The sequence below is a fragment of the Triplophysa rosa genome, linkage group LG18 (assembly GCF_024868665.1).
Source record: "Triplophysa rosa linkage group LG18, Trosa_1v2, whole genome shotgun sequence".
Lineage (NCBI taxonomy): Eukaryota > Metazoa > Chordata > Actinopteri > Cypriniformes > Nemacheilidae > Triplophysa > Triplophysa rosa.
Window position 1 is genome coordinate 13559065 of NC_079907.1, and position 72089 is coordinate 13631153.

Here is a 72089-nt window from a genome sequence, read left to right on the forward strand (position 1 = left end):
TTGGAAGAATGCGTGTAATCAAACAGTTCTTGGTCACCATTGACTATACCATAGTAGGAAAAAAATACAATAGTAGTCAAAAGTGCCCCAGATTTGGAGCAACTCGAGAGTGAGTAAATTAAGACAAGAGTTTTCATTTTTGTGTGAACTGTTCCTTTAAGGAGAAATGTTTAGTTAAAAATTGTACATAAATAGTAGCCTAGATTTGTTTGTATTTGCTTTAATAATATTTCAATCTAAATGCAAACGCAAGTTACAGTTAGACATGTTTTTATCAGTATGTGTTCTCTGGGTCTCAAACCCATGACATAGAATCACACAATGCTCTTGAGCTACAGAAACAAGCAATTGAACTATACAAGTTTGTACAAAACCTAAGAAGTCTGACCTTTAAAAATGTTCTTACATTTAACCAGTTTGCCTTGAAATCTTAAATACAAATTATAACTTTAATTTATAATTTAATCATTTATAAACCTTTGTATCCAGGAAAAAAAATCACATTGCACTTTATACACTGTATTTTTTTAATTGATTGATCAATTGAGTTGGTTAGTTAACAATGATCTTGTTCATTACAGTAAAAATCATTTTAAAAATGATTTGTTCGATGACGATGTTTACATTCTGCATCCCATCTCTGTCATACCTTTATAAAGCAGCTGTTTAGAGAGAGGTTATGACGAATGGAGTTTTGCCAAGCCCTCTGGTTGGATCTGTAATAAGGAAATCTCTTCATGATGAACTCGTAGATTCCCGATAGGGTAACTTTGTTCTCTGGGCTCTGCTGTATTGCCATTGCTATTAGTGCAATGTAACTAACAGAGAAAGACAGAGAGCGGATGAGAGTCAGAGATCATTTGTGCCTCTAAAGAGGCTTGTATCCCCAAGACTATCATATATGAGGAGTTGGAGTAATTAAACAAAAACCCTTGCACAAAAAGACACATACAGAATGCATTAAATATTAAACAGTGTTAATTATAATAATTCCAGGACTGTACTTTGGGTATTACACCATACAATGATCAATACAACAATAAACCTGAGGAAAAAATGTTTATAATAATTGTATTAATTTTTATCGATTTTTTATTATTATTTTATTGTGTTATATTTTTGGGTACATTATAACTTAATCTGTTATTATTATTAAAGCTAATTTAAAGTAAAATTAAAAATGAAAACATGAAAGAATAATTATATAAAACAATAATTATACAAAATAGGCCTAATATTATTATTATTAATAATAATAATAATAAAAAGTACCTGTAAGCCGGTCTGCACACTTTCTTTTCTTCATCAGTGCCACACGTGGGATATCCATCACCATCATAGTTAAAACAGTTATAAGGATATTGCGAGTTGTCAAACATCATCAGACCCCAGGGTGACGACGAAGCCTTTATGTTTGAATGAAAAATGCTCTCTTGCTGGCAAAGGCAAATGAAGCTCCTCTCATGAGAAGTGTGTATATGAGTGTGTGTACGGGCTCCGACCGGCTGCTGGTCAGATGCTGATATAATGGGCGTACATGACTGGAACTACTGTAAACGCCTGAACCCGGGGCGTGATCAACAAACTACACTCACTCATTCACTCTTTGATTCTGGGTGGTCCGATCCCATCTAGGATTGGATGTTTTGTTTTCTGGTGTTTCTTTTTATAGTCCGATCCACTTAACAATAATTGAATGACGAAGAAACATTAACAAACATGTCGTGTCTTTAGTCGTGCCTGTTTTCGTTTCTCTCAAGTTATGGCCCCTTAAAATGAATCACATATCTCTCGGCAACAAGTCTCGCAGGCTTCTGTAGATGCGATCTATAATGCGACATAATAGCCATAAATTGTGTTTCCGTGACTAAAAAGGGGATGTGTGTTCAAAAGGACATTTAAGTGGGCATATGAGGGACTGAAACACGAATAAATAGCCCGCGGCGCGAGGTGTCTGTGTGTGGCCCCCTTGATCTCGAGACAGATTAATCCCAATTGTTTGGCGTGGACAGGGCCCGGACATTTTAGGCAAACTTGTTCATATTTCTCTTTTAAAGTCTCTCCCCCAGTCCACGCAGTTTCTAAGCGAACTGTTTTTAAATACTTTGCGGACCGTATCTGCAACGTAACAGGTGACATTTTAAACAATTAACGTCTGTGCATAACTTTCTAGCTGACCATTTGCAATCGTTTGATTGATTTATAACATTTTCATTACAGGGAAATTGCTCCAATAAACTTAGCAATAAGCAAAACACGATGGCCAGTGTTTTTCTTCTGGTGTAGTTTAATAATGGTGTTGCGGAAATGCAGCCGAGATCGGTCTGGGGGGGGTGTAGAGACCACTAAACGGACAGCCGCAATCAGAGCAGCCGCAGACGCTCCAGCAGAGGAAACGGCGTCATGGGAACCGGCCGGGATTCCGCGGGGACCGTTATCAGATCGCACTCAGTGCACTCAGACAGGAAACGCCACATGAACTCAAATATCTGTCTGATCATTATTCGCTTTTGTCAACTTGCAACTACTGTTTGCAAAACAGCGTAATCCAGAGCGAGACAACAAGGGATAACGGTACAGTAAACAAACAAATAAGTCATTAATAATTGCCACAAGGGCTTTTGAGGTTCTGAGGGATAAACATGTTACAGATACAATAAACAAATAAATAAGTCATAATAATTGCCACAAGGGCTTTTGGGGTTCTGAAAATGATGTACACTGTACAGACTTGTTGCAAAGTTGCGTTTATTAAGTAAAATGTGTGAATTACTCTCCTTCTTCCAAATCTATAAAAACAGAGTAAAACATCATTGTGAATAAACATGGTTTTCTCTTAACCCCTGGTAAAGCATGAGCAGTGCGAAATGTGAAACATACAACCCAAGATTTAGAATGATCTGGAGATAACTGTAAGTGTGAAAGAGCAAGTGTACTTATTTTGCATTGTTAAAGCAAACAAACAAGCAAATAAACATAAATAAATAAATAAATAATAAGTTGCAGTTTATGATTTGAAGACCACTGCGTTGATAAGTTGCGCTTACTTGGTAGACCATTTTTGTTTTAGTGTTCAGAGCTATTGACCAATGATAATGCTTCAAATACCAGTTTAACCCAATTTAACTAGTTTAACCAGATGTTACCTTTTCATTCTCCAGAGAAATATCCCTAATTTAGCTAAATTCTACATTTATTAAGTGGGAAATTTCTACTCCTTATGGTATTTAAATTGCATAAAGCATTTGAAATATTTCACTTACAATAAATAAATATCATTTATTATATTGTAATTATTAAATTATTATATAGACAGGCTATAGCCACGAAAAAATTAAGAGACCATTCGAAATTTTCATTTAATCAGTATTTCTAGATGCATTGTGGCCATTCCAGTCCAGTATCTGTTGAATTTCAACAAAATCAAACCTCAGGGGTGACAAAGTCATCCAACAGCAATGTGAAAGACTGACAGCATGACAATACACATAAAAACTGTGATGAAAATTATTTGAGGTTATCACATAAAAAATAAGTTACAACTTTTCCTAAATACATGTACAAATATTACTGTTGTATTGCTTAAAAGTGATTATGAATTTGTTTTCTTTGATGTCTGAAAAACTACAGAGCATCTTTTCTGTTTTTTTGACCTGTTTCTCATTTCCTGCAAGTAGTAGGAAATGTAAGTATTTCCTTGTAAGTATTTCACAGAGAATTAAACAAAAAATTATAGTTTTACCTAAACACATACCTATAAATAGTAAATTCAGAAAAACTGAAAATAATTTTGAAACGGTCTCTTATTGTTTTCCGCGGCTGCAAATTAAACCAAACAAATGAAACTAATGGTTTAAATGTATATCTATCACAATGAAATAATATGACGTATTAGCTATGCTATATTCATTTTTGGGAGAGTTTTTATCATAAACCCAAGACTGCAGAATGCTAAACTTTAATAAGGGCTTTATTAATCTACAACAAAACCACACTCCCACTTCAGCACAGTTCACCCAATAAACTGAGGAGCCGTGCTTTGCTTCATCTTTGAAGATTTTTTTAAAGATAATTTTTATTTCTAAGCATCTCACAGAGCAACTAAACATCATTAAAAAAAACATGTATAAAACCATTTGCTTAATCTCTCAGTTTATTGCACCATAACCAAGGGGGAAAATGAAACAAACAGTCCCACTGAGAGACTTAACTGCATGTCAGCAACAAAAAAAGAATGCTGTATTCGTCCAAAAAAATACTAACTATATACATACTGTACAAAGAAAACAATAAAGCAATGCCTAAAAAACTTGCATGATGTCGACGTGGTATAATAAACATTTATTCTGCTAATTACTCTGTTATGTCTATAACTGAGTATTCAAGTATTTCTATAATTGCACAGGCACTAGAGTCACATAGTATTTACACAATGTTTTTCAGCAGTTAAATGAGAAATGGGTTTCGTAGTATACGGCAAACACTGCTGAGAGCTTTATAGTGTATAAACAACCAATCCTTCCCACACTGAACCAAATAGACACTGAATGATACATGTACATGTAGGCTACATGCAATGTCACTAAGCACACAGTACATACAAAAATCTTATGATCAATGATTCCGGGCTACGACTGTACAAATCAAGAGGTAATAATACTTTGGTTAACTGTTGTTTATAACAACTTAAGCAAATCTACTTTTTGAGAGCAGCCTAGTTTATAACAAACATTCCAGCCATTAAAAATGGACATGAATCTATTGTATGTTAAATTGTATGCCTAAAAATATAAATGAGTTAAAATTAATGACAAATCTACAATGATTCAGAGATTTTACATACTGTAGTCAGCATCATTTTGTGCCTTTAAAGTTTCCGTTTGTAGGTCAAATGTGAGTGGAAATGCAGCAATCACAGTTGAAAATGTTGAAGATATTCCATTAACTTTTACAGAAAAAAACATGTAAACGAATGAAGCAAATCCAGAAATTGTAAGTATGTTTCTCTAATATCCAATAAACCATCAATGTTTGTTTAAATATATACTGCACATTGTTATCTACTTGCTAGCACAAGTACCGCATCTTGTTTAATGTACTAAACTGAATCTAGCTCTTTGATTTCATGAATAAATATTCAAATGTATAAGTGGCGATGGACCAATAAATATAAAACTTGATAAATAACCTCTATGATCAGCAATACTATTACAGATAGATGTATCACGTTTGGAGATAACTCATACATAGAGCTTTTCGTCCCACATAAAGAAAAAAGCTGTGATGTAAATATGCAGTGATTTTTGTCCTCCTTGTTGTGTAGATAATATAAATATCTAATTTAATGCAAAGACATTAAATTGTACCGATATTTGCACAATAACGTACATGGTGTTCACACCGGCGGCGAGAGTTTGCGAACCTGTAGTTCATCATGAGCTGAAATTTTTCCTTACTGAGCAAAACATGACCTGTAGCAGTCCATCTTTCCCCCGTAAATGTGCATTTGTTCATCATTCTGTTAAAACATATACAGTGAGGGAAATAATGATTTGATCCCCTGCTGATTTTGTAAATTTGCCTGCTTACAAAGAAATGAAGGGTCTATCATTTTTATGGTAGGTTTATTTGAACTGATAGAGTCAGAATATCAACAAAAACAAAATCAGGGAAAAGGTGTTATATAAAGGTTATAAATTGATTTGCATTTCAGTCAGTGAAATAAGTATTTGATCCCCTACCAACAAGCAAGAATTCTGGCTCCACAGATTGGTTATATGCCTATATGGACCACAGATTAGTCCTGTCACTCCTAAATCAGCTTGCTATGTATATAAAAGATGCCTGCCAACAGAATCTGTATCTTCCATTTCAACCTCTCCACCACCATGGTCAAGACCAAATAGGTTTCAAATGATGTCAGGGACAAGACTGTAGACCTGCACAAACCTTGAATAGGCTACAGACAGAAGCTTGGTGAGGAGGAGACAACTGTTGGTGCGATTATTTGGAAATAGAAGAAATACAAAATAACTATCAAATGCCCTTGGTCTGGAGCTCCCTGCAAGATTTCCCCAATGGAGTAAAGATGATCATGAGAAAGGTTAAAATCAGCCCAGAACTACACGGAAGAAGCCTGTTAATGATTTCAAGACAGTTGGGACCACAGTTAGCAAGCAAACCATTGGTAACACGCTATGCCACAATAGATTGAAGTCCTGAAGCACCCGCAAGGTCCTCCTGCCCAAGAAGACCCGTCTGGCTCATCTGAAGTTTGACAATGAACATCAAAATGATTCAGAAAAGGCTTTGGAGAAAGTGCTGCGAGACCTAAATTGACTCTTTGACTGACTTTTTGGAGGGAGAGAAATGCTGACTATGACCCCAAGAACACCATCCCTATAGAGAAGCACAGTGTTGGAAACATTATGCTTTAGGGCTTTTTCACTGCTATGGGTACAGGATGACTTCACCGCATTGAGGGGCTGAGGGACAAGCCAGTGTACCGTAAAATCTTGGGACGAGAACCTCCTCGCCTTAACTAGATCACTGAAGATGGGTCGTGGATGTGCCTTTAACATGACAAAGACCCAAAACATATTGCCAAGACAACCAAAGAGTGGCTTAAGGAGAAGCACATTAAATGTCCTAGCCAGTCTTTAGACCCTAGTCCTATAGAACCTCTGTGAAGGAGGCTAAAACTCCAGTTTGCTGAGCGACAGCCAAGAAACCTTAAAGATTGACAGAGGAGTGGACTAAAATGTATCCTGATACATGTGCAAACCTGGTGACCAACTATCACCAAATACTTATTTCACTGACTGAAATGCAAATCAATTTATAACCTTTATATAACACCTTTCCCCCTGATTTTTTATGATATTCTGACTGTTAAAATAAACCTAACATAAAAATGATAGACCCTTCATTTCTTTGTAAGCAGGCAAACTTACAAAATCAGCAGGGGATCAAATAAATATTTCCCTCACTGTATAAAGCTTTAAAGTTACAGCAAATACTGAATCAATGTTTAGTAAAGGCATGGAAATATGCAATTTGACTATGCATTTATTTCAATTCTTCTTTATAACAGTGGTTCTCAACTGGTTTTGCTTCAGGACCTGCTTTTTACATCAGACATCAAGTAGCAACCCAACACAGAACCAAAACTGTATAATAAATAAATAAAGTGATAGTTCACCCAAAAATGAAACTTCTGTCATCATTTAGTCACGTACCACATTAACACTTAATAAAGCACCCAAGGGCGTCAGCAAAATGTACACGAGCATCATTTTTCATGTATTTCATGTTTTGGTGAAACAACAACTTTACAGTAAAATCAAGTTGGCCACCATGACACGTTATGGCTCATATTATTGACACATCAGGTGACTTGCATTGTTTATGCTAAATTCAAAACTACTTCCGGCATCATGGAAAAATGTAATCCACCCAGCCAAAAAAGTCCATCTAGGATCCCAGAAGTAAGGAATGATGTAAATACTGTATGTCGAGTAAGCAATCTGTGTAGGCTACAGGGTAAACTATCAGGCTTTCAAGTGGTATGCCGAGTAGTGAACTTGTAAATTGTAGGGAAAGTAAAAAAATAGTTTTGGTAATACGCCATAACCTGAAACTTAATAATAGGAGATTAATGCGCATATTTAGGCTACATAATGCAAACATAAATCTAAATTTACATGTTTTATTTTTATGGAATACTACAGTGTTTATTATAAATTGTTTTTTTGTTTTAAATTCAGATGTCATCAAACTCGGTAATGAAAAACATTAACTTTCATGACATGCATCGTTTTAGGGCGGGACTATACTGACTGTCCAATGGCCAGGCCTTGAGCTCCCAACGATCCAATCAATGGCTGAAGGACGAAACCCTGCCCTACAGTTTTCTTTTCAAATATACATCACAATACCCAAAAAACACCATCACTTTAGAAAAACATTCTAATGAAGCACAATAAACAATACCCACAGTCTTTCAGCCAATGGAATCACTCAGGGGACCAAGTCAAACTTGCTAAATCTGATAATCAATCACAAAATCCTGCTTGAACAACACAGGGTGTTGGTTTTATGACGTGAACACAAAACGTTTCATGACACCTGTGACATTATTATAAAATTGCTTAATATCAGGCTATCTTTCATCAACAGCGATCATAGTACTTAAAATTGATCCGTGAGTCGCACACACACTTTCTTGCCGACATTCTTAGATGCTTCATTAAGCATTAAAGTGAATGATTCTAACATTTGATCCACCCAGTTAGATATTCATTACTTTTCATTTTTTGTGTTTAGAACAAGAAATAAAGTCACACGAGTGACAAAAGAGTGGGCAAATGATGACAAGAGTTTCATTTTTGGGTGAACTAGAGAAATTTATTAACATTAGATGCCACAAGAACTGCATAAGCCCAGCAATATGCAAACTTATTAACATGACCTAGGCTGAATAGGAAAATGTACAATTTTGTAAAAACAACAGCAGAAGCCAAACTGTGCAAATCAATGGCCACTCGTGTAGCTTTAATTTTTCTCAGTGTGTCAAAGTAAATTTGTATATACTTTATTTGCATTTAACATAGTTCCCCCTCTTGTCTGCAAACCTGTCAGAACATTTTTGTGACCCGTTTCTGTCACGACCAACCAGTTGAGAACCGCTGCTTTTCTGATGTGACCTGTGAAAATCAACTACCGTTTTGGATCAAATGAATGTCTCTCGGCCATTGTGCATCTTTTTCTAACACATGGTCAACTGGTTGAAGAATGAGTCTTTGGAATTCACTGAATTCAAAAAAGTCTATCAACAAGAGCATCTCTTGCAAGATGTTCACGGTCCATAAGAGCCGTGGAGGGACTTCAGGACGTCTAGTCAGTGTGTGCCCACTACCTCTGTGGGACTGTGCCTGTGTTTGAACCCTCTGTACCCATGTCATCCTCTACGACGTTGGTGTATCCCTCCTTCTCAATGCAGTCGTCCAGAACTTGGAGCACCAGGTGCAATCTACGGTCCATGGCCTCCAGATGAGGTCTTATGAGGATGGGTGAGAGCGTGTCTGTTTGGAGGCTTTCTTCCATCAGAGTACTCAGTCTGTATTCCTCCTTAACCAACAGCTGAAGTCGTAAATGGGTGGACTTCTTTACCCTGCGTCAAGCAGTAAGTAAGAATCAGTACTAATAACCATTCAATAAGTTCTATTTATTTAATAATAAGGCAAATATATATATATATAAATATATTTTATGTTTAATTTTAAATAAGCTATTTTACCACAAATTACTTACAGTAAATGTTTATAAATTATAAATGCTGAAATGTCCAAATATTCTTCTAATATACTTGTGTTAATACCAACCTGCAGCATTGACTCAAAGGCACCAGTATGGAAAGCTCATCATGAGAATGTTTACCAAAGCTGAAGATTAACAAGCGAAACCAGGCAAAAAAAAAAACGATTAGAAAAAAAACAGTCCTTTAAAAAATAAGCAGCATATTGAAGGCATGAAGCTCGTATGGTAAAAGATTGAAAAATATGTATAACGTCTTACCCTCTTCCATTATCAAGATGAATTATGAACGTTTCATTTCCAAATTTTTCAAAGGTCTCATAATGATGACGATCCATATTTCCTTTGAAGAAATATAACGAACATTTCTCATGTTTGTAAAGAATGTAACATTTGTTACATATAATGTTACATACTAAATGCTTTGATTATATCGGCTAAATTGTTGACTGATTAAAATGGCTTTAACTTAAGGTTTGTGTACAAATGGCACGTTTCTGAAATATTACCCATAAGGAAATCAAAGATAGTCATGTCCATGATGTCCAGCAGACGGGAGCCGCTGTCATAGGGTGGAGTTTGCTTCACCTCTTCACAGTAATCTGGATCCACCTCCCACCTGCAAACACACAAACCTCATTCATTTTTACTGACACGCTGTACAGAGACAAACAACACAATATTTACAGGCGTCAGTTTAACATGAGAATGGGTAAACTGGCTGATTATAACATGTAACGTGTTGCACATAGCATTTGTGTCTGTGCATATTACAATACTGCAGTTATTTACTGTTTATTTTATTGGGCTATAAGGGGTAAAACATAAAAAGAAAACATTTTCTCTTCGTTTTTACAATAAACATCAGAATATAATATTAAAATACATGTTATAGGTAATTTCTAGCCACTTAAATATTTGCTGAGAGCTGAGCAACAATTAAAACGGTTTATTTAGTAGAAATATTATTAAGATATTACTTCAAATGACTTAACAATGACCCATTTTCTGGTCAAAATGAACAAAAATGAGTTATTGTGCAAGTACATTAACAATCGGATTCGCAATCTGTAAACTTATAACAATAATTGATCATTTGAGTTGTCGGGAGGGATTTCGTGAGACATGCCAGTTTTTTATCAACACACAAAGATTTATCACATAAAGTAACTCGCAATTTTATGTTTGAGAGATGGTAACAGAGAAGCAAAGGTTAAAAGTACACCAACTTTAAGATACATTTTTTATGATTTTTCCGGGACTGGAATCCCATTTCTACAATTTGCATGATCATGGGGTCCCTGGTGTTAGACACAACCTGCTGTGTGACACAGACTGACAGCCTGTTGGCAATTCCACACACAAACAGTGAAGTGTTCTGGTGTTATTACAAGAAATATCACCATTCGTGGTGTGTGGCTTGTGCAATGACATGACAGTATAGTAATTGTTGTACAGGTATAAATAAAATGTGAGCTGGTTGGTGCTTACTCTGCTTTCTTGCGTTTGTGATAGGATCGTCTCCAGGGGTTTCTCCAGGTCCTGCGTTTGGCCAAGGCCAGGTCAGGCAGAAATGCTGCTAAAGAACCTTCGATCTGGTCAGGCTTCCCACACAGAGCATGTTCAGTCGAGCAGTAATACGAACACTCACCGTAGAAGCAGATGTTATTGGCTGGAGGAATGAAAGATAATCAACAACAACAAAAAATACGTATACATGAAACATCAAATAGCCCTCTCACTCACTAGAGTCATTTGGATTACTTTTTTTATATACATCTAACATGGCATGAGGCTATGTAAATTGAAAGAGAATTTTTGTTTTTTTTGTTACGTATTCGTGTAACGATGAATGTATAACAGCGCCACAGCGCCATCTACTGAAGAATTAAGATAGAACAAAATCACATTAGTTCATGAGATAAGATCAATTAAAAATGTTTGCAGATAAGCACAGAAAAAACGTAGTAAAAGAAACAGACAGAGCACAGCTTTAATTCCTGATAAGAAATTGATATCAGAAAAACATTTTTATCACAATGAGTCCCACTTAAGCCAGTAAATTGATTCTCTGATTATAGTATGGATGTGTCCCAAACAGAGGTGGTGTTAAGTACCTGGTGAAATGAAAAAGGTTCTCCACAGCTTTTTGTCACGGGTCACATCTCTGATCTCTTTGGTCATATTAACTAGTCGCCCGGCCACCGGTGGTACTCGACGAAAATCCAAGATCCTGATGAATCAATGAAATAAAGATTTACTTTCTTAAATCGTTTATATTTTGCACATACTGTACTTTTTACAGTGAAAATAGCTGTTACATTAAGTGTAAGTCAAGTGTAAGGACAGATTTCCTTTTTAGTAAATACATAGCTAATATATCATATAGGATAATTATTTTAAGTTTTTCTGAATTTACTATTTATAGGTATGTGTCTAGGTAAAATTATAATTTTTGTTTCATTCGGTGAACGACTAACAATATTTCTCCCAAATTTCCAAAACAAAAATACTGTTCCTATTTGCATTTATTTGCAGAAAATAAAAACTGAAGAAACTGTTCAAATGAACAGAAAAGATGCTCTGTATTTTTTTCCAAATATTGCAAAGAAAAGAAGTTCATATTCACTTTTAAGCAGTACAACAGTAATATTTCCACATGTATTTAAGAAAAGTAAAAATAGATATATGTAATAACCTTGATTTTTATCACAGTTTGTCAGTCTTTCACTTTGCTGTTGGATGACTTTGTCACTCCGGTTGGATTTTGTTAAAATTCAACAGACACTGGACTGGAATGGCCACAATAAGTCTAGAAATGCTGATTAAATGAAAATGTGGAATGGTCTCATCTAACATCATTTATATTAAGTGTGACTGTGTTGGTATTAAGTTCTACCAGTAGGGGGAGCGCAAAGCATACTACATAAAATACACTGCAAGCAACGTAATAAATGACAAATCATTAAAGTCAAAGGAAACATGGGTTTCATACCACAAACCTTGCCATATGTCATTATTTATTATTAAATGCATGCTCTGCTCTTCAATGAAGCTTGCTCAAAGCTGAACTTTGAAAATCTAAATGTAAAAATGTAAAATGAATGACTGATGTGAATTATTTGAAAAAAAAAATGCAAATTTGTTTCCTTTCTTTTCTGTCCTCTAACTTTCTTTCTTTCTTTCTTTCTTTCTTTCTTTCTTTCTTTCTTTCTTTCTTTCTTTCTTTCTTTCTTTCTTTCTTTCTTTCTTTCTTTCTTTCTTTCTTTCTTTCTTTCTTTCTTTCTCCACGCTGCGTGCATGTGGGGACCGTCTGCTGACAGGGCAACTTAAAAACAATCCCAGAAAACCTCCTAATGGACGGGGCCTAAGGGATAAATGCATTTGACAGAGAGAGTTTGTGTGCAGGAGTCTATTCCTCCACATTCACCGTATAAAACAGAATTCACTGGGAACCATGAGACAAATTAAAGTTTCGAAACCACTCTCCTTCCCTAAACCCACGCTACTAGGAGCCTTTCCCATCGACTAAAATCAGATAATTAATAGTATGTTGTTGGATATAGCACTGGTGGGCTCGCGAGGACGCGGAGGCCTACTGGGTCACGCTGCTTAAAATAGAAATAGCAACCTGCACTTTTGTCAAACCCGGAGGAACTTTATTTAGAAAAGCAGGCACTTTTTTCATGCGTTTGGTTTGCGCTGTCTGCCCACACGCATGCCTGTGTGCACCGAGTGGATTTTATTCCAGGCCAGATGTGAGGACGGAAGTGAAGCGGACCTAGCCGGTCTGGGCCGGGTCTGCTGAATGATGATATTGTGCCCGGGACTCATGCTGGGGTCAGTCTGACACAAAGAAGAGGGCTGGACCGTAGGCACATACTGTAAAAACAGCTGTGTGAGGAGACTTGGACAAAACATTAAGGGGCAATAGATTTTTACAGGCCTGGACAAATCTTTTGGGGGTGTGGCGGTCTCTCTTACAATTCTAAGCAAATTTTCTTGATCTGTATTTTAAAATTGTTTTTAAGTAAAAACATCCTAAAAATATACATGTACTTGAGTAGCTTACAACAAGAAAAAACGAAAATATTTTACCGAAAAACAAGACAAAAAAGAAAATCAGCCCCCCCTCCATCCGCTGACATGCCCGGAACATTGTTCCCTTAAGATGCTTACACACCCATCCATCCACAGTGAACAAAGAGAAGAAAAATATGAGGATGGAAGTTAACTATAACGGCAATAAATCCCTGTGTCTACTATCAGATTCTTGGAAAATCTGAGCAAACAACCAATAAACCCAGCTGAAAAGAGCTGACGTGGACAGATGGGTTATTTTGGCATACAGATTAAAGTCTCTCAATCTTTTACGTTCTGACACTTATCAGAAGGGTAATCGTCTACAAGAAGACATTGTTGGATGAAGATCGGATGGTGATGGGATGTTGACGGATGGGTTTGTGTTCAAAGTCAGTTGTTATGTTCTCTCTGGATTTGGTATTTACGAGTGTAAAACTGCAGGTTTCGCACTGCTTACCACTCCCACCCGAGCTCACAATCTGTATTTTCACACGTTTGTATGAACACAAAAAACCTGCCCCCCCCTCAAGCATCATGTGCAGTTGCACAAATATAAAAAATTTGTGTGCAAACAAATGTTGCCCCAGAGGTACATATAGTGTACACTGACACACATGACTGAATTCATGTTTCTCCAAACATTTTGATGTAAAGGTTTATGCTCAAATTTAAAATTAAGATGGATATCTTTACCAGACTAGATTTTGTACCATCATTTTTTTTAAATGATGAAGAATACATGCAAACTCTTAAAGAGATAGTTCACCCCAAAATGAAAATTCTGTCATAACTTACTCACTCTCTTGTCATTTCAAACCTTTATGACTTGCTTTCTTCCAGAGCACAAAAAAAATATTTTGAAGAATGCTGTTAACTGGCATCCATGGACTCGCATTGGTTTTGTGTCATACAATAGAAGTCAATAGGTGCCGCTGCTGTTTGGTTCCAACTTTCTTCAAAATATCTTCTTTTGTGTTTTGCGGAAGGAAGAAAGTCACACAGGTTTGAAATGACATGAGGGGTGAGTAAATGATGACAGAATTTTCAAGTATTCAAGTAATTATCACTGTCACTTTAATGGGATAAATTAAAATATAGGCCTACAATAGTTTTCATTTGTTAAACATTTTCAGTCACTAAATACTATAAATCCCACACTTTCGTTTAAGTTTGACTACATTTATGCATTTGACAGTTTCAACACTTACCACTTGCACTCCCTGAGAACTGAACCCATGACCTAGTGCCATGCTTTACCAATTGAACTACAAGAACACTTATGAGGTAATAGTGTTTAAAGGGATAGTTCAACCAAAAATAAACATTCTGTCATCGTTTTTTACCCTAATGTCGTTAAAAGCATATGACTAATTCTTCTGTGGAAAATATTTCATGAAATGTGTCAATTGTTCTGTGCACATAATGAAATACAATGGGGTCAATTGCTGTTTGGTTAACAACATTCTTCAAAATATCTTCTTTTGTGTTGTCCATACAGTTTTGCAATGACATGAGAATGAGAAAGATCTTTCTTGTTTTGACTGGTATAATGTGGTCAAAAACCTCTTTACAAAAATAATGTGGACCTACTGTGATCAAGTGTAGGGGGTAGTGCATGCATACATAAACACCATCCAAAAATAAACATGTACAGACTCACACAAATAAAACTATTCATTCCAAAGGCTGGCATTTATGACTCCAGGTAAGCAGTTCTTTACCTGTCTAGATGATATGCTGCGATCTCTGCATTGTGCCTCTCAAAATCGGAGAAGTAGAAGAAGTCGGGGGGCGTCTCCTGCTCCCGTGTCTGCCTGCAAGGCAAAGGTTAATCTGCTGTGAGTCCCTTTCATCAACAAAGCCATAATCACAGCCCCGGCCCTTAAAAAATAAACCCACCCTGTGGAAAATGAAGCACAGAAAAATCCCTTTTTTATTTCTGTATTGCTGTGATCCACCATAAAAACATATTTATAAAAATGTTTTAATTAATATTAAATATTTATTTATTGAATACATATTTATAATAATAATAATATATAAATAATTCGTATTTTAAATGGACACTTTTTTTCAATAATATAATCCATCCTTTCATTCATTTTCCAATAACCATACGCAGGGTCACGGGAAGCTGAGCATATCACAGCATCTTTAATAATAATTCATTTAATTTAAAATCAATTATTAAAGATGATTAAAGATTAATATTAAAAGTAATCTTTAAATAAATACAAATATTCTTCTCATACAGACCTATTGTTTTACTTCCAAAGACAATTATTAATTCATTTTCATCCATATTAAGTCTAAATGACTATGAATCTATGGCTGTAGTTTCATTTTGTAGCATTTACATTTATGCATATGCAAAGCGACTTACATTGCATTATATTATACATTTGGATCAGAGTATGTGCAATCCCTGGGATCAAACCCATGACCTTGGCATTGCTAGCGCCATGCTCTAACCACTGAGCCACAGGAAAGCAGAATGTTTAGCAATGTATAAACAGAGATTGTATTCTTCAAATATCTATAAATGAAAAGTGTTAATAGTGATGATACTAAAAGTGTTTGGTGAACTATTCCTTTAAAGGACCTGGAACAAATGCATTGCAAGATTTGAAAACTCAAAATCTGATTTTATGGGGACCTTTAAGAACACATCACCCAAATTCATGATCTTCCACATGAGCAATTAATAACAAACCAAACAATAATAAAACAATATTGTTTAATCGATACTTGTAGGTCAATAGAGGACATATTATGTTCCAGGCAAGCATTGCTCCACACTCTTGAGAGAACCTATTTTTACCCGACTGCACGACTTCATATGTTCCTGCTGGAATGTTTTCGTCAGGCTTCATTTCAAACATACTTGAGATTTCTCTCTCTCTCTCGTTCTCTGAATTCTGTCCGAATGTCGAAACAATTACATCCAGCTGGACCTCTTGCTTCCTCACCGCTCAAATCATCTGAGAACAGATTCAAAACAAAAACTTCTCTGGTAAACCCATCTTATCACCTCCCAACATTTTCTGGCAAACCAAACAATGTGAAGCAAAGGCAAGGTAGCTGGACAAAGAGCGGTGCCAGCTCACTAATGGAAACAGATCCTTATCTTGGTGAAATCAGGCACTGGGTATCGTCCTCAGCTGGCGGCAGTCGTTCAGGGCGCAGCTGTGAGGTCGACACGCTCACCGATCGTTTAATAACACGGCGTGGGACCTGCCAAACGAAAGTCTCCAACTTCGCATTCTTCTGCCGTCCGCTCCTTAGAGCCTTGGATAATATCGCTCCAAGTCGCCAACTGTGAGCCTCTTGTCGGGCATGAAGAGAATTAAAATGGATTTGTGCTTCTGCTGGAAGAAACGGGCCTAATTCTGCATTGAACCTAAAAGTGCTTGTGATGAAGCTGCTTGGACTCTCGCCCTCAGATGTTAAACTGGCACAGAAGATGGAAGGGTGTGTCTTCAAGTATTGGCTCTGAGGACTTTGAGAAAATAAACTTCCTATGTGACAAGACTGTGAAATCCAGACTAAAGTCTTAGGACTTTTCACACATAAGGGTTTGTTTCGGAACCTGGTGCGTTTTCTCCCTTGGTTCAGTTCGTTTGGGCATATGTGAACACAACAATCGCGCTAGGATCCGCCCCAAAACAATCGCTCCGAGACCGCCCGAACAAGGTGGTCTCGGCTCGATTGCAAACGAACTCTGGAGCGGTTCGCTAGACGTGTGAAAGCCATCCGACCCAACGGAACCAACGAACCAAGCTGTATCACAATGTATGATGGGTAATTAAGTAAAGTTGAGTGACGCAGAAGGGATTGTTTTGCTAATGGCTCCCAAAATGAACCGTGGGCTCACTTGGAGCAGGGCAGAAGTGAAATGTTTAATTGAAATTTGGTCAGAAGAACACATTGCCGAACAGCTCTCCAGAACACACAAAAACACAGAAATTAATAGTGTTTAGCGAGCGCTTAGAACAAATGGGCTTGAAGTAATATAACAGAAGTTACCAAACAAGCCACAATAATGCCGCGTAGCTGCTGTCCGTCCATCCTGATGGATGACATCTTTGAACGGAATCCCGGAAAATAAACAGATGCACTCTGACCAATCGAAGGAGAGTTTACTCGCACGTACTTGTATTAACAAAGTTTGGTCTGTCTGGAAATATTGCCTTGTGAATGCGAACCGAACTAAAATAAATTGCAACATTGTAGCGATTTAACCCCCAGTTTCGGAACAAAGCAATCGATCCACAGGTGTGAAAACGCCCTTAATCTAATTATTAATAAATCTAATTTCACTGTGATTTCAATCTTTGGCATGGCCTTAGTCAGTCAATATTAAAGATATCAAGATTATATTTTGACATAACGTTCTTTAGGATGATTTCATGTAGAAGAATGACTTTAAGTGGGTTTTCACAGGCAGGGTCAGATACTGTGTTTTTAATTTTTTTGTGAAATGTTTTTACTTTTGTACCAGAGCACTTGAAAGCATTTTATAATGGAAATTATAGTAATGGAAACAACATTTTGAACATTTATGGAGTATAATGTCAAACTGATTTGTCTTATAGTACAATTAGGCTACTAAATAAATATTTTTTTCTTTGGAAAATAAGTGATGTTGGTAACACTTTACAAGGTTGTATTTGTTAACATTAGTTAATGCATTAGCTCACATAAACTAACAATGAACAATACTTCTGCAGCATTTATTCATCTTAGTTCATGATCATTTCAGCATTTACTGATAATTTTATTTTAATCAAAAGCGCAATATTACAAATTTCGGAAAAAAATGAAGTCAGTCATCTCATGTCCCTAAAGAAGAGGGGCATGTCACCATTTGTTACACAATATAATTTTAATAGTTGTATTCTTTGTTTAGGTTATTAAAGTTGTAAAATGAATGTTGTGATTAGACATTTTTTGATGGATTTTCATATTTTAAAGCAACACTTTGTAGTTTTTTCAACCTTAAAATAATGTCCTTAAAATGATTTCAGTGGTAGCACAACTCTTAACTGGATGAATTCTACTGCTGCTGCTACCTGAGCAGCCTCATAGCGGCTACAAACACACTCTGTAAGTTCTGTGTTCGGGTAGGTACACACAGCCCCACCCATCCCCTGCCTGCGGAAGAGTGCGACATGGTTTCCAAACGACATTTCTGCATTCGCTGGTTCCATCAGCTAAACAAACTCACGTGTATTGCGCTGCCCACAGTGAAGCTTATACAGCGACATTATTTACCACACTGGTAACAGACAATTACGCTTATCAACCACATGAAGGAGCCGTGAGCAAAAGTTCTATAGTGTGGCTTTAATAAGTTCTATAGTGTGGTTTTAATAAGATGATTTAAGAAAAGGAGTTAGGGTCTCTTGTTTGACAAGGGTCAAACAAGGAAGCAAATATACAATACACTTTGACATGGTGAGACAGCAAAACAATTTTAAACTAACTGTTAATAATATATTTTTATATTATTCATATTTATATTTATAATATAAAATAGCATAAGAAAGATTGATCTTCATTGCTAAATTTCTAAATTTTCAATGTCACACCATAGGACATATATATTTAAAGCTTAAAAAAAGCAAAAAAATTCAAAAACATGGAAAAAAGCTTTAATCTGATCTCCACATAAAACCTCCAGTAAATCTGTTGTTTAATAAAAATAAAACCACAAGACATAAAAGTGCCGAACTTAAATAAGCACAAAAATGTACTGTGATTTTGCATTGCTTAAACTTGTAAATTCTGTCTGTAAACATAATCCAACTGTTATCACAGCAATTATCACAGCTCACTCTCTAATGCACTACAAGTGTAATATTATGACTCTAAGTACTTATTGAACACCACTGAACCCGAGCACTTGACCCGGCCAGTGCCTCCGCTGCGATGACGGCTCTTAACGTCTGCACAAATCCACTTCACAGCTCTACAGCAATGCTTTCCATCAAACGGGATCCCCTCAAGTCAAATTCAACACTAAACATCAATTCTATAATGCTAATAGTCCCAACAGGAAAACACAAAAGGCTCAGATACAGCAGCTGATGCCAAAAACCTCAGAAGAGCGTTCTGAGGGTGGGGACCCCTAAACCCCCCTCCTCTGGCAATGGCACTCCTGACAACCTTGTTAAGACGGAGCTTGAGAGCTCTCATTTATTCCTGTGAAACCCCAGAGAGATACGAGCAAAACAACACTCGACTGACTGCTGGACTAGAAAATTATAACAAAGAAAACCAGACCCAGGCCGCTTTGTGACAGGGTCAAAACAATCCCTTAGAAGGATTCAGCGTTTTGTTTTCTACGTAGAGGCGAACAACACCGCAGAGAGGAAAAACTTCCCGCATTAGCGCAAAGAGGCGCTAAAAATAAGAAAGAAAGCGGGTTGGCGCAAGAGACGGCCTGGCTTGTCTCGCCGTGTGTGCGTGGGAGATTGAGAGGTTTGAAGCCCAAGGTGATTTTTTGTTCTATTTTCTTCAGAAGTGCCCTCAGTGGATGTGGTTCACCATGAAAGACTTCATGTAAGCGACAGTCGCTTTTAACCAGAGGTGGAAACTACTCGCGTTACTGTATTGAGTAGGTTTTTTGTGTACTTGTACGTTTTAAGTAGCTTTTAAAACCTGTAGTTTTACTTTTACTTAAGTATGACTTGTGTGATGTATTGTACTTCGTTATGTTGAAAATCACATCCGTTACTGAGTAAAAAAATAATGAAAACTTCATTGCAAGGAAAAAACACGACCGGAAATGATTCCAGTGAATGATGGGAGCGACGAATGAGTTTGCGCCAATACCAGAAGAGCGTGATTTCCTCCCCCAAACCAGTTAAGCGCAAACCCCGCCCCTTGAGCGAAAACCTGCAACGTTCTACTTCGATTTCATTGGTCAGCTACATTAAAGCGCTGATTGGCCACTTGTGCGCCAGGTGTGATTCACCTTGCATGAACGATATGTGCCGAAATATGGCGACGGTAGTGCAACTGTCCTAAAGGTGAAGTCCCATTGAACTCTGACTGCTGAAGACAATGAATTAAACAACCTGGCTAGTGTTGTAGTACTCGAGACAGGTCTCAAGACCATTTTTTGTCTCGGTCTCGACTGACTTTGGTCTCGGTCTTGTCTTGGTCTGAGACCTAGTGGTCTCGGGATTTTATTTCAAGACTTGTCAAGACCACAACTGTGGGAATTACACTAAATTGTTGCTGCATTGTCTGATTTATGTGTTAACATCATTCATGTGATTGGAAGTAAAACCTCTGGCTTTAAAAGCATTCACCACTTGTTCCTTATTATTTTATAACATCTGATGTGATATTGATTTTGTATAATTATTCAATAAACCTTGAGTTAATAAGTGACTTAAGTTTGAGACACAATTAAACACAAGTTTTTTGTTCTATTTTGGCTAGTCCCAAACAAATCTAGAACAAATCTGAACTTTTGTGCATTTCTGACGAACACAGCTATTTTGCTATTGATTAGATAAAAAAGCAATGAAACTAATTAAGTCACTGAATGTTTTGTTTTGTTTTGTTGAAGGTCACAGACTTTTTTTATGTTTAGCTGTTGGAATTTTTACCTGCACAAAAATTGTAATGTTACAGTAGGTGGGTGATAAAACATGGAACATAAAACATCCTACACATACATTTCTGCACAATAAATCATTCAAGTTACTTCTATTATTTTTTTAGTATGTGGATCTTTTGAATGAATTTTGGGAGTGCTGGTTTTGGTCTCGACTCGGTCTCAGCCTGCCTTGTTCTTGTCTTGGTCTCGGCCCCTCAAAGTCTTGGTCTTGTCTTGGTCTCGACACCCTCTGGTCTCGGTCTTGTCTTGGTCTCGGTTTTGGTGGTCTCAACTACAACACTACCCCTGGCCATATTTAAGCAACCATTTCAGCTTCAAGACAGGATTATGGATGCTGTGTAAACTAGCATCTTATAAAAATCCTTATGTGCAAGAATGTAGAGGTAAGATAAATTCTATATGTTTAGAAAATGCTCGTACCCTTGTTGCATTGGTGACTGATAAGACGTTTGGACAGTTTCGTAAAAGTCAAAATGACATTGGTGCATAATGCTATATTTTACGTGTTTAACCCCATTTTGTAGACGCACGGTTCACCAATGTGTCTGCACCACATTTACGCAGTGTGTATGGAACCGAACTGAACAACTTCTGCTTTAATGACATAATTAAACACGCATCATACGTCTCTCTCTTCTGTAAGCGTGGGGCAAAAAAGTCACATGAAAATATACTCGCTATTTCATGCGTTGTGAAAAGCCTCACCAGCCCTGCTATAAAAATGACCGTGTTGCCAGATCATATTGTTGTAATGAACAGCAAACAATGACAAGCCCTAAATAAACCTACAAATCAACACATTTAATAAGGCAAAAAAAAAATACGCGCAACTGTTCACTTTATTAACTATATAATATATCTACAGCTTCATAAGAAAAGACTAAACAACAAATGCGAAGCTCTTAAAAATATGAAAAAACATGGCAACAACGCGAGAGCGTGCGGTGAAGCTCTGAACATAAACAAAACACAGCGTCTCTGTATGTATTTTGGTTAAAATTGCCTGACTTAACCAGTCTTTGGCCGAAAACAGCAGATTGGTAACGACCTGTCAATCATCGCATTTACTCTCATTCCGTACAAACGTGGAACCCTGCGTGGAATGATTTAAACGTGGTTTCACTATTGAAACTTAGCAGTGTTGATAATTTAGTAAGAAAATAAGGCTTAATTTTGCTTCTGAAGAAAATGTATATTGATTTAACAATTGTTTAGTTAATATTTCTGCTATATGATTCTGTGATATTTCTGCAAAACAAGACAAAAAAAATATTTGTTGCAGTGCACTTATATAAAATTAGGCACTAAGACACTATTGTTCGTGTTTGCTGATGAGGAAAAGAAAGGTGGCATACAGATTATTACATACTGCTTATTATAGACATACTACTTTTTACTTTTACTTGAGTAGATTTTTTTGACTGGTAATTTTACTTGTACTCAAGTACAATTTCATCAAAGTAGTAGTATGTACTTGTATTTGAGTGTAATATTTTTATACTTTTTCCACCTCTGCTTTTAACATGCACTTAAATGAGCCTCAAGACGAGCTTGTACGGGATGTGTGCAGACGTCTTAAAACCAGTTTGGGTGAGAGCAGGAAGTCTTGAGCCATCAAAATACGCTGAGAGAGATGCTCTTTGTGACCCTCTGTGACATGATGTTTACATTCGTTGGGCGGACGGGTTATCAGCTCATACGAACAGAGTCACAAAAAGAAGGAATATACTAGTGCCTGGTTTACAGTTAAGTCCTAGCAAAGTATGACCGATGACGGCAGTCTACTGTGTCCTCCACAAACTTGCACTCAGGACCAGGAAAATGGGGAATTGCATTTGTTTGGCCGCGTTTGCAAAGTTACCAAAATTTTGTTAGTGAACGGGAGGCTGAAACAATGCAGATAGCGCAAGCAAACAGATAGCAACATGAACAGATGCAGTTCCCATCTTCCTGGTCCTGAGTGCAATTTTGTGGAATTCCCATAATAGCGTACAAATATCTAGAGAGCAGGTTGGACAATGGGTGATGTATTTACCATATGTTTTTATCTGTAGTAAACCATAGTAGGGTTGTCACAATTTACCGGTATTAACAATAATCATGATATTAATAACCATGATTATCATGCCAATAATATCGTAAGATAATATCGTAAATAATTGAGCATCTGTTAAAATTTTGCCATAAGAACCACAATGGTTACAAATTGTATGCCTCCACTTCCCAACATATGTGATTCATTGGCCAATAATAGTGAAATCATAAAATAAACCAAATTATAGATGATTATAACAAGTAGCATCATTTATTTATTTGGGACAAAAACATTTCAATGGATATTACGATAATATTGTTTTCAGGGCCGGGTCTAGGGGGAACTAGGGGAGCACTGCCCCCCCAGGTTTTTCTTGGGCCCCTTCAAAAATATCCAGCTAACAATTAAAATAATAATAATTAAATACTTATAATTAAATTCTTTAAAAAATGCTTATTTGTATGATCTATTAAATAATGATTTGTCAATTTAATCACAAATCTTTTTAAAAATTATGCATGCAATGAACTATGATCATATATCTGCCCAACCAAAATATATGATTGCCCCCCAGTCAAGGTAGACTAGTACCGGGCCTGATTGTTTTTTTAATCACTATATTTATTGTTTTCACATGAACAATTTACAGAATCAAATAAACCCGGGCCTGATTGTTATTGCGAATTCTTTAGACCGCGATAATCGTGAAATGAAAATCTCACACTAGATTCCCACCACAATAACAATATTTTATGCTTGGTATTTGTAGTATAGCTATAGTAATACAACAAATGACAATCAATCTGCCAAAAAACATAGTTACTTTGCCTTTACTATTATAAAACTACAGTTTTCTCAACCAATTAGCAACAAATTTGCATAAAACAGTGCATCACTATTGTACTTGCATGCTTCAGTGGTCATTACTATCCTTGACTAAATTACTGATGGACAAAACATGCAAAAACCGATGTATCAAGAAAACACATGCATGCAAACTGATGAATCAAACAGGACACGGTTTCTAGGACACTATCCTCTGCCAAATCCTTTTGTTGAGCTACACTGCACAAACACTCAAAAATTCCCCCACAATAGCTGTAAATGCAAATTCACCACATAAACCCTGATGGCAGCAGTACTTGAAAAAGCTTATCCCAGCATTCTTACGAGTGCTAGTCAGAACGCGATGGCGTGAGGAGACAAAGCAGGACACTTAAAACATGCCTTCTTGGCCTAAGTGTTGGGCAGACTGCTAAATTTGGTCACTTTAAAATGAAGGCCACTCTGTGACTTTAAACGGTTATCAAACGGAGCATTGTTCAAACTGCAGAAGCATGCAAAACTGACCTTTGGAGCTAATGTCATGGCGTTGGGAGCAAATATTAGACGGGGAGGTGCCTGGTGCAGAATAAAGCAGCTTTCTGTGGCTTGTTTGTGATAACAGGTAATGGGTAATGTCAAGAGGCGGATCGCTTTACAAACTTCAGCAGTTGCTGTATGATAACACTGCAAAACAGAGACTCAGCATTTGAGTTTACAAATGCAGAAATGCTGGCAAGTTTTTAGTCAGGGGGAAATAGACTTTTTTACATTTTAGATCGATGATGTAGATTTGGTGTCTTCAGTATAGCCACCATTTGTCTAGAAATGGTAAAAATGTGCCCATCTATTCTGGGCTCTTACTGGCTCCTTTTTCTTTATATAGTACAAAACATTGTAGTTTTCAAATAAAGAAACTGATATAGTTTATTTGCACAATGATATTTTTGTCTACAGAAATAATTTAAAACACTGAAGACTTGGATTTCAATATTTTTCAAATCACAAGAAATATTTGAGTCAAAGTCACGTGAATTTTTTGACGCGCAATAAGGAATTTTAAAGTGTTAATTTCTTCTTATTGGATAAAAAGTATCCGACTCAATTGAATGCAAACGTTTTTTAGGTTCATTCTTTGAGGGGATTTTCAATAGTAAAAATTCCACAGAAAATTTCTTTTTTTACTGTCACCTCTTAGTTTTTTTACAGCTAAACTCTTAAAAATAGGTGCTTCAAAAGGTTCTTCGATAGAATAACCTTTTGGTTCCATAAAGAACCTTTAACATCTGAAGAACCTTTCTGTTCTTTGTTCTTTGTGGCAAAAGGTTCTTCAGATTATTAAAAAGTAAAAAAGACATGGTTCTATAAAGAACCTTTGACTGATTGGTTCTTTGTGGAACAGAAAATGGATCTTCTATGGCATCGCTGTGAAGAACCTTTTAAACACCTTTATTTTTAAGAGTGTATGACATGCTGAAGTTTATTCAGGTGCATTTCTGTATTTGCTAATGCATAAGGTGTGTATATATTTTTAGAATGCAGCTATAGGTATGTATGAATGCATACGAATGTTATGTAATGCATGTGTTTGAATGTTTGTGTGAAAATAATCTTTAAAGGTGAGGTTTGTCTGTGCTGTTAGCAGCTGTTTTTTCCTCCCAGAAAAAAACAAATCCAATATACTGATGAGTCATCAAGCACTACACAGATTTTTATCCAATCATATGATCTCCAGAATGACATTACAGTTCATGTTATGTAATTAAAGGCTACTGGCTATTTTAACCAAGAAATGAACCCTTCAAAATAGAAGAATACTGACAATAGGAAATACTGAGTCTGGTAATTTTATGTTACAGTATGTCAGTTTACGTCTTTTTTACCAATTGTAACATGTATTTTACCTCTATCTCTCTTTTTTCCTCATTTCACAGCTGTGCTCCAGTGTATGAGGTGGAGCTGCATAAGCCAGCTGTTTAAAATCCAACACGAATGTGAAAAACGACGTGGATACAAAACCACAAAACAAAAACAATACCCCACAGGAACAGACTGCTATACAACACAGGAAGATTTTTCACTGTATGACAAACTTGTTTAGGTTTAAAACAATGAAAGATATTTTGCAATAGTATTGTGATTCTGAACTTTGTGTGCTCTTATTATTGTAAAAGCGGTGAAAATGAAACTTACTACACAACAAAGCAAATATTATGCTCTTTGCAACAAATTTTCACCTAGTGGCAGTCATAATATGCATTCCAAATTTCCACCCATGCAGATTTTTTCTAACGTTTTTAGAAAAAAATTTGACACACAGTTTTGAATGAAAAAATGTGTCTGTTGTATGGAGTATAGTTGCACAAATTGAAACATTTAAAGCTAAAAATGGAATCTGAACAATTCTGCATTCCCCGAAAGCCGGAACTTCATTCAACCCCTGCATAAAAGATTTTCGGTCATATGCCACATGCCTTTTGTCGGCAACAGTGAAAAATCGTCTTAACGGATCTGGACCACGGCGAAACCAAGGCTCTTAAAGGCCAACACAGTTAGAAGGGCAGAGTTGGTTTACATGAACAGAGAGAGCGAGCGACAGATACAGAATAATAAAAGAGCGCGCACACAAACACACACTAAGCTGACAGACAGGCAGGCCTAAATAAGCGAGACCACAGCATCAACCCCCCATCCACATCATCCCCTTAATGGCATCGTGTAAATATTCCAGCCAGATCAACAGGCCATAAAGAAGAATCCATCATCTGCACATAATCTCTGACAGATTTACTGGGCCAGACTGACAGGCTTTCCTGTATGATAGCACGTCTGATAGCCCCACGGCACATCTCCCCTCTGACAGGCAGAGGTGATGGCTGTGCTATCAGGTTAAAGTGTGCAGTGTGTGTGCAGTGTGTGCTCTCAGGCTTGCTGTGGTTTGATCGGGGCTTTCAGATGTTGAAGCGCCTGCCATTACGCATAAATGGGGTTTAAAGATTCATCGGATACTTGCCGGCGCAAATCTCAATGAAGGAGCAATAGCAGGGGTCGGGAATCGCTAGGGTCACCAGTACTGTTATGATACTTGCAAATTAAACAGTATATTGATCTCTAAAGCATCAAATGTTTTTGACAATATTTTTTATAGTTTTTTCTTTTCTAAACAAATATTGATATACACAATTATTAAGAAATTAAATTAAATCAGCAAATCATGTAATTTATTTTAAGACAGCTCTAAATAATAATTCATCTTTAATAATCAGTAATTCTATTATTACATTATTATGTATAATATACTGTATATTACTATATATATTGATATATGTTTTTGTAATTATTATTATAATTATTATCTTATTATTAAGTCTTTATGCACAAATCAATCCATACAACAGTTTTTGGGTCAGGGGTGCCAACTTCGCAATTGTCCTGAGAAATTGTGTTTAACTGATTCCGTGGGTTGTTTTTTATTTCACGGGTTGAAGACTTGACATATTCATAAATTATAGTTGACCTAAATGCAGGTATGGAACTCATTTGTAAATTACTTGAAAATGTATATTCTAACAATAATAAAACTGTGGCGCTATATGATTCGACCGAGTGAGCACATTTTTGTCAAGGAGGGGAACTGTTTTTCGTTCCCATGGTAACAGATTGGGTCTCGTCATGATTGTTTCTAGTAAATAATAATTTTGTTCATCAGCTATAAGTCTCAAGGTAACATAATTTAATTTGTGTAAATATACTGTCAATGAGTAGGCCTACTTCTATACAATGATTTTCATTGATTGAGGTGTCTAATGCATAACAGTGAATGTAAAAAATGCATTTTAGGTATGAGAGAGAGTGGCGTATTTTCAGTTGTATTTGGGATATATTTGGGATAGTTTTGACTGGCCATTGGGTGGGTTTGTTACAAAAATCTGGCGAGCCTGCTTCGGGTTTCTCCCAGAAAACCAAAACAGTTTTAACACAAAACAGATCATTTTGATTTTTGATTTAAGATATTAATTCAATTATTGAAAGGAATTCAAATGCCTGATTAAATAATAAACTTATAAATACACTCAAGAAATTCAAGCAGAGCTCAGCATTCCCTTGAGATTAAGCCTCCTTCTTCATCCAAACATTTCTCTGCGGGTCTGAGCTCACTATATGAAATCTTCACTCCTTTAAAAAGTAAACAGTCCGACCATTAACGCCACCCAGGATGCGAGGGACGGATTCAGGTACCACATACTGAGAAAACCTTGATGAAGGCTGTGACCCTAGTCTTTATTACTGTGCTCTAGCACTTTCTGCTTGACTGTAAAACCTCAGGTGGGTTAATGATGAAACACTGATATGAGCGTATGATTTGTAATGACCTAAAATCAAAGTGACGATGCACGTTAAGCAGGAATAATGGTCATAAAACTAGATGCCAACAAGAGAATCGAGATGACAAATCAGCTCGACAGCACATGGCAACATCAACATTAGAGTTTAAATATCAAACATCTGTTCATCATTTGCTGTTTAGTTAAAGAATGTTTATGAGATAATACTTGTCATCTAAAGTGTGCAGTGATGTAATAGCGGTTCACCTGCATTGTTTTATTGGAATGTTAAGAAAACCTCAGGCCTTTGCACGGCACAATCTCATATCACGAAAGCAAAACAGATTTCATGTTAACATTAATATTACTTATGGGTCGTGTCAAGTTTGTGCAATACTGGCGTTCCAATCACCTCCATGAAATTGGAATTGACCGCTCCATCACATCCACTGCATTCCAGCAGAAAGAAAGCAGCTGCCATTATCATTTATAATTACAAATGACCTCATGGGACCACTGAGTATTGCTCATTGATTTCCGGCTCGGCAATGCTTTTCTGAGCAAATATGTCCTTTCATTGGGTATATAAATAGAACAAAGGCATGACGATGTCAATGTTAAATGCATCATATGTAATTCAGCAATCTTTCGACTGAAAAACAACAATAACAAGGTTGATGTGCTTATAATGCGACTTTAACAAGTTGTACTCAATACAAATCTAATACAATAAAACAGCTACCACGCATTTCAATAAAAATGTCAAGATCTTGTACCTGTGTGTTCTCTTATAGTTACAGGTTTTTTGGTTTTGCACATGGTCTTGCGTGTGCTGTCTGGTATCACTGCCCTCATTTGCCCTTCTTGTTTGTCTCAATTTATATTCTCTCTGGGTGTCTGTTCTGTGCTGGTTCATTCTTTTGTTTCTAATTGTGGCCTGTATGTTTGTTAGTGCTGCCCTTCTGATCGCTCTGTCAAATTACACAGTTTTTGTCCCTGGTTTTACAGCTTTGTTTTCTTTTCCTGTTTTGTCGTACCGTGGGTTGGTTTTATTTTGCAAACACTGTTGCTAGGCTTGGACACTTTTTTTATTTGGCTTCCATTAAAGTTTTACCTATATGTTGCCTTTGTGTGATTTGGGTCTGTTTTGCACCTGAAGAAAAGGTTCTCTATAATAGCCTTTCACAGTATTTTAATGGTTCCATCAGGTTCATACAAATTCATGCATTTTATGATTTTTTTAGGTTAATGCAAATTCAGATTGGATAAGCCCCATTGGAAACTGTTGTTTAATGCCAATAAACTGATAAATTTCATTAGTACATTCTGTGACATTCTGCACATTTTATTAACGTGTCAAGATGCTACATTACTTAGCAACCTGCAATTACTCACTGTGTCACAACTGTCTATTTCAATCATAATAAAATTTTACTAATTGTACTATAAGCAACACTGGTTCAAAAGCACTTCCTGAATCAGTTTTTTGACACTACACTTGTGGAATTACAAAAATGTTTTTATAAACCTACAACTATGATGTTGCCCCACTTTTTCATGTAACTTTTCCAAGTTTGAAGCGGAGGTAACTATTTCATGTCATGATCCTGCCTCTCCTTGTCTTGGTTTTCAGGTCTTGTGGCAGGATCATGTCAGACCCATCTGTTTTATGTGGAGAAAAGGGCATGGCATTGTTTTGATTTTGTAATGCCATGCTCTCTCTCCGGTGTCTCGTCCTTCTGACCCCGCCCCCTTGTATCTCCGTCAGCTCCCCATTAGTGTTATCCCGTTCACCTGTCCCGTCTGCTTCCCGCTTGTTTTCCCATTAGTTCTGAGTCTTGTCACCTGCCAGTCTCTGTCCCTGTGCAATCTCCCCTCATCAACGTTTCCCTACTTAGTGTCTCTGTTTCCCTCACACCTTGTCGGTTCATTCCTTCCTGTCTCCCGTATCCTGCGTGTTTTCCTGCCCGTGGGTCGAACCGTGGATTTACTGTTTGGATTGCCATTGTTTCCCTTCGTGTTTTGGATTACCCTGTTCCCTTCGTGTTTGGACTATTATTTATTATTATTATTTTCTTGGACCTTGTTTTGTTATTCCCTCTCGAGGAAGTTTTTAGTTTTGATTCTTGTTTGGTTTGTAGTGTTTTCCCCCATTGTGGGTTTTTGTTTGTCTCTTTTAATAAAGAGTGTTTTTGTTAACCCTTTGTCTGCCTGCGCTTGGGTTCTGTCCGATCTCATGACAATTTCATGCATTCTGACTTCTTTAGGCCTGATTCACATTTCTTTCTCTCTTCAAATGACCCGTGGTGCGTCTACATTTAAAATAACTAATATGCCCGCGGAAAAGATGCAAAATGTGAATCGGGCCTTACACTGCTAAACATGCTGGCTTCTCAAGCTTAACATGGTCGGCTTGTCCAAAAAAGAGTTGAACATAAGAGGTAGTACTTCTGTGCTCGATTTACTCTGCCAGGGTTCGTACAGGTTTATTAAAGTTTTTTTCGAACATGGATTCACCTTTTGTAACAAGGGTTTTTAGTCCCTTATTGGACAATTCTCCCTGAAAAGCATGCCCAAGCGTCATCCAGCGAGCGAAAGAGCACGCCAACAAGACAACCAGCCAAGAGAGAGAAAGAGCACATCAATGCCACTTCACTCGGCTAATGGAAGTTTAGCTGTGTTTGTTTGCTCACTGCATTTCGGTGATGAATGTTAATTAAAAGGTGGATATAACGCTGGATTTGTAGATATTTAAAACTAATAGATGGCACAGTCCCAGTGCTAAAAGATGCCGGACAAGAACCGCACACGATAAGTCAAACTAAGTCATATGTCTGTGTTTTGTTGGCAATCGGCATGAATGTGCATAATGTAAACAACAAGAAATTATAGTGAATCAATACGATGATGTATTGTGTGGTCGTGATGTATTTCCGCCTCCAGGCGCTCGTCTATTTCCAGAAATAATCGTGCAGCCGTACCTGTCTTTTATAAATTTGATCAAACGAAATACTCTTAGAAGATACGAAGTAAGTAATACTACTATTTAGGTACTCAAGATTAATATGAGGTTGGCAGAGACTGCGTGTGTTACCTCATCTTTAACTGAAATACTAGAAAGTTTATAAACTTCTGTCACAGAACACAGCCTGCGCTTGATGTGCTCTCACATTCATGCAGCTTAAAAAGCTCTCAAAGGAAAGCCGTGTGTGACTTACAGTACCGAAGAGAAAACAAGCAAATTGCTTTGCCTATAGCAATAAGCGCTAATTAGTCTGGCTAAGTCGTCCATTTTGCATTAGGTTCTCTTTGCACGTAACACACCTTAATTGCCTCTCCTTAGTTTCATGCCTCCTGTTGAGAACACAGCAGCATTTCTTTAACAGCGGGAAAACAATGCTAATGCTAACCCGGCAGAATAGCTGCTAGGGAGACGAGCAGCCCTTCAGAAAAGAAGCCTTTACAAGAGGATGTTTGCTCTATATTGTTCATAAAAGCCAGCACATAGGCCTAAACCTTTGCTTTACAGTGGGAGGGAACTCTGGGAAAAGCCTTTCACTGAGGCAAATATCACTCTCCAACATTAGGTGTTATCTTTTGACGGGAAAACAACAGAGTATATGGCAAAGCAGAGTCGGAAGCAGAACGGCATGATATGAGAGAGCATCTCAGGAACAGGCTTTACATAATTTATATCCCATATTCCCCCTTCTCTTTTAAGAGGCATTACCAGGAATATCAGGCATTCCAACACAGCCTAATGGTCATAAACTGCTGTGTGTGTGTGTGTGTGTGTGTGTGTGTGTGTGTGTGTGTGGGAAGGGTAAACCCTACGGTATGGGGACAAAATGTCCCCACAAAGATGGCAATATCCAAAACCCTTAAAACCCTTTTCCTTGTGGGGACATTTTTTTGTCCCCATGAGGAAACAAGCTTATAAATCATACAGAATTAACTTTTGTGAAAATCTAAAAGAGCAGACAGTTGTGTGTGATTGTTAGGGTTAGGAGTAAGGAATTTGATATACAGTTTGTACAGTATAAAAACCATTGCGTCTATGGAATGTCCTCATAAAACATGGAAACCCAACATGTGTGTGCGGGTGTGTGTGTGTGTGTGTGTGTGTGTGCGTGTGTGTGTGTGTGCGTGTGTGTGCGTTACAGTGCAAAACATTGGTTGATTATTTACAGCACAGGATGAGTAAACTAGACATTTCCGATAATCTGTGTTGCCAAATATTTTTGTTTCTCAATCTCAAAACTTCTGTGTATTAAGTACTGCATCATCCACAGAATACATAGGCCTACTTCTTTTAAAGATGTAAAATCTACCATGTCTTACTGCTTCATTTCAATTTACTAATGATGAATTGTGCCCACTGATATTTGTTTATTTGCACACGCTGTCTGCCTTGTCTTAGCACCTGCTTTGCAATGCAAATTGGGTAACGGCACAAACTAGCTAAAAAAAAAAAAACTATGCAAGCGCTAAACGCAACCTGAACCTTGGTTCTGAGTGATAGGATGTGAAGGATGAAACAGACTGCTACAATCTGGTACACTTTAAAGGAAGAGTTCAATAAAAATAAGAATTCTCTCATAATTTACTCAACCTCGTGCCATCCCAGAAAGTATATGTCTAACTTTCCTCAGTTGAAAACAAATATTTTATTTTTTAATATTGATCATGCATATACAGTACAACAACCCTGCATACAGTATACAAAAACCCTGGTCCAGAAGCACTTCCTGTTTCAACACAACAAATAACAACCAACAGAACATTTAGAACTGAATCTAAACATCTTTATATGTATTATATATTTTTATTTATATAGTATATGTATCTATATACATTTCTGTATATATGTGAAAAAACAGAAAGTGCTCCAGGGAAATGTTTAGTGTTTAAATTTTGGAATGGGGTACCATATACCACTATATTCTAACATGTTTAAGCTCGAAAAAAGTAGATTCATCAATCATAAAAGTAATCTAAATGATTTCAAAAGGGTAATAGTCTTTTGAGGAGAAATGACAGGAGAAACCTGTTATTTTAAACTGAAAGCAATGAAATTCATATCATCACCTTTAAATTAAAATATGGTGACACATCGATGACTTCTCTTTAGTTTAGTTATGTTGTCGTATAATATTGTCAACATGAAACATGCAAAAAATAAATAGATTTAAAACTACTTTTTAGCTGCCATATTTGAATTTACTGCTGATTTCGGTTTGTTATGGTTTTATTTTCACAACTATTGTTTAGCTTCAGAAGACATTTATTAATCCACCAGAGTCATTTGGATTGCTTTTACGATGGATGTGTGTGCTTTTAGAGTTTCAACGTGTTGAATCGTGTATAAAACATTTGCATTTCAATAAACAAATCATTTGTTAGTGTTCAACTGAAGAAAGGAAGTCATATAGTACATCTGGAACGGCATAAGGGTAAAATTGAATTGAATGAAATTTTCATTTCTATTTCTCAATCCACGTTGTCTGTTTACTGTATTTCCTTTTCTTTATTATATACATTAAATGACTACTCCCAAACAACTGGAAAATCCGCACAAACATACCATTAATATAGAATTGATTAATTATTACTTCCCTATTTTAGCACAGATATCACCTGGTTAAGCCGAATTTGTAGATGGCTAGTGACATTTTGCGCTGAAAAGTACCCCAACTGTTCTGCTAATGTGTCCCTCAGAAAGCATTTGGTGGTGTTTTTTAATTCAGCGCGTATAAGTGCATGAGAAAATGACTTAGAACAGCACACGTCTCTTTTGTGAGGGTGTGGATTAGCTCAAGATGGCATTCAGAGAGCTTTTCAATCCCACCCCACTCCCCCTTTCCCATAATAGGATAACCAAAATGTCTAATAAAGAGCCATCATTTGTGCCATTCCAGCGCCTGCCTCAGCCATGCAGCAAACGCGTCTCGGTGGAGGGCAGATACACAGGTTAATGATGACACAGTTAGAATGTCAGGGCGCTGAGGGCACTTCATTCATTCATATTACACAGCTGCTGGAAACAGCTTAATGGACAGGATCCGAGGCCACGGCGCAGTATGAGGGCAGAAAACTGTAAAAGCAAGTAAAACATGGGCGAGCGAGGCACGGGAAAGAACTAGAAGAGAAAACCTTTTTCAGAGGGGATGGTCATTTGGATGGCAGTAATATCCGTCTGGGCGGGGATAGAGGGATGCTGTTAAGAGCCAGATTTGGCTTCAGATACACAGCGTGAAAATACACCAGAGCTCTCACTGAGATGGCAAGGCCTCATGTCACACAGTGCTCACATGCAGTACAAAGCGTTGACTGATCGTTGCTTGTCAGTCACTATTTACTCTTTACAAGCCTGTATGAATTCATTTATTTCGAGTTAAAGGAAAAGTTCACCTAAAACTTAAAATGATGTCATTGATTATTCACCCTCATGTCATTTTAGACCTGAATATCGTCGCTGTCGGGCGGAAACCTCCTATGTCCAAATTTGGTCAATTTCATATTTTTTCACAAATCGATGCTATTGGTCAGTCCCCATGTGGGTATGTTATTTTTACAAATTATTAACCAATCTAAAGTGTTGAAAATAGCTTGAGAGCAAATCTCTTAACTCCATTGGACACTTCAACTGTCTGAGAAGTCTCGTAACTCCTCCTCTTCTTCACTCTGCGGGAGCCTCTCGGCATTACGTCTCCTGATTGAAAGTTTTTTAGACAATAACGAGTGAAAATAGTTAGGTTAGATACATTTGAGTAGGCCTGTTTTGTTAAAAATCGATAGCTGTAATGCTTCGGTGCAGAAGGAAGCCCGTGAGCCACGAAGGTAAGTTTGCGAGCAGATTCGGCTAATTTCCGCCTATTAGACAGCCTAGTCAGCTCATCGTTTTTTGTATTACATCACTTATAGTTCTTAAACCTTTAAAATAGAGTTTAGGAAGATGTATGTAACCACAGTCGTTAGCTTTGGTTAACTATTGAAGCCTTTTCTCTTATAAAGAGGCTCAACGCGACCGCCGACTTTATTTGCGTGCAGATTAATTTCCGCCTATATTAGACAGCCTGTTTAAAGTTTTATTTTGGTATTGCATCACTCATAGCTATAACGTTTAAAATAGCGTTTAGGAAGATGTATGTAACCACAATCATTAGCTTTCATTAGCTCTTAAAGCCTCGTCTCTTGTCAAAAGGCTCAACGCGACCACAGACTTTGATGAACACTGCTGGCAGCAGCGACGTATGTGTCCGTACCATTCTTATCAATGACAGCGAAATCTCGTATCTCCCTGCTCCCAAGTCATAAACCTTGTATCTCCGATTAAACATGGTTTTGGGGAAATGTTGTGCTAATGTTGGTACACAACAGTATATGATAGCAATATAAGGTATAATACCAACTTTAACGATACAATGTTTAATAACTCAAAAAATATGCAGTTTTTTTTATTTTCTGAAAAAAAATGGCTTTGGAGATGCGAGGATTCCGCCCAACAGCGACGATATGTCTCTTTCTACAGTGGAATACAAAAGAAGATATTATAGAAGATAAATGTGAAATTGTGTCCAAACAATGGGCGTCAATGGGGGCTAATGTTGTTTGGCTACCAATGTTCTTCTTTTGTGTTCTGCAGAAGAAAGGAAGTCATACAGATTTGGAATAACATGAGGGTGAGTAAATGATGAAACAATTTTCATTTTTAGGTGAACTATCCGGTTGAGCTCTAGGAAGGAACACCATTCAGAATGCACAAAACATCACAAAAGTACTCCGTATGAATCATGCTCTTTTTCTAAAGACATATGAGAGAATTGTGTTAAGGAAAGACGGAAATTCAAGTCGTTATGTGCTAATAATCGTTATCGAGGATTTGCTGCAAACTCACTTAATGTTTTGTTAATGTGGAGATTCATCCTGGAATGGATCAATGGCTCATTGAAAATAACTGGTTTAAAAAGAACGATTTATTCACTTTTACTGGTTTAGTTCTCCAGTTCAGCCCACTGTTCAATGTTCCGTATCTCACTGAGAGGAAAGGTTATCAATAAATAATGAATTAAACTTCTGACGTCTTTAAATATAATCCATGAGACGCATGGAGTAATTTAATGGTGGTGCGGTTTTTGAGTGCAGGTTAGGAGCTCCTATGAAATATCATATGGAAGATAGCCACTTGAAGACGCTTTACCCTTTCATGCATGAATTTATGACAACTTCAGTCAAGATTTTGTCTGTGTTTTTATTTCTTGAGTGGACACTTGAGTGGAAGATTTGTTTTTGGGTGAACTGTTCCTTTAAGAGCCGCCGCACCGATAAAAACAAAGCAGAGTCAAAAACGCAGGCTATTTAAATCCTTCTGTAACATGCTGTCAATGAGTTTCAGTTCAAGCACTTGACATTTATTGACATTTCGAAAGTTTTTCTCAGGTCAGCTCGGTCTCAACTCGTCGCTGCGGCTATGCCGAGATAATTTCGAAGAGCAAGAAAGAGTAAGAGTCATTTCCTCCTCGCCGGGATGCTGTTCTGTATTTTTCTTGTAAACAGCTTGGCTACTCTGCCCAGAGGGATATACTGGGGCCACACTGTGAATGGAAGAAACATCTGCCTGCAGAAGTCTCTTCTGTTGTGTTCTGTCCTCGGTGCTCTAAACGCAGTGCGAAAACTCTCCTCATACTCTCACTATAACACAATCACACTATTACATGTCATCCTTTTTACATATAGTTCCTATTTACAGTGTACAGTTTTTGCATCTGCTCCTCAGGTCTGCCCCGCCTCCTGATTGCCCGGGCCCTGAGGCCGACCAATCAGAAAACAGACAATAGCAGCAGCACACTACACCTGCAGCAATGAGCCGGCGGTAGGGAAAGGGTTTTCTGACATCCAAACTAATTACAGTATGACCTGTTGAGCCAGCACTGGCTGGCTAATTTATGATGATGACAACATTTTGTACAGTCACTAACTATCATAAAAATCTGACATGCAATTAATTTTAAGTAACAATGTAACTGAATGTTTTATACAGTATATTTTTATATAGTTAAAGTGTTAGATAAATATGCACTTCAAGTCATTTGTTCACATTAAACCTAACTGATTTTACATTTTAAAACATTTTATAGACCGTTTTGCTCTAGTATCGACCACTTCGCAAGTTGTAAACACTGTTCTGGGTTTCATTTTTTATCACTTTTTTTTATTCTTACATATCGAAGATATCTTACAGAAACAAGTGATGGAAACGTTTTTACGCTCGCTTGAGGTGTTTTTTTCTTTTTTAACGAAAAACCGTTAATGCGAATAACGGGAGATGGAAACGCATTTGCCGAATAAAATCTGACGTTGCGAACCGTAAAGCCATGAGACGAGGCGGCTGTTACCGTTGATTGTGTCTTTTTTATTTACTCTTGGTTACTAGGTTACCAATACCACCATGATCCGCTCGAGGAACTTGAAACGCACCAATTTCACATTAGTCTTTCCTCCTGTTATTGCAAACTTTGAAAAGATGTGCATGGCGTTTGGTTGGAAACCCGGCTATTGCTGTCCTTCCGAAACATCGTATGTCCAAATTCCCTGATTTTCAGCTAGCACATCGAAAAAACCCTGTACTTTTTAAATGATTAAATACTGTCAAGTTGAGAAGCCCTTTTTAATACTTTTAATTAGTTAGATATTTGCAAAACCAAGTGACAAACATAAAGGATGACTAATAATAATGATTTATGGCAAAAAAAATGTATCACGAAATATGAAGATACAAGGTTTCAGAAGGACAGCAGCGATATATAATTAAATCCTAAAGATAATTGTTTAACATTTTGAAATGATTATACATTTTCTATTGGTTGTATTATGTTCAAATGTTTGTGTAGTGTTGAAAAGTGAAACAGGAAGTTATTCTGGACCAGCGTTGTTAACGTCTTCCAAAGTTGTCTTTATTATATTTTGGAAATGTAACATTATTCTAAAAAAAATTTCTAAGCTGAAATAGCTTGCATTTGCTCTTCTATGTATATGTAATTCATTTAAAGTGCAGCATCATATACTAAATAATACAATTAAGATTGAAAGTATGAAGACATGGAATACGCTTGACAACCCTGATAGAGTCTTTTTGTCTATCCGTCAAACACAGTTTTAACCGTCTTTTAAAGTGTCACAGGCATTTCCTGAGCTTTGGCACCTGAACAAATTAAAAGACACCATTACTGAGGAGACAATGTTTTAAAATCAAACGTTGCCCAGATAAATTCTATATAAAACATCTCCTCGGTGCTAAGTGGATATGTGGTCCCCACTGTGTGTAATTAAAGATGTTCCCTGAATTCTTTCATGTCTGGGTTCAGATTTATTGCCGACACAATTAGAGTAATTACACTTCTGCAGTCTGGCCGGGCTGTTGGTGGCAAGAACGCTGGCGAGGCTCGAAATGTTTTCTCATTTTCTTCAACTTACTGTAATTGCAAAAGCAGTGGCCCTTTTATACATTTAAATCATTTAGACTAATGTAAACCTCTTCTCTATAAATATACATTAGATTGTTCTCTGCTGTTGGTTTGAAAAATTCCCTGAGGTTCATTTAGTGTAATTCATGGAATTGTAATTTGTAATATTTTTGTATTCCCTCCCAAAATCATGCCCAGGTAAAATGCAGCCGTAAGCGATAAAATAACAACTCCCTGAGTCTGTGGTACGCACTCCACCATGAAATTAGGTAAATTAGTGGGTGGAAAAGTAAAGCGAGAGTTGATAAGCAGTCTATAAATTAAAGGGCAAGAAAAGACCCAGCCCAGGTTAGAGCAGTCTACCCTATGTTGGATTAACTACGCTTTGGATAAAAGCGTCTGCCAAATGCGTAAATGTAAGTATGTAAATGTATGTTGTGTTCCACTCCATTCTACGGTTTTAGTAGTTTCTCTTTTGATTATAATCCTTGAGGTCTGTTGGGAATCTTCATTGCTTGCAACATTTTGAATAGATATAGACAGTAAACTGCAATCAAATACGAATAGTTGAGAAAAGACAGAGGGTCTGGCATTTCTAAGATCTAACACAATGAAACATGGCTCTGGGGTCACCATTAAACTCGACTTAAATCATATGCTATTGGCCATGTGGTAAAACATGAAATCCAGTAGATGGAAACTTATCGCCACAGTGTAGACAGCAGAATCAGAATTAAAATCATTAAACATTTATAGGAACAGTCTGACATGTTTTATAGAGAGGAAAAAAACAAGTTGTGAGGAAAAAGGTTGGATTAACTACACTTTTGATGTTGGCTTGGTTTAAGCAGTTAATATTTTCCAGCTATGTAGAAGCTCCCTTCATAATTCCCCGAGCACAAAAGACAGGGGAAAAGAATACAAAACACAAAAACACATTTGCACTAAGATCTGAAATCCACAGCAATCCCGCTGGTGTATTGGAGACTGCTGTACGTGGCATATTGCCTTTTCAGAACTGTGAGTGGATTACAGATGACATTGATTATAGAGATGGGTAGACAATAGCGAACGGCCCTTTCTCTCTCTTTCTCTCTTTATATATACGCACTAAAGTTAAATTCTATACTATATATTCAGTTCAATGTGTTTGAAGTTCTAATGATTCATTGCGCTTATGCAATGTGGTTCACTTAGGCTGTTTTCTAAGAGGTACTGTGTTTATGGAGACAGGGATTATAAAGAAATTTAAGACAGTTTCTCAATGAGAGGTTTTTGGGTGTTGCCAGTTGTGGTCAAGGTGTGTCTGTCTGTGAAAACTGGATCCCTATGGAACACCTCAGCATTTTTCCTCAATCCTCTAACAGTACCTGTCATGGCTCTGCTTCATTTAGTCATGTTTTTCTTGGTCCTGTAGCAGAGCCATGGCAAAGCCTTAGGTTTTGTGTGAGAAGACCATGGGATGTTTATCTTCCGACATCTCATGTGATTTCTCGTGTCTTGTCATTGGCCCCACCCTCTCGTTTCATGTATTGTCTCCCTGCCGTGTATTATGTTCCACACCTGCCCTCGCTCATTATCCTTCGTTTGTCTTACCTATAAATGCCCTCATGTTTCTTTGTCCTGTGCTCGTGTATTGTACTATGTTTGATTTGTGTATGTATACACTTGACGGTGTGTTTGTGCCTTGTCTTTTTGTGGTTCCCGTCACTTGGATTATAATTTGACTGTGGATTCCCTTGCCTTGTTTTGTGACGTTGTGTCGTAAGTTTGTTTTGTTATTTTCTAGTTTTGCCCCATCGTGGGAAGTCTTTTGTTTGTATTCTTGTTTTGTTATTTTTGTCCGTTTTTTCCCCATTGTGGGTTTTTTGGTTTCCTGTTTATCGTGTTTATTTAATAAAAGTTTTTGTTAACCCCTTCATCACTGCCTGCCTGCATGTGGGTTCTTCAGCCTCACGACCTTGACAGTACCGCAGTATTCCTTAAATATAATGCAGGCATACTATTTTTCATCCTTTGAGATTAGCCATAAAACCAAGTGTTTCAGTGAAAAATTAGATTCCAAAGCTCATATTTGCATACGCTGTAACACAAATGGGGTGGCGTGTTTTCTCAGGTCTACCCATTTCTGCAATCCTGTGTAAACAGATCAATGGACTCCTGCGAGCTGTTTTGCTCTTGGCCTGTGCAGTTATTAGCCTACAACTCCCAGTCTAACAGACCATTAGAACTGTGTTTGAGACTGAACGCCATAACAAATGACTTTTTTACTTCTTGTGTGTTGGGTTTTCCTGCTGTGAAGCATCTCTTGAATTTATTTTAAAAAATGAATATGCTTGTGAATTATTTTAAAGATTGCCAACATTATGCTCTGATAAAGTTCAATGAGCTTATTAATTATACTTTATTAAAAGGTTATATGATTTCTTACAAACTGGCAAAAGCTAAAGACAGCCAATGCTCAGTTCGGGTAATACTTGCTGGTGTTTGTGTCTTCCCTAAATTGATGTCACTTTCGAATAAAGATGTCATTAAGAAACTGGCTTTGAAGTTAAAGGGATTAATACGGAATACTAGACAAAAAGTAAAAGGGAGAGCGCAGAAAAAAGAATATAAAGTCAATTATTTATTCTTTTTAATTACATTTAAGAATAGGCCCGAGTCTGGGGGGCATTTCCCCCCCCAGATTTTTCTTGGGCCACTCCAAATACAGTATATCTAGCAGACAATTATAAAATATCAAATACTTCCTATTTGTATTATCTATTAAATAATGATCTGTCAATTTAATCACAGAAAAACTTAAAAATACATCGCCAGTTTTACTGTACAAGTTAGCGCCTACTGACATGGCAAAAATGCTCAAAGCAGTAGGGAACTTATTTACACCAGGTTCATCTAATTGTGATACTTGGAAAAAAGAATGCTAACACATACATTTTCCAACATACGAAGACAGAGAGCATATAACAGGAACCCGAAAATACACAAATGACCAAATGCATTCTCATTGCTCTTGATCTTTCAGTATGAACACAGAAGAGCCCTGAGCCTCAGACTTAAGAAAGTACAATGAGCTGTGCCTTTTCTGGATATACTCAAGCGCTTATCACAACATAAACAAGTATCTGCAGTAATCCTGGATGAGCGAGTAACAGAATGCAAGAGAAAACGAAAGAGAGATAGAAACTATATGTGTTTACGCAGATTAGCTAAAGGCATATGAATCCAAGGTCAGTTACATCAGGGATTGTGTCTACCCGAACCTCACTGTTGTAAGAATGTAAGGAAAGGAAAATAACAGCCATTTCAGCTCAGATCTATCTGAAAGCTACCCAAGAGTACAAGAGAGAGCTGAATAACAGATGTCTTCAAATCTTTGCGTGGTGGTTAAATGCACTAATCTGCTCTCGATCGAGCTGCTGCTGTCTATTTGGTTGTCCACTGTAATCTGTGATATTCAGTGTTATGTGCAGATACTCTGGGGCATCTGGGGCCAATTAGAGAGTTTGTCGTACTGCAAAGGGACAATATTGTGCATCTACCACCTTTAAAATTAAGAGAGACAATCAAGATTTTAACAATGTAAACACTGTATTTTACCTTGTGCCTCATTATTGGATAATTATTCCCATTGGCGCTTGGCTGACAGTAACTACAGGTTAAAAAATAGATCTGTTTGGGTTGTTGTGCTCTGTGTTGGCTTTTATATGACCCTCTGCTTACAGTTAAAGTCACGTTTTTCAAATAGTACACACATTTTTTTATAGTTTAGTTTTCCACACCAACTCCCTTTATTATTGTTATATCTCACATGGCCTGTTCCTAAAAGAATAGACATTTCTTTGATGCAAATTTGGAGCCAAACGGTCTACTAAGTTGTTGAGAATGCCTTCTTAGGAGTCAGACCTTGGCAAGGACAGGACAACAACTTAGCAGATGCACTATTAATGGGATTGAACATTGAGCGGTACTACGGAAGACATTAAACAGATTCTGAAGATCTATCAAAGTCATATCTTGGATGGAGACGGATTTGTGGATATTGTACTCAAGGATAGATGATATTAACCTTGTGGATGCGCAAAACCTCCGAGCCTTTTGACAGTAATACGTTATGAAAGGCATCCCTGAAGCCAACACTTCTGAGGCTACGAATCAAGAATGAGTACGAAGCACATGAATCACTAAGCCTCCTGATAGATCCTGTTGCAGCTAACCAACTTAACACAAGATAATGTATCAGAGAACACTTCAAGGAGTTCACTCCAGTTCAGGGTTCTTCGAATGTCTAGCTTGGTGGCTGGGAGGTGTTTTTCTACTTTTTGGCTATATTGCAGAAGGCTCAAATATTATTGCTGTTCCACACACAAAAAAAGAAATGACCATATGGAAGATGGCTATAAAAAGACCTCAACACTCATGATAAACAAAATATACTTCAGCCATTCGGGGCCATGTTAGCAAATGTGTTTTTTGCAAAGTTCAGTCATATGTAGAGATGCACCAATATATCGGCAAATAATCGGTATTGGTCGATACAAGCAATTTTCAGGCTATCGGCCAAGTTTAAAAACAGCCGATGATCAGGGTCGATGTATCATGACAATCAAAAGAAGAGAGGAAAATGGAATGAATTTGTTTTCTGTATATAGAAAATGTTAAGACACATCACCAGTTTGATGTTCATTACTAATAGTTATTATATGAATTAATATCATTCAGAAAGTTTAGAAACAATAATTTAATCTTCAGACTCGGTATCAGCAGATATCACTCTGAATAATCTGTATCGATGGAGAAATTTAGTATACAGTAGGTGCATCTCTGGTCAAATGAAATAAATACAATAGTATTAAAATACATTAAATCACAATTAGTTCCAATTCACAAAATTCATTTAACACTAGGGGTGTGACGAGACACTTATCCCACGAGACGAGACACAAAACTGGGCTCACGAGAACGAGACGAGACAAGATTTTTTGACTTTTTTAAAGAAATCCTCAATGATGAAATATATAGGGAAAATAGTATTTTATTCACCTTAAAAACACAAAATGCAAAAAATGTAGGCATTATAAAATCAACTTGTACTTGTACAACAAATTAAACTTCTATTTTAATGAATTATATTATGCAGTAATAAACAATACGGTATATGTAAACACTGAAAAATGTTTTGTCACAAACGCAACTGACATGGAGTAATTGCACAAAACTTAAAGGCGGGGTAACCGATTTCCGAATTACGCTTTAGGCAACGGAGTCGGGCCGAGTACCAAAACAACCTTGTAGCCAATCAGCAGTAAGGTGCACAGGACGGACATTAGCCGAGCCGAGCGCTGACGAAAGCAACAGATGGGGGTAGGGGTGTGTTTGTTTTGGTGATTTGAACATCAACGACGGCTGAGAGAAATCGGACACCCCGCCTTTAAGCTTTGTTTTCTTAACATGCGCAGCTTAGCTTTGTTTATAGATAGAATATCCTTGTGAACAAGAATTCAGCCGAACATAATTCTTCACACCTAAGCAAAAATGTATACCTCTAGAGGAAATTTCCTTTGTATTCTTTTATACATCTCTCATCTGTCAAGCAGTTTCACAAAAAGCACAGGAAATGACTCATCAGATAAACTTAATCAATGACAGAATGTTTGTCCAAAACCCCATCTAGTGTGACCAAAGAGGAACTGATTATGGATGAAGAATGTCAGTGTTTCCTTTACAGTCAGGCATCATGATATATCGAGAACAATGGAGTATTTGATGAGTATGAATACCTGCAAACACACATTCATCTGACTTGTTTTTAAACCCTGAATCTCACAGCCTTGTTTTCCATCAGACGAATCATCGACATGTGCTTGTCATGTGACATTCCGAGGGAGATGTCACACAATGGAAGAAGATGAGAACAACCGTGTCGTTGTCCCTTTGCCTCTTTGTATCAGAACAGAAGGAGATTTTGCAGTATTTCATGCCCCAGAGAGCAGCTTTAAGACACGTCTGTTTGCTATTGAAATCTCTTTTATCTTTAAATAGTGCCTCAGCAATGATGCATTTAACGCAGCTCATCTCTCCAACACTGCCTGCTTGCATCTACTCTTTATTAAACCTTGTGGAGTCGTATTGTAGAAGTTCTCAGGAAATCATCCTCTCTGATCTCTCTGCCCGCTAATCCACTCACACACCCAATCATCATTAATTCTCCGTTAAAAAGTCCTTTTGTGTAAGTAGGGTGTGCAGACAAAGAACATGAAAAATAGTCTTTTGTAGGTTTTCATCTTCATTTTCAGGAGCACAACTAATACACAAGGTTCAAAATGAATAAATGAAGGAAATGTTTAGCACTAAAGACATTAAAGTGGCCATATCTTGACGCAGCGCAGCCAATCTTGATGGTAGGCGGGTCTTCCTATCGCTTCTCGGTTGACGCGTGGGCAGGCTATTTCTTTCGCTTTTGCATGAGAATTGCCCAATAAGGGACTATGAAAATTTTTGTGACGGATTTTCATGTTCGAAAAAAACTTTCCGAAACCTATATGAACGCTGGGGGAGTGTATCGAGCACAGAAATACTACGTCATACATCCAACTCTTTTTTGAAAAGTTGACCATGTTAAGCATGAGAAGACAGCACGTTTAACATTGTAAATAAGTCAGAATGCATGAAACAACGTTGCATCCCTCCTTTAATATTAGCAAGATCCGTCACTGCCTTTGAAATGAATGGGAAGGAACGCAACGCTTAATATTTTTTTTGCGCATGCGTAGTATCTAAAGCAACATGAAAAACAATGTTTTTTGCAATTTTATCATAGGAAGCAAACATTCACGAAGAGCTGACTGGGTAACTTCTTGCGGTTGTACTGTAACAAATGAGGAAGCTCTGAGTATGAAGCACATGTGCGCATGCAGACATGAGTCATCTGACAAAAACATATTCTGCTTTAAGAAATAGCTCACGCCACAAAGAACATTCTTTTTTATTGACCCTCATGTTGTGCATGTTTTTTTTCTGTGGAGCACAAAGGAGAATTTTTGAAGAATCTTCACATACACATTTTCCAAATAAGGATTTAAAATGCAAATTCTTATCAAACTCCAAAAATAACAAGAAGAGTTACATATTACTTGTCTTCTTAAAGGGATAGTTCACCCCAAAATGAAAATTCTGTCATTATTTACCCACCCTCTTTTCATTTCAAACCAGTATGACTTTTTTTCTTCCGCAGAAGACAAAGGAAGATACTTTGAAGAAAGTTGGTAACTGAACAGCGCCAGCACACATTTACGTCGATTGTATGGACAAAAAAACAATGGAAGTGAATGGGTCCTGTTGCTATTCGGTTACCAACAGAAGAAAGAAAGTCATACAGGTTTGAAATAACAAAAGGGTTGTTTATGTATGGCACATATACGGTGCATTTCTGTATTACTTTTGTTTTAACTTTTTGTTATATTTTATAGTTTCAATAGAATTGAAGAATGAGTTATAACTAAAATTCAAAATTCTTTCATTATTTAACCTCATGTCATTCCAAACCTGTATGATTTTCTTCTGCAGAACACAAAAGAAGATATTTTGAAGAATGTTGGTGGCCAAACAACATAGACTTTCATTATATGGACACCAAACCACATTTCTCTGCATTTCTTCTTCTCTGTTCTACAAAAGAAAGGCTGTGAGTCATGTACAGGTTTTGAATAACATGAAGGTGAATAAATGAATCCAGCATGAATTTAGGTTTGTTCCTCACACAAAAATAACATAAAACTATAAATATATGCTTATCTTAGTTCTTGTTCTGGCTTGATAAACAAAGCCACCTTAAACTAATATGGCCAAGAGATGCATTAACATCCTTCAAAAACCTTCTTTAGTGTTCCTTTAAAAAGAACAGCACACAACAACATTAGGATGAGCACATAATAGCAGAAACATCTTTTCTGGGTGATCCAAGCATAAAGCCACAAGAATTTAAAAGACACGTCTGTACTCATCAGAGAAAGGTTGTAAAACGCATAATCACATCAGTTTGTGAAAACAATATTTAGAAATGTAATTAGAAGGCTCCAGGACGGGCGGCGATGAATACAGATGTTTTGAAGACGTTGGGTTTTGACTTTGATTAGATTAGCAGTGGTGGTAAAAGGATAAACGCCTCAAAGAAGTTGAGATGTCCTAAAGAAGGTCGCATAAGTGCAGGTTTTCAAATCTATCAGTGAAAAATGAGAAGGCAAGAAAAAAGATGATCCCAAGAACAGGATGAGGTTGAAGTGTAAAGCTTGTGGTTTGAAGGAATGAGTGTGTCTTTGTTGGTCTGTGCTAATTATAGCAGGAACACGCCGGGCCCAGACCTTCTCTCTCTAATAACATTTATCAGCTTCTTGTCACCAAAGACCCATTGTTCTCATCTCTCCCTAAATACACCCCAAGCACAAACCAAGAACATCTCCCGATGACTGAATCATTTGGGACTCACTCATGCGCAAAGTGCACCTCACGTAAGCTTACCTTTCATTTACTATCAAAAATGTTGCAATTTACTGTTCTTTGTCAATGTACATAACACAATGAACGTCAGCCTATAGAGAAATTATTGATCAACATTACATAGCTTCTTATATTGAAGTCTGCCAAGACTAAAGCTTGTTTTTATGATTACAGGATGTTTACAATATGAACACCAGGATTATGGCCAATAAAGACTTTGAGCTGGCAGGACATACGGTCAAGCGGCACATCAGTAATGATTCAGTCACCCACATCCTCCATGCATTAGTCTTTAACTGCTGCTATTAAGGATGTTGCAGAGAAGATCTCAATGATGCAACGAGACCGCTATGGAAGTTCGTTTTTTTGCCCGAGAAAGAAACCGTGTTTGAAACCGACAGTTAAAGCGCATGCAGATGGAGAGGCTGCTGCTCTAGACCCGACAACGACACTGAGATGCCATTTATAGATCCAGAAAATTACAGGGAGGCGAGTATTATTTGCGCTGAGGGCTTGTCAAATCCATAAAAACAACCTCCTTCCCATTGTAACCTACATTTCAGATGGGATATGATCCGTCCATTGACGGATATAAATCCTTTTTCAATAGCCCTTATCCCAGCATATTATCACAGGACTATAATAACAGCCATATCCAAATTGAATTGAGCAACTAAGCCAAAAATGTCACACAATGGTTGCGTGTCTGTCAGAAGATTTAATAACAGAGTAAGGACAACTATAGAGGACAGGAAATGTTAGTCGGCTACTGTATATATTCTGAATTGAACTAAAATCAGTAAGTATCTGGAAAACAAAACCACGGGGTGTAAGAATCCTGTACATACTAAAAAAACGGTACAGCAGTAACTAATGATGTAAAATTTAAGAGGTTCAGTAAAGCTATAGCAGTTCAGATTTGTAGCACAAAAACAACGTATTTTTTACATTTTAGAAAGAAATTTACTGTCACAGTCGGACTGAAACCTTTTATCTGCATTCTTCATCATTTTTATTTTTTCACAAATCATTACTATTGGTCAACCTTCATGTTTATCTGTGGGTTTTGCAAATATACAGTATTTGCAAATTTATTTAGCTAGCTAGATAACGTGGTTGGAACAAAATCTGTGTTTGACTGACTTAATTAAGCGAAATTCACAACAACAGAGTTCAAAACGACACCGAAAATCAAATGTATATCATCAACAAATGCAAGACATACATTGCACTTTCTCAAAACTCTCTAACACTGTCCCCGGGGCCGCCCAGAATAGATTCTTTTTGCAATCTAAGTATTTTACCACATGATGCATTTAAAAACCTTCCAATTATTATTTGGCTATTTTCACTCACTTCATGGGTTTGAAGAGAGCCTGGCCATAGTTCTGGAATGTCATGATGAGCTTCAGCTGTGTACCTCCGGATTTCATTGCTGAAGAGAGAACAAGAGTGATGCTTAACACATGGAGCCTTCTTACAATAAACCATCTTTAAGACAAGACCCTTCTCATGCAAATAGCAATAACAATGTGAAAATTGTGAGGTATGAAGTGTCAATAAACCCAAGGAAAGTTCTTTGTCCTGTGATAACACACAGATGATAGGGAAAAGGCAGCAAAACACACTGTCCTTGACCTTGGTGAAGAAGCCTGTACAGAATTGTATGGCAATAACAAACAGATGAAGATGTTGCCTGAAGTCAACAAAGAGGCAGTTGTGTTGCGCCCATACCAGTTTTTTATTGCTATTACTCTAGAATTAGACCTCAATATGTCCTTTCTTTAATTATATTTCACATTCCTTCTAAAGGTCTTTTAGACTCTTAACTACACAGCAGACATATTGACCCTGGGGGTCCATAAAAATGCAGCCCATCAGTCGTGTCTTTCTCCCCTACTTGAAGATGGCCATGCTTGGCCGGAGATACTTTTTCACAGCGTGGTGTTTGATTAAGTCTAAATTGCACACTCTTCTAATTCATTTACCCACCTGGATTCCACTACCTGTAAATCTCAGTCCAATTTTATTGATGCACCCGTAGTCAGAATGCAGGCAGCCATAATGTATTCTCAAAATGAACTATACTCAAATCATGCATCATAAAATTGTGCATCTTGTTGTCTTACCAACACTGGTAATCCGTTGCGAGACCAGGTCCTTCAGCATCGCATCAATGACTGGGTTGTGCCTGGAGTACAACTCATACCTGTTGATCCCAATGTGGAAGCGGAGCCAGTTCGGGTAGGAGTCTGAGGAAATCTCACCCGTAGGAGCATAATCTCCATCCTTCCCTTCTCCCTGCCTGTGGTGAGAAAAACATGACATTCATTGCATTTGAGACATTTTTTTATAAAACATTCATAAGTTAGGTAAACAGTATCATGTTTTCTTTTAAACTACAAGAAAACAGGATCTCATGAGAGCTTTCTTTTTCAGATGTTCAACATTTATAAGCATTAAAAAGAGATTCTCCACCTACCACTCAGGGTTTTCGGCAGCTTTTGGATCAAATCTTATATCAGTGTTGACATTAAACAGCGTGTCTTCATCAGTCAATGCAGGCAACGGTCTCGTGTATAAAGGATGCTGAAACAGAGCCGAAAGCTTTGAACCTCCGACGGCTGCGTTACTGAAGGCAGCGTCCCGTGTCGCGCGCCGCTTCTCGTCACCTGTCTTCCACTGCTCGATTCTTTTCAAAGCCTCAGATTTACCCCCGATGGTGATCTTTTCCAGTGAGTGAGAGGACAGATTTGAGTTAGGCTCGTTGCTGAAGTCTTGAAGTATTCTGAGCGTGTGTTTATTAGGCCAGCCGGACTCTGATCCCGGCTTGGCTCGATGCTTCGCCCAGTTCTGCGGCTCTTCGCTGGGCGCGTGAGAGCACGAGCAGGCGCCACTGCCCCGTCTCTCCAGCTTTGGTAGTAAGTCTATCATAATGTGCACTGAGCAGGCTATAAGAAACACCATTAAAATCAAGACGCGGAATTTTCGGAAAAGGATCATCTTCACTGTGTCCGTTTCAAGGAAAGATTTGTTGGGAACGGCAGAGATAAAAGTGAGCAAGCGCACTACATCGCCAACGGTACATAAAACACGGGCTCCCAGTTTTATAAGAAGAACACATGAATCGCTTTCGTTTGCCAGTTTAAGGAGGAAAGCGAGGATTTATTTGGCAGAGGCTGTCCGTTCATCCACATCCATGTAAAACAAATCCGGTTATTTTCGTGCGTTTGCGATTAAAATCCTTCAGTGCGTTCAGGTACGATGAGTGGGCGACACGCGAAAATAATTTCCGCTCTATCGCTCCTATTTTATTTAAACATTTAGCAAGTTGGGCATTATAATTCAGACGTCTGCGAGTTAATAAGCCCCATCCGATAAATCATCCACAAAAGTGCATGTTCGCAATGCCGAAAGCGTAGCGGTCCATCACACTGCTGGCAAATGACCGGTCGCTTCGCGGAAATCTGCTACGGAGAAAACATCTGTCGCTATTCATACAACGCAAGAGATTTCTCTTTCACAGCTGCACAAGTTCACTCGCTCTTTTGGATCCAGCATAAACCAAGGCTGTTCAGCTGAAAGCGATGAGGCGCATGGTGGACCTGGCAGGTTTCGAGAAAGTGTTGCATGTCACCCTTTCCGTCGACCAAGATCTTTGGAGAAGTTTCAGCTTTTAACCCAGAAGATTCAACGCACTGTAGACGTGAGCGCTGTGGTGACAAACGAAAGTGAGTTTTACGCGTTGACAGGAGGATATACCTCTGTCGGATGTTCAGGGTGGGTGTGTTAAATATCATGATGCTGAAGCCACTCCGAGCGAGCGTCACACATTGAGGATTGGCTGAGCTTGAAAACAGCAGTACAGACAGGCCGGACTTGTTTCTTCCTGTAGAGTCAAACTGTGCAAGAAGAGGGCGTCTTAACACACGTCTGCCTATTATCGTCTGAAATGATTCCTGAAGTACTTTAGTACGCTTACTTAACACATCATTTTGGAAATTTCTTACGTATTTCGGTAGCACTTTATTTCACAGTCTTGTTTCCCATGTGCATACTGTGTACTTATTACAGTAAATATAATAACTGGGTAATAATAACTAGGTACTAACCCTGAGCCTACCCCTTAACCTAAATGTATACCATGTAGTTACCTTATACACTGAAAAAAATGATTTTTTGGGGGTAGTAAATTTTCTTAAAAAAAACTAAAGACTTTCTACATAAAAAAGTTAGCTGATGTGTGAACTTGAAAATGTTGGGTAAAAACTACAGCGGTATTTAAGTTGCGCATGTATTGATTAAGGTAAGTAAATACAAAAATGTAATGTTTGTTACATTTACACTGATTACTCAAGTATTTATAACACGTAAAAAACGTTGTAGAATTTATTTAAGTTTCTAAATAATCTTTATTAGAAGCGCAACTGAACAATCCAAGTTGGTGTCATTTCGCAAGTAGGCCTACTTTAAAAAAATTCTCAGACAAGTGAATGGCAACTTATTTTAGTTATATTTAGTTTGATAATTTCTAGACAGATAATTACTTTTCTGTTATATATCTAGCCTAAGTATTTGTCAATGCGCATGCACGAGAAGCCCGCCATTTGAGGGATGGTTTCTGAGGGAGCGGTATCATCCACACAAGCAGGTATGTTTGAAAGTTAACGTTAATTGTCTTCTAAATGTTTTATATTATCGCAATTTTTTATTATTTCTCGTTCATATATGTTTAGCTAATGTTAGGGCCCATGTTACTGTAATTTAGAACTGTTTTGCAGCGACGATGTCTTCAGGTCGTCGTATTTTCAGACAGGTTGTTTTTTGCGACATTCAAGTAAGTTATTCGACAATGTTTTTCACAAGCATTTCTTTATTTTCACTCGGACAAGTGAATGAACAACAGCGGTGATTCGAAACAGTAACGTTATATTTGGCGTCACATTTGTATTTTTAATATGACAATTGACAATAGGCTAACTTTTATGTGTGAACTTTTATCTTACGCATCCGCTCTCCTTATTACTTTGGTGTGCTAGGCTAGGTGATACGGTTTTATCCAATTAGCATTAATTCGGTGATGGCGTGCGCAGTAACCTGAGTGTAACGTTAGGCATATTCTGCCATGTTTCTGAACTTGACTGAGCTGTCTACCGCTCACATTTAAAACGAGGCAGCTGCCGCCACAGGAGCGTCATTGACGCGCTGATCGATCATCCAGTAATACATTTGATTAGGTAACGAGCATTAAAGTGTGCCTAAGTAAGCAAACAAGGTAACTTAGGGGAGGCTGTGTTGTCTCGTGAATAAATCATGTCTGATGGGCTTTTCCCGCTTCGCGTCGTGCCTGCAAGCCCTTCTTTGCCTCTCATGAAGTAAAATCACTAATGGCCACCCTTCCGCTGGAATAAATAGTCCCTGGCCGACTGCAGCAACTAATGTTTCTGTACATACGTTTACGTTGCTATGCATTGTGTTGCAGAGGTTTAGCTGTCCTTTATCGTGAATAAAACTGAGCTATTTACCACGCCAGTTAAAACGCTGGAAATAAACGTTTTAAAATAGAAAGTGTAGCGAGACATAGGCCTAACGTTACTTTGAAAAGTATAGCACCTGTCACATTTACAGTCTGATCTGAAGTTCTGTAATCTGTATAGATCTGCCGTGTATGTAATTTCTGCATGTTTATGTATGTAATTCAATTCAATTTATATATATATATAGCGCTTTTCACAATGTGCATTGTTCCAAAGCAGCTTTACAGGAGCAAATAAGAAAAACACAGAAAGGTAAAACACAGAACAGTGCATGGTGTGTATAGACCAAGCAAGATCATTCTAATAAATAATATCTAATAAATAAATGAATAAATAAATAAATAAATGCAGTCTCCCGGTGAGCAAGCCAACACTGCACTGCTGTGGCGAGGAACCCAAACTCCAATGATGAATAAATGGAGAAAAAAAACCTCGGGAGAAACCAGGCTCAGCCGGGAGGGCCAGATCTCCTCTGACGTGTCATAGCTGCACTCAGTGACCCCGACCAAAGGCACCGAGCAACGTCCACAAAGAACAGGGAGAGCCCACGAGCCGCGACCCAGGAAGCCCCACCCGCCGAAACCGTGCAGGTCCAACCCGGTCCCATTCCACGATCAACAACAGACAACAGAGGAACAACCAGGGAAAAGTAGTAATGGCATAATTAACTTTATTCCTCTGTTGTCAGACATCGACCACAAAACAAGACCAACCAGACCAGACCCACATATTCTAATAATTAATGTATTCATTTATTCATTCTTGCACGGATTATCTATCATTAATATACTTTAGATATTAGATATTAAATACAGCTTTTTACATACTGCAAAAATGACCTGCTATGATGTTAAGTATAGTTTTCTTGCCTAAAAAGAAAATATTTGATTGGGGTAAAAAGTATATAACAAAGAGGTCAATATTTCACATTTATTCTTTTTATTTTTTAGCTACTGTTTAATTGTGAGTGTATGTATGCAAGCACAATATGGTTTACTAATTATTAATGATGCTTTGAAAAAGCATAACTATTGTTATTCGAACATACATACTTCTTATAATTATTCTTGTTCCGCCAAAAGTTTGGCACGCTACTTGTCCCGCAGCTTTTGACGTAGACCCATGAATGAATACATCACATCGACGGGCCTATTCGGGAATGGTGTGCTATGACTTTTATAAGCGATCGGGTGGGGGGGTGCGATAGGGGGTGAAAAACCACCCGAAAAATCCCATTGACTTAACATTGCGCCCAACTTTGAGGGATCGTAGCTACATGATATCGTAGAAACATGAAAATAATACACGATTTGAAGGGGTTATCAGGCTCTATAAGAACATCACTCACAATGGGGTGTAAGTTGCACCCCTGGGGTGTGAGAGCCTCCCAAAATTTCTGTACTTATAATGGCGCCCATAGACTCCCATTCAAAACCTAGATACCTATATATTCACGCGTTATTTTTTCGCTTTGGACCCATGAATGACTACATCAAATCGAGTGGCCCATTGAGGAATGGTGTGTGATGACTTTTGGAAGCGATCGGGTGGAGGGGGTGTGATGGGGGGCGAATAAAAACCCGAAAAATCCCATTGACTTAACATTGCGCCCAACTTTTGACGGGTCGTAGCTCCGAGTGAGGATATCGTAGAAACATGAAAATAATACACGATTTGAAGAGGCTATCAGGCTCTGTAAGAGCATCACTCACAATGGGGTGTAAGTTGTACCCCTGGAGTGTAAGAGCCTCCCAAAATTTCCCAATCACAGGAAGCATGCCCATATAAGGCGTAAAACGTCCCGTGTTGAATATCTTAGCAGTACAACCACTTAGAGACAAGGGGGTGGGCTCATTTTACTCAGGCTACCAATCAGTGTGACATGATCATTATGAAGTTATTAAGCCACGCCCATAGCAACCATTTACAGCAACCTAGCAACCGATCCCATAGACTTCCATTATAAAAAGTCCATGTGGATATCTTTGCAACACAGTGTCATAGAGACAAGGGGGTGGGCTCATTTGACTCACACAACCAATCAGTGTCACAGGATCATCTTGAAGCTATTAAGCCACGCCCATAGCAACCATTTACAGCAACCTAGCAACCGATCCCATAGACTCCCATTATAAAAGGTTCAGGTGGCTATCTTTGCAACACAATGTCATAGAGACAAGGGGGTGGGCTCGTTTTACTCAGGCAACCAATCAGTGTCCCAGGATCATCATGAAGCTTCGAAGCCACGCCCATAGCAACAAAACATGTCAGCCTAGCAACCGTTTAGCAATACCTATATCTCTGCATCGGAACATCGTAGAGAGACGGGGTTGGTTAGATTCATTAATGGGTTAATGTGTTATCACTCTAGTGCCCAGTTACGTGGTTTGCCACAAAGCATCACTCACATTCTCTTCAGAAAATGTACCTATCTAGTTTTTTCTCTAATTGCAGGAAATTGAGGGGGGAAGACTGACCAAGAGCTGTCAGTTGAGCACATCAGAGTGGCAGACTTTATTAGGTAGAATTCAGGAATCGACTTGTGACCTTCCATTTCTTTCTGCATGATGTGGCCTTGCAAAACATGTACTTTGATGTAGCTCATCAACAGTTGAAAAATAATACTGTGGTAAGCTAATGTTGATGTAGTATAATACTATGAAGCAGAAATACTGTGTTGGGATTGATTTCATTGGTGGTTATTACTGCAAAACCATGTCAAGTCAGTCAAGTCAACTTTATTTATATGGCGCTTTTTACAATTTTCATTGTTACAAAGCAGCTGTACATGAAACATATTGACTATAAGCAAAACATTAAAGTTACAGAAGTTAAACAAGAAAAAGTGAACACACGCAGAAAACAGACACGCTCACTGGCTCATACTCTACCACATAAAACACATCTTCACATGCACAATATACACACGCACTTGCATAAAACACAACTCTACGCACAGAGCACAAATACACACACTGTTACTGTTTTGGAATTGCTTTCAATGGTTACATGATTTTGCTATAATAGCCACTATTCTTGATGTTGTTTGTTTGTAATTGTTTTTATATGGTTTTGCATTTTATTGTTAAATTTAAAACTAACTTAATGCTGCAATAATGTTTTATGAAGCGGTTAATAAATACTTTTTGATACAGTTGAGTCCAATTATTGTTTTTGTTATCCGCAACAATGGTAGTATATTTATATGATTTTAATTTAATGTAATAAAATGAGGAAATTGTTTTACTTTAATATAAATACAATACATGTGAGCAAAAATTGCACTTTTACTAAAAAAGTTGAGTTAGATTTACTAAAAAAATTATAATCAGACCTACACAAAAATAACACATTTTATTTACTTATTATTCTTAAGTAATTTTTATGTAGAATAATCTAATTAGATTTACATAATTTATTACATACAGTAAAAAAATTAAGCAAGATTTATTCATGATTTCAAATTAAATTTACTAAAAAACTGAGTAGATTTTACTTAGTTTCAGGAGTAAAATTTACTTTACAAAAGTGAATGCAAAAACTTGCGATAAAAAAATTAAGCAAATCCTACAAGTTGTTTTTTTCAGTGTACTACCCAGTACTTTCTAAGTACACTATATACACATACTGTAAAATAAAGTGCAACCCGTATTTCTGAGGAAGATGCACACAGAAAGTAAAACAACAAACTTAAATATATTCTTGACAGTGAAGAAAGGGAAAAATACTTTTTATTTACTCACCCTCATGTCATGTCAAACCCGACTTTCTTCTGCAGAACACAAAAGAAGATATTTTGAAGGCCCCCATTGACTTTCATTCATACAGGATATAAATACACATATTCCAATATAGTAGACATTCTAAAAACAATATTAAAAAAGATGAACTAAAATAGGGAAAAACTGCTTTTTCAGGTTATTAGAATTGTCACACATGACACATACAGCTGCAATTTTTCTGATTTTTAAATTTACTATTAGGTATGTGTTTCATTCTGTGAACTACTAACAATATTTTTTTACTGAATTTTAAATAAAAATAATGTTTCTATTTGCATTTATTTGCAGAAAATGAAAACTGGACAAACAGGTATAACAGAAAAAAATGGCCAAATTATTCACGTTTAAGCAATACAACAGTAATATGTCTATGTATTTAGGAAAAGTTCAAAAAAATCTTTTATGCTAACCTCAATTTTTATCATGGTTTTATATGTCTTGTCATGCTGTCAGTCTTTCACATTGCTGTTGGATGACTTTATGTCACTCCTGAGGATTGATTTTGTTGAAATTCAACATACACTGGACTGGAATGACCACAATACATCTAAAAATGCTAATTTGAAATGAAAATTTGGAGTGGTCTCTTAATTGAAAATATAGGAAAAATATAGGAATATTCTTGCACAGTCAATAACTGAGAGCAAAGCAGAGACCAATTTCTAAAGCGGTAATGCAGAATCCTTTAAGTATACAATGCAATGTTTATTTATATAGGACATTTAAAAAACATCTGAAGAAAACAATGTATAAAAAAGAACGCAACAATAAAAACACATAAAACACTAAGTATGTATAATGTATAATACAATTTATACAACAATACAATGACAAACACTAACACATACATGGCACATGACTTCAACCTGATCATGTGTCCCCAAATACAAAAGGTTCCGTTCAGTGCACAGACAACAGTAATTACCTAATCACACCAATTCATTATTAGGTCAAATGTCACTTTTCAGACAAGAGAATTGTCAGAGATGACAATAAAAGGCCGATTGTCTCCACAAGATATGAAATTTCCTTTGCTATTTGGTAACAATACTCTAAAACAAAGTGTTTGTTGGTTTGATGTTTGCCTGAGGAAAGGCCTAATAAATGAGCACTGATTTCAAACAAGGTTAGATTTCACCGTGAGAGAAAGCTTCTTTTCTTTCCCCCAGTCACAGTGCTGTATTTTCTACGTTAGCTCCAGCTTCTGTCAATCTATGGAGCCATAACAGTTAGCCTCCTGCGAGGTCTGGCCATAACACGAACATAACTCTCCCCGTAACAATAACTCGACAGCGTCCTTCACCTGAGGCCACAGTTTTGTATAAAAAAAGGATGTCAAAAACATCTCTGAGATGAGTCATTAAAAGCAGAACGCACATCTGAGGCACTGACTCGATGCTGGGTGCACCTCTGTCTCATCTCTCTGTGGCGTGCAGACCAGTCGGCAGATTGGCACAGGCTAGAGAGCTCTACAGATGGCAAAAGGCAACAGAGGATTTGTTCCTTTCAAAGCGCTGACTACAGCAGAGGCTGTAAATAAGCCAGAATAGATTCATGACCACTTCTGTATGTCTCTGCAAGGTATCAGGGTGGACCATTAGATACAGTTCTATGGATAGGGATTCTGAAGATATAGATAGCGATATAGATAGGGCGAAAGCAAGAAAGCATTGGATGACAAGTCTATTCATTATTTAGTCCGAGATTTATATGGTACTTCGCCTCAATGCTGATAGAGTTTGGTGGCTTAGTGGATGTTAAAATGACTATGGAGTACACAATATTTTTTAATTAAAATGAGCTAGCTCAATATTAGCTATACTTTAGTAATACACTTACTTACAGGTTCAGTGTGTAATTATTTGGAGGATCTATTGACAGAAATGCAATATAATATACATAACTATGTGTTCAGAGTTGTATAAAGACCTTATATCATGAAGCGTTATTATTTTATTACCTTAGAAAGCGCTATTTCTACCTACGTACACCGTGGGTCCCCTTGCATGGAATGTGCCATGTTGTTTCTACAGAAGCCCTAAACGGACAAACTGCTCTACAGAGTTTCGTAAATACGTTATCTCCTTCAGCAAAGAAGTGAAAACGTTACGACATCTTAGTTCTGTGTCAGCCACAGTAGTGCTTTGAAAGGGAGGGGTGGAGTGAGCCATTGGTTGCAATTCGTGACCTAACCACTAGATGCCGCTAAATTTCATACACTGGACCTACAATAAAATTTCGAAAGTCTTCGTTTCTAAATAACCTTTAAAAGAGATTTTGTTCTGCTTGGCAATGCAAGAATTAAAGTGTTGCGTGAAATACGCAAAATAAAAAACACTCTAAAAATGCTGGGTTATTTTTAACCAAGCATTGAGACAAAAGTGACAAACCCAACCATTGGGTTGTCTTGGGTAAATTAACCTATGTTGGGTTGGTTCAACCTAATATGCTGGATTGTTTTGTCCCATTGTTGGGTCAAATATTAACATATTCTGGGTTAATTTAACCCAACAATTGTAAAGAACAACATTTTAGGAATTCTTCCTGTTTTATTTGACATATTTTTGTAATACGGTGAGGAACTGGAAAATCACAAAAATAGACTGTAAATTTACAAGAATAACATGAAAACTTTAAAAATATATATTTTTCAGTATTTTTCTGGTTCCCCAGCTCCCAGAACATTACAGTTTTTATGAAAATAAATTATTATTTTTAGAGTGAGGAGATTACATACATACACAGACAGATAGATATTAAATTGTAATATTAAAATAAATAATATTTTTTACACTTGAAGATGTTTTCCTTCTTTTAGGTTTTTTATTTTTTATAAAAAAAATGTGTCCGAAAGAGATGCCACCAACTTATAAAAATATAATGGAAATGTTAGAAGAGATTTTGCTTATCCAAAATCTCCTAAATTATATCATAAATATGTTTATTAATAGTTGTGCATTTTTGTATATATATTTTTATTTACTTTATTATTTTATTAACTGTCTTGCCATGCTTTGAAAGCTTTTGTAACAAAGAAATCCTTCTGTGCCTGAGCATTCTGTACTTTGTAAAAAAAAAAACTTATTTATATATTGATTCATAAAGAAGAAAATTTTAATTTAAACTGGTATACACAGCCAGCTGTTTAAGTCACTAAGTAAATAAACAGTGTTATGGGATATAAAGAAATAGGGTGATTTTTATGATAGGAGAGGAGGTAAACAGTCTTGGGCCAGCAGATCTGTGGTAACACACAAGACTAAAATAGGCCAGGGCAGTAACATTATGAAAGCTATGCCTTTCATGGTATACTCTCTCAGACCCCTCATCCACCGTCTCTTTGTCTTGTTTATTTATAGCACTGTTTTGCAACTACACCTCTTCGGTATATATGTTTGTTTAGGCAGTAATCGAAAAGTGAGAGGTCACATAAACTAGCACTAGCGTGCAATGTTTGTGTCTTGAGTGGATGATCCAGAGGAATAAATCGCACACTACAGGCCCCATATAACACTATAATTAGCTCTGCGCGGATGGTTTTAATGAGTGTGAGGTTTTGATGGTGAAGCTTTTGAGCTCAAATGATTTCGTTAGACTTGTGTTTATTACAGTGTGTGGGTTTTAATGTGCGTCCCTAAGGATGGCCGGTCAGCACTGATTATAGTAACAACCCCCTTGCCCTGTCCAAATAACAGTCATCTTTGCCACACTGTTTGTTATTTTGCTCAAGTGCTATATATATGCGAAGCTGAAAATGACAGCCAAGGGGATTTGGGTTTGTTTTTAAAGACTAGCATCACTGAATGCAGAAACTCTGCATGATTTGAAACAATGTACGGCTATTCATTCATGAATTCAATTGGATGACCAGGATGAATAAAATTAATATATTAATATAAACATAATATATGATATATTAACAATTATATTTTATAATAAATTGTAATTTTTTTAAACATGGAATGATTCAATCATTAATAATATTTTTTATTGTTACATTTGATTTTTTGTTAGTTTCTTTTTTAGTTTGTAGCAAAGTTTTTAACTGTTAACATTTTACAGGTTCAAAATACACACGTTATGTGATTAATTATGTAACTAGGTTTTTAAATGTTATTTAATGTGCTTACCTTTTGTTCAGATTGTCTGTTTTTATAGATTTTTATATAATAATATATAATATGTGAATATATAATTATATATTTTTTTGTTTAAAAACCTTAGATAAATAAAGCATTCATATTATTATATTTTATTGTTTCATTTTATGTTTTATTTTGTAGTAAATCACTATTTTAATTATAACAATTAGATTATAATTAGATTTTTATAATATCATTTTTATTATTAATTTTTTATTACTATTTAAATTATAAATAAAAACAATAAAAAAATATTATTAAAACATTATTCTATCATTTCATTTTTAATAAAATGATGTAATAAAGTTAAGCACTATTTTCAATGAATGCAACATTTTTTTATTTACATCGATTATTAAAAACTATCAGCCAGATATCAGTTATCCCATCGATCTCCTTCAAGCTCTGATGAATATTACTCTTGTATCTGACTATTGATTTGTATATCTCAAGGTAATTTAATATGGATTGTTCTCATTAGCACATAGACTAGCAAACCCTGTTAGTGTGAACATGATTGCACATGTCTGTTTACAAAAATTGTCTGCAAGCCCTGTCGTACCTTCAGCTACATTCTGTAGGCCTTAATGCAACAATAACCGTTGTGTTGAGGATTCTATTATGTATTATTCAATAGAATATATTGATGTGTCAGTGCAGATGATTGGGGTGTAGAGCTTTCTGTGAGAATGAGAGTCCAGCGTCTTCAGACTTCACCTTTATATCGGCAACCACCTGCTATTTTAACCTTGTGATGAGTCAGTAATCAGCTATGGGTGGAAGGTTACTCCCATGGGTCTGTTGCTATTCATGTGCTCTAGAGTTATCTCTCTCTCTCTTCTCTTGTTTCTTAACACCTTCTCTTTCATTATTTCCCTTTATCCTCCCATTAGAAGTCAAAGCTACTAAGCAGGGATTTGTTTTAAAGACAGTTCTTCAAAGAGCTTATTTTAAAGTAGTTCTCATGATGTATATTAATTTCAAGATGTCAAAATAAAAGACATGTATGTCTGACTCGCTTTATTGATGTTTTGACAGGTGTTCCCATGTGTTGTGTTGACGTAACCTATCGCTATTAAAACCGGCGTTTCAAACTTCTTCAACTTTTCATGAGGTGAACTTTCTGCCTACTACCTTGACTGTTTCTTTCGCTAGAATTGTTGCACTCACATCTCCCCTACATGGCAATTATGTGAGTGCTGACTCTGCAGGTTATCTTCTAGCAGTTATAAGTTAGCAGACACCCGGCTGTGGCAGGTAGCGCTGCACGCTAAGACCTTTATTACCAGGGCTGTCTTCTTGCAAAATGTCACTACGGTGCATTGTTAGGAGGCTAGAACCCCTGCATAAACATGAGGTCACAGCGATGACAGACGCTTTTCTGCCAGAGATAGATAGAGGGAGCTGACAGGTCACAGCGACTTGACTCTTAGCTCAGTTATTTAGTATATCACTGAATGACGTACATCAACGTGAAGCAGATTCTGAACCCGGTGAAATACTTGCGCCCTCAGAACCGCAGAGACCTTTACTAAACTTGCTTCATTTTTTATTTCACAAACAGATGCTGCAAACCGTCAGGTTTAGTACGACTCGGCACGGTACAGCTCACTTCACTTCGGCTCAGTTTGCTTTTCCACAGCAGTTTAGTACCACTTTAAAGTGGGTGGGGGTTAAAAACTTATCGTCATAGTTGCGCCGTATCATCATTGTGAACATAATGCTCGCCTCTTCTGCCGTATCATCATTGTGAACATAATGCGCCGCCTCTTCTGCCGTATCATCATTGTGAACATAAATGACATAATATTACGTATTAAAATGCGTATTCAAGTGTTGCAAATCCAATGACGCTGGCAATGATTCTCTGCCCAATCAGTGATCTGTGTGTAAACACGTCACATTTTGGTATCGGTACAGTACGCTTGGAACCTCAACTGAGGTGGTACTATAAAAGTATCAGGTACTAGGTACTGTACACAGAGGAAAAAAGTGAGCTGTACCGTGCAGTGCAGTACTATGCTGAGGAAAAGCACCACAAGAGCCCCAAAAAGCTCACGTGACACCCCTTTCCATCTTTCTCCACTGGCTTCCAGTTGAAGCCCGTATCAGATTCAAGTCACTAATGCTTGCCTACAGGATTATCACTGGATCTGCACCGGCATACTTTCACACCCTCCTACACTCCATCAAGAACCCTGCGTTTAGCAAACGAGCAGCATCTTGTATTGCCTTCTCATAAGGGCAGTAAATCGCTTTCTCCTTCACAACTCCTTCCTGGTGGAACATTCTTCCCAACTCAGTCCGGTCAACAACATCTCTCACAACATTAAAAAACTACTTAAAACCTATCTCTTCTGTGAATACTTGAAAGGCAAATGAAAAAAAAAACTGACCCTCTCTCTCTTTCTCTCAACAGGTATTGTTCTGGCTTTTGTGGAAACTAGTAACTTTGTATCAGCACCTATTGTATTATTGCTCCTGTTTGACATATTATTGCTACCTGAACTCTCTGTAAGTCACTTTGGATAAAAGCGTCTATGTAAAAGTAAACGTTTAAATGGGTCTGAAATGTCTCGCTTCAGAGAAACCAGACATCTTTAGGTTCTTGCGACGCTAAATGGGATCAAAATGCTCTCGCACATACTTAAGTGGTTTTGTACGTTTGCCAATTACAGGCTTAAAAATAGTACTGTTGCTTGAAGACGTCTGAAGACAGAATGCTAATTCAGAGAGCTGAGGTCTGAGAGTCGCCTTGTGGGATACGAGTCCAGCGTGGGCGCAATATCTGTTATCAGACTTACAAAGAGACAGTGTGTTTAAAGAGGGAAAGGGAGGCTTATACTATTGCTCCAAATAAAAGGGCAATAAAAGTGTTATGTAAAAACATGCTTTTAATAGGACAGTTCACCCAAATTAATGAAACATTTTATTTGTTGACACTCATGTGGTTCAAATCATGTATATGACTCTTTCTTTTCTGGAACACAAAAAATATTTTAAAGCCACACTTTGTAGTTTTTTCAACCTTAAAATAATGTCTCTAAAATTATTTCAGTGGTAGAACAACTCTCAACTGGACGAATTCTACTCACGCTGCTATCTGAGCAGCCTCATAGCGGCTACAAGCACACTCTGTAAGTTCTGTGTTCGAGTCGGTACACACAGCCCCACCCATCCCCTGCCTGCGGAAGAGTGCGAAATGGTTTCCAAACAACGATTCTGCATTCGCCGGTTTCATCGGTTTGGTCAACAAGTTCACGTGTATTGCGCTGCCCACGGGGAAGCTTATACAATGACATTATTTACCACACTGGTAACAGGCAATTACGCTTATTAACCACATGAAGGAGCCGTGAGCAAAAGTTCAATAGTGTGACTAAGAAATTTTGAGAAGATGTCTCATAATTGCAGTATTTAATTCTTCTTCTTTGGGATATCAGCCTACAAATGCCTTGCATATTAAAAATGAGAGAAAGCATATTAAAATACAAAGCTCTTAGCTTAAAACTTTATTTTACAACAAAAATCTTCACATCAGTAGGGGCAAAGGCAAGGACACAATGGGATGACTTGGGGTTTTTTAATGACACTTGAGAAGGCACTGCCCCAGTCACTCTTCAATAAAGCTTTTGTGCTTTGAGTGACCTGTAATGCCTCCAGGGAAAGTACCTCACACAAGTCAAGAGTTTCGTTTTGGTTTGTTTTCTTTTTATTGTTAATGTGTACTGATATTTGCAGTTTTTGTTATAATGTTTAAGTCTGCGATCTTTAGTATGTTGCACTGTACAAGTTTTGCTTTAGTCTGCAAAAATAAAATATTGCACGTCAGAATCCACTGTACTCTGGTGTACAAAAGCTTTGACTTTGTGAAATAAATAGAAATCCCATTAAAGTGATAGTTTACCCAAAATTATTTAATCATTTACTTACCCACTTTTCATTTCACCAGTATGACAATTCTTCTGCAGAACACAAAAGATGATATTTAACTATAATAGGGTTGGTTAACAACATTGGCCCTCATTAATTCCCACTATGGATACAAAACATTGCTGTTTTGTTGACCAGCCTGACACTAGTAATACTAGTTAAACCAACAAACATTTATAACAATTATAATTCACAATTTACAAAGTTTGGTGATGCGAATGGAAGAGAAATAAACATATATACACTATTACAATTTGAATATAACTTGAATATTTATAATATGTTTATTTTGTGAGAAACAAAGTGATGGGAGCACAGAAAGTGTGTCAAGTACTTTATAGAGACCTGCTGTACGGATGCTGTAGAACAGATCAAGACTGTTAATGGCCGAATGGTCAAGATTTGTCAGAGCAATATTTATGGATGGCATAATCAATGCCTTTAGACATTAGACATGTTGATTTCAGATTTACACTCATCGACACAGAGAGCGATTCATCTATTTATTTCAGTCGAGCAGATTGAATAGACACTTATTTAATCATGTGAAATATGAGGTCTTGGCCCCTTATCTTGAGCTGTTTGTGTAGACCACAACTAATGATGTATTCTGTATAGAACAAAAGACTAATGCTGAAACACACACATTTACAATATTGCATTTAATCATTATAAATCTCCACGAATATGAGTCATATGAATATGACTGTGTGGGTGCCAAGACAGGCCTATACTTGGATAATATGGGATTACTTTTGTGTCAATAAAAATGAATGCAAACTTTAAAAAAACAAACAAAAATATATAATGAGAAAGAAAAAAAACACTTTGATAATGAAAACAATAAACTCAATTGCAAGAATGTGACATGATTTTCAAATAAACTGCTATTTTTCTTAACAATTTTCTAAGTTTCGTTTTTGCAAATAATAGTTTTGAATTCGCTGCTAGATTTTTAATTTGTGCTTATCGAGTTTTCGTTTACGCTTCTCAAGTTTTCATTCGCCTTTCTGGCACAAATCTCACGTGTCGGCGGGATTTATGGCCACTTTACTCTCATTGGTTAGTGAGATTTGGATTGACAACTACCTGACCAGGAAGTCGATACTGAACTGGTCAGTGCTGCGGATTAGAGAGCAATCTGCTTGCGGTTTTCTGTATTGTATTGTTTTAGTGTTTGTACTTAAATTACTTTCTTATTTTGTTAGTATATTAGCAGGGTTGCCAACTTTCAAGCACTTAAAAGTAGGACACGCTTCCAGGCTCTATCACGCCGTAACAACAAGCCAACGTCGAGCAAATACAGGATAGTATTTCATATTCACATGCAACTTTACGTGGGTTTAGAGGCCGTCAAGACAGCAGTCTATAATTTATAATCAGGTAAACGAGATGCCTAGTGAGCTTTGAGGAGATATACAATAAAGTGTTATGCTTCCAGTTCATATTTATAATTTATAGATTATAATCGTGGTGGCATTTTATGTATTGTTTCTATCTTTAAATGTTTGTTTATATTTTAAGAAGTCTCTCTTTTGCTTTTCTTTAACCTGTTTTATGTAGGTGTGTAAATACATAATGAAATTGTGTTGTTTGCAAGAGGCAGACTAAATTAATAAAACATTCTAAAGGCCTCTAATTGTGTCACCTTATGAATTTGTTTTGTTGTAGCGTTTAAAAAACATAAATGTCATTTGAATGTATTGGTACTGTTTTATGAGGTGTACTTTCTATGAATGTAAAGAAAGGGGTATAATACTGTACATTCACCATGAGTTTAAAAAGAAAGATACAGTACTTGACTTAAAAGTGGACTTAATTATTTAAAAGGAGGCTGTATGCAAGAGCGACATTGTCTTCCTCCTCCTCAGCTGGACACAAGTCACCCTCAGGTACATTTATGTAACCAAGATAATAAAATCGCTAAAAGTTTTAATCTCTGTACAGTAACTATGCAGCAATGTTTTCATTTAGCACGTTAATTTCTCACAACCCAATAATCTGTAACGTGTCTTTATTGGATGTTATAATGCAAGTTGTGTCATGATTCTGCCGCATAATGTCATGTTTCTCTTGGTCTAGTGGCAGGATCATGACAGAACCCCATGTTTCATGTGGAGAGGGGTAATTTTGGCCATTATGGCCTTCTATACACCCTCTCCAGTCTCGTCTCTGTTCCCGCCCTCTCGTCTCCTCCTTATTGCTCGTTTATTGTTTCATGCCCTTCAACTGTTCCCCTCTTGATTTATCCCCTTTATAATTCCCTTGTGTTTTCTGTCCTGTGCTGGTTCATTTTGATTCGTGTGGTGTAAGTCCCTGTGTCTTGTCAAGTTTAGTCTAGTGTAGTCATTTTGTAAATTATGTCAAGTGTTAACTGTAGTTCTTGTGTAAATTTAGTTAGTCTTAGTCCTGTCCTGTCTTGTCATGTTATGTTATTACATTCCCTTGTTTTGTTATGTTACCCCCTCGTGGGTTTTTTGGCTTTGTCTTTATTATTTATTAAACGTCTTGTTAAACCCTTTACCCGCTGTCTGCACCTGGGTCCTCTGTCCTTGTGTCCTACCCATGTTCCCTGACAAGTTCGTTCCTTTTTAAGAAAATAATCTTAATAGTCCATAAAAATAATACCTGACAAAAAAATATAAAGCACACAATGAACGAGCTAAGTAAAGACAGAATTGCTACTGTACAGGAATAAAACTTTTAGCGATTTTCTTTATTATCTGAAATACATTCATTTACACCGCGCATGACTTACCAACTTCAAATACCAATTACTAATATACTAACTAAATAAGAAAGTAGTTTTAAGTACAAACAATAAAGATAACAGATCGTTCTCTAAAATTCATTGCACTGTACTGTCTTCAGTATCGACTTCCTTGTCAGGAAGCTATCAATCAAAAACTCACTAGCCAATGAGAGTAAAGTGGACATAAGTCCTGCCTACACGTGAGATTTGTGCCAGAAAGGCGAACGAAAACTTGAGAAGCATAAACGAAAACTCGGAAAGCGCAAATGAAAAATCTAGCAGTGAATTCAAAACTATTATTTGCAAAAACGAAACTTAGAAAATTGTTAAGAAAAATAGCAGTTTATTTGAAAATCATGTCACATTCTTGCAATTGAGTTTATTGTTTTCATTATCAAAGTGTTTGTTTACTTTCTCATTGTATATTTTTGTTCATTTTTTTTTTAGTTTGCGTTCATTTTTATTGACACAAAAGTAATCCCATAGGATAACAGCCTTTTACAGCAAAGAACAATTAAACCCTCCATTCTCCATTTCATCCTCTATGTCTAATGAAACCTGATATTTTCCAGCTTCAGCGGTCGGCGTGGAACAAACTCAAGGGGCAATTTACCTCATGTCTGCGTATGTGAATTAAGCACCTTCCCTCTCCAATGAAAGGACAATGCAAATTGTTGAGACCCGAAAGGTCACGCTGTCTGCAGCTGCAATCTGAGATCGGAATTTTCAGAGAGAAATCCAATTAGAGCATTACCTCATGTGGCAGCCGAAAAACAGCCCCAACATCCTCACCTTTGTTTAACAAGACCTTTAACTTTGGTCTAGTCTGTTCCTGCGACACCCTTCGCGCTCTCCACCTGCATAGGTGTGCTCTGTCAGGAGGTCAGGCTATATCAAACATCCAATTAGAGGCTTGTAACAGAGACGCGCGCACCTGCACATACGCACATCGCTCTGTTCTCATTACACATAGAAGCAAGCCCTCTGTCAGCTCGCCGTCGCCCCGCAGGCTTACTTCCCCCATTCGATATTAGATGAGAGAAGCATGGATGGTTTCTTCAGCACATTCACAATCAAATGGAATCGAGCTCAAACGCAGAATGATGGCTTCCAGCAAACATTTTCTTTTCTCCACTGCATCATAAAATGCTGTCAATTTATTCAAAATGGAAGAGCTATTTGTCCTTTTTAATTTAAGAAACATGTTCAATATAACATTAGTTTGCACTTTAGGGCAAGCATTGATGGCATGTTATGTTATTTCTTAATACTGTAGTTCAGGGGACTTCATTGTTTTTCGGGGCAAGGACACCTTAGATGAGAGATGCATGGAGCAGGGACCCCCTTATACTAAATGTGTAAACTGAGCTATTTAAATAGAAACAACCCTTATTGTCACAGCAATATTATGTTAAGACATTACATTAGCACTATTATGTTATTGTTGCACATAGGCTACATACTTTTCTGTGCATTATTTTTGTTTTTAATATTATAGATTGCTTGATTATTTTAAGGGATTTGCAGCATCAAACATTTTCATTTTACTGTGAGATGGACAATTAAATATTTATTTGAACCTGAGTTTTTATTAAGGCTTCAATGAGATGACTGACCCTGGTTAATGGCACAAAGACTATTCTAGTGGAGGTAGAGGTTGTCTCTGGGAAAGAAATTAGTGCAGATTTCAAATCTCCCTTACCTGTCTAAAATACTAGAAAAAGTAGTGTCCACTCAGTTGTGCTCTTTCTTACAAAATAATGACATACACGAAAAATTCCAGTCAGGCTTTAGACCGCATCATAGTACTGAAACTGCGCTCGTTAAAATTACAAACGACCTGCTTATAGCATCAGATAAAGGTAACATCTCACTCCTAGTCCTGCTCGACCTTAGTGCTGCGTTCGATACTGTAGACCATAAAATACTTCTAGATTGCTTACACAATTATACCGGTATTCAGGGACAGGCACTACAATGGTTCAGATCTTACTTATCAGACCGACATCAATTTGTCCATTTAAATGGGGAATCATCAAATCTAACGCAAGTAAATTATGGATTACCTCAGGGATCGGTTTTAGGACCCTTGCTATTCTCCATATACATGCTGCCCCTTGGAAACATTATTAGAAAACATGGAATTAGCTTCCACTGTTATGCAGATGATACTCAGCTATATATCTCATCAAGACCAGATGATTCCTTCCAGCTATCCAAATTGGCAGAGTGCATCGAAGATATAAAGCATTGGATGACTTGTAATTTCCTTCTTTTAAATTCTAATAAAACAGAAATATTACTTATCGGACCAAAGACACGTGAGCAGAATATTTCGGATTATGACCTGCAAATTGAAGGCTGCACTGTTACTCCAACAAATACAGTTAAAGACCTTGGCGTTATATTAGACAGCAACCTGTCATTTAAAAATCACATCTCAAATGTCACAAAAACAGCCTTCTTCCACCTTAGAAATGTTGCCAAATTGCGAAATATTTTATGTGTGGCTGATGCAGAGAAGCTTATTCATGCATTTGTGACCTCAAGACTTGACTACTGTAATGCACTGCTTAGTGGTTGTCCTGCAGCATCAATAAACAAACTACAGTTAGTTCAGAATGCAGCTGCCAGAGTTCTAACCAGGTCCAGAAAATACGATCACATAACCCCAATGTTATCAACCCTTCACTGGTTACCCATTAAGTATCGTATTGACTTTAAAGTTCTTTTAATTACTTATAAAGCCTTAAACGGTTTAGCCCCTACCTACATAACAGAGCTTCTACCACACTACAACCCATCACGCTCTCTAAGATCTCAAAACTCCAGACTTTTGATAACACCTAGAATAACTAAATCCACCAAAGGGGGTAGAGCTTTCTCATACGTAGCACCTAAACTCTGGAATAGCCTCCCCGATACTATTCGAGGGTCAGACACACTCTCCCAATTTAAATCTAGATTAAAGACACATCTTTTCAGCCAAGCATTCACTAATACATAGCTAATGAACAGCAGCTACGCTAATTATTCTCTTTCTGTTTCTGCCCTCGCCTCGGGATGCCCATCCCGAGGTAGGGAGAGATTCCGCCAGGCCCAGATGAACGTCATATGCCCATCCACAACTAGAGATTACGCCAGCTACATCGGAAAATCCCGTGCCATCCTCCTGCGAGAGCCTGCGGACTGACTGACCATCCAGCTCCATCCAAGGCAATTCCATCACCACCCAAGAAAAAGGCGACCATCTGGCCGGCCCAGCTCAGACAATTCCATCCCCAGCCGAGAGCAAAGACGGACTACCTGTCACATAAATGCTAAATTTACAATACTTGGTATTTAATGCTAAACTTACATCACACGACAGCAGTTTGAAGTTATGGCTGCACTCAGTGACTTTGATTGGAGGTAGCTGGGTGGGTGTTGTGGGGAGTGGGGGGGCTTGTTGGTTGTGGTTCGGGGCGTTTCATTTGTTGGGACTGTGTGGATCTGGTCTGGTTGGTCTTGTTTTGTGGTCGATGTCGGACAACAGAGGAATAAAGTTAATTATGCCATTACTACTTTTCCCTGGTTGTTCCTCTGTTGTCTGTTGTTGATCGCGGAATGAGACCGGGTTGGACCTGCACGGTTTCGGCGGGTGGGGCTTCCTGGGTCGCGGCTCGTGGGCTCTCCCTGTTCTTCGTGGACGTTGCTCGGTGGCTTTGGTCGGGGTCACTGAGTGCAGCTATGACACGTCAGAGGAGATCTGGCCCTCCCGGCTGAGCCTGGTTTCTCCCGAGGTTTTTTTTTCTCCATTATTCAGCATTGGAGTTTGGGTTCCTCGCCACAGCAGAGCAGTGCAGTGTTGGCTTGCTCACCGGGAGACTGCATTTATTTATTTATTTATTCATTTATTTATTAGATATTATTTATTATAATGATCTTGCTTGGTCTATAAACACCATGCACTGTGCTGTGTTTTACCTTTCTGTGTTTTTCTTATTTGCTCCTGTAGAGCTGCTTTGGAACAATGCACATTGTGAAAAGCGCTATACTGTATAAATAAAATTGAATTGAATTTTATGCATTCTGTTTTTTCCGCTTCTCTGTGTGTTGCAGAACACACCGCTATTTTATCATTCTGAGATCCATTGTCTTGGATCCGCATTGTTGCGGCTGTTACACGAAAATTAACAAGAGTTTTTTTTCTGTAGAGCATCATATCAGACTAAGGAGAGTAACATGATGCAACGAGTCCGCGTCATTTTCGGGGCAACTTGTTTGACGTTCACCATCAGTACTGCACGGTGCGCTTTTCATTGATTTTAAACACGTACGATAGTTCTGTCAGAGTTTACAATGCAGAAGCAGTGTGGTGTCATTTGGCTGTCAAATTAGCGCTCTAACAAATTTGAACAGAAGTTCAGAAACATATGAAAATGCACTTTATTTGCACGCAACTCCTTTCATGCGTACTTTTATCGGAAAGGAGACAGAGAATGCACTGATTCTAACCCTACCGGTTTTTATGATGCAGATGTAACGTTTCTTCCATTGCTTGCTTCCGCTGCCTGAATGTATGTTTTTATCTGCACGCACGCAGGTTAAATTGCAATGCGCGGGAGCTTCAATGAGATCGCGCAGCTTAAAGAGAACATTGGTTGTAATATTTCTGTACCCATGCTTTACATTTTTAACAAAAAGTTGCCTGAGTAAACAGTAATTAGCGGACCCCCTGCAGTTCCACCACGGACACCCGGTTGAAGACCCCTGCTGTAGTCCATGC

General features: G+C 37.4%; 2 protein-coding genes across 2 annotated transcripts in view; both read right to left on the reverse strand.

Moving 5' to 3' along the window:
- The window catches only part of foxl3 (forkhead box L3), a 3929-nt gene extending 2424 nt beyond the window's left edge, over positions 1-1505 (reverse strand). The window contains exons 1-2 of the mRNA XM_057358728.1: positions 1273-1505; positions 650-818 (exon numbers count right to left, since the gene is read on the reverse strand). Of these exons, the coding sequence (XP_057214711.1) occupies positions 650-818; positions 1273-1382 (279 nt within the window). The 5' untranslated portion in view covers positions 1383-1505. The remainder of the gene's footprint in view (positions 1-649; positions 819-1272) is intronic.
- A 4102-nt stretch (positions 1506-5607) lies between these two features.
- fam20cb (FAM20C golgi associated secretory pathway kinase b) lies at positions 5608-50922 on the reverse strand. Its single transcript, XM_057358724.1, has 10 exons — positions 49658-50922; positions 49305-49480; positions 48532-48610; positions 15120-15212; positions 11433-11548; positions 10807-10987; positions 9825-9934; positions 9577-9658; positions 9384-9443; positions 5608-9172 (listed from the first exon to the last, which is right to left on the reverse strand). Exons 1-10 carry the CDS (start codon positions 50176-50178, stop codon positions 8914-8916), a joined length of 1677 nt encoding a protein of 558 aa, XP_057214707.1. The 5' UTR covers positions 50179-50922; the 3' UTR covers positions 5608-8913.
- Positions 50923-72089: the final 21167 nt, after the last annotated feature.

Excerpts from the sequence above, each read along its gene's own strand:
- fam20cb (XM_057358724.1), bottom strand. The coding sequence starts at position 50,178 with ATGATCCTTTTCCGAAAATTCCGCGTCTTGATTTTAATGGTGTTTCTT. Across the intron at positions 11,549-15,119 it reads GCAGCATATCATCTAGACAG|GATCTTGGATTTTCGTCGAG; the intron begins GTAAAGAACTGC and ends TTGATTCATCAG. Across the intron at positions 9,659-9,824 it reads TATCTTTGATTTCCTTATGG|GAAATATGGATCGTCATCAT; the intron begins GTAATATTTCAG and ends ATTTCTTCAAAG.